The sequence below is a fragment of the Schistocerca piceifrons genome, chromosome 3 (assembly GCF_021461385.2).
Source record: "Schistocerca piceifrons isolate TAMUIC-IGC-003096 chromosome 3, iqSchPice1.1, whole genome shotgun sequence".
Taxonomy (NCBI): domain Eukaryota; kingdom Metazoa; phylum Arthropoda; class Insecta; order Orthoptera; family Acrididae; genus Schistocerca; species Schistocerca piceifrons.
The window spans coordinates 843,639,926-843,704,794 of NC_060140.1; the positions used below are offsets into that span (position 1 = coordinate 843,639,926).

The following is a 64,869-nucleotide window of genomic DNA, read 5'->3' on the forward strand; positions in this document are numbered from 1 at the left end:
AAGAATATAATAATTCCAATACCAAAGAAAGCAGGTGTTGACAGATGTGAAAATTACCGAACTATCAGTTTAATAAGTCACAGCTGCAAAATACTAACGTGAATTCTTTATAGACGAATGGAAAAACTGGTAGAAGCGGACCTCGGGGAAGATCAGTTTGGATTCCGTAGAAATGTTGGAACACGTGAGGCAATACTAACCTTACGACTTATCTTAGAAGAAAGATTAAGAAAAGGCAAACCTACATTTCTAGCATTTGTAGACTTAGAGAAAGCTTTTGACAACGTTAACTGGAATACTCTCTTTCAAATTCTAAAGGTGGCAGGGGTAAAATACAGGGAGCGAAAGGCTATTTACAATTTGTACAGAAACCAGATGGCAGTTATAAGAGTCGAGGGGCATGAAAGGGAAGCAGTGGTTGGGAAAGGAGTGAGACAGGGTTGTAGCCTCTCCCCGATGTTATTCAATCTGTATATTGAGCAAGCAGTAAAGGAAACAAAAGAAAAATTCGGAGTAGGTATTAAAATTCATGGAGAAGAAGTAAAAACTTTGAGGTTCGCCGATGACATTGTAATTCTGTCAGAGACAGCAAAGGACTTGGAAGAGCAGTTGAACGGAATGGACAGTGTCTTGAAAGGAGGATATAAGATGAACATCAACAAAAGCAAAACGAGGATAATGGAATGTAGTCAAATTAAATCGGGTGATGCTGAGGGGATTAGATTAGGAAATGAGACACTTAAAGTAGTAAAGGAGTTTTGCTATTTAGGGAGTAAAATAACTGATGATGGTCGAAGTAGAGAGGATATAAAATGTAGACTGGCAATGGCAAGGAAATCGTTTCTGAAGAATAGAAATTTGTTAACATCGAGTATAGATTTAAGTGTCAGGAAGTCGTTTCTGAAAGTATTTGTATGGAGTGTAGCCATGTATGGAAGTGAAACATGGACAATAAATAGTTTGGACAAGAAGAGAATAGAAGCTTTCGAAATGTGGTGCTACAGAAGAATGCTGAAGATAAGGTGGGTAGATCACGTAACTAATGAGGAGGTATTGAATAGGATTGGGGAGAAGAGAAGTTTGTGGCACAACTTGACTAGAAGAAGGGATCGGTTGGTAGGACATGTTTTGAGGCATCAAGGGATCACAAATTTAGCATTGGAGGGCAGCGTGGAGGGTAAAAATCGTAGAGGGAGACCAAGAGATCAATACACTAAGCAGATTCAGAAGGATGTAGGTTGCAGTAGGTACTGGGAGATGAAGAAGCTTGCACAGGATAGAGTAGCATGGAGAGCTGCATCAAACCAGTCTCTGGACTGAAGACCACAACAACAACAACAATGTGTTCACCTAACTTCAATAACAATAAGTTTCCCACTTTTCGAAAATTCGGTAACATCGCCAGAAAATTCCATTTCGTAAAATGTCCGTAATCAAATCGAAATGTAGTACAACTCTCCTAGAAAGCACTGATGCCAGTTCCACATTTGTACACTGAATAGTTAATCTGTTTAAGCGAGCTGAATGAAATGTAACACTGCACGTGTGTTCTCTGCTGGACATGGCAGAAAAAATACACCGATCACCTTCTTAATATGGGGGAGAAGGAATTTTCTCGTCAGAGAATATGCTTCGAATTTTTTATTCATATGAAACTGAGAACTTACTCAGGCCTAGTTGTACAATCTTGGGTTAAATCCAGGGATAGCTAAGCGAGGAATAGGATAACGATGGGTTACCTTGGAGCGCACATTGTATGACAGACACCCTCTTATACCCTGGTTAGCTGTTCCTGGGCAATAGTAGGCTATTCTCATCCAGTTAAGTTGGCAGCAAGTTAAGAGCATAATGGGCATTTTCGAGTACGTCATTTCATATTTACTTTAGTCGCTGTATGCACAAATTCACAAAATTTTTCTCTTGAGGATATTTTGAGGCTGGTAGATACTGTACACGGGTTCAAGCGTATAGCAGAAAACATGAAAACATCTGCTGTCTCATTCAATGAAAACGTTAGGGCAAAACAGTTAACTAGATTTGTTAGGTACTTGCTTGTATAACAGTATAACGATCTATCCTTAAATTGGTTGAAGGATCAGGTATTTGTTGTTTGACCAGTAAGGGATCTTTCTTGATTTCCGATTAAAGTATGGGAAAAAACATGCAACAGTTTCAATTCATAAACAACCTCACACAGATCGGCAGAGCAGCTACAACAGGCGTTCGATTTCTTCTCCCTCCTGAAAAAAACATGTAAATATTATGCCTAGGAAAGATAGCAGTGGCGCCCCATATGTGGAATGTAATTTCCAAGTTCTGCACAATGAAATTTACGATTTGATAAAATTATCAAGGGAAGGAAGCCACGGTCCAAACAGGGACATAATACAACAGCAACTGTGAAATCTAGTTTGCTTTGTGAAATATTTGATCTTTTTTCAGAGTCTCCAATTGTGTCAGCACAGACGTCATTGAGATTGTTTTAACTGACAATCCTGAGAGGTGTTACTGCCTAACTTGCTGTTGTATTTACGTCTTAGGACGATTAATTAATTACAGACTCAAGGGTTTTTTGTAGAAACTATCTTTCCTGAATTACTCAACATTGTGCATCCACTTTTGCAAGTTATTGGACATATATAAACCTTGTTTCTATGATGTGATTATTAATAATTATATTGAGCTCTATATACAGGGTGACAATTAATGAACTACACACATCAAAAGAAGTTTTGCATCACCCCGGTTCCCAGAACTCCTGAAGATAGACGTTGACTGTGGATACTATATCACAGACACAGTCCCTTTGACTGCTCATAGATGACACTAAACCTGCCCAAAGATATAGACAACCATGAATGAGCAGCGCCTATTAGACGGAAGGGGTCCAATAGCCGATTAGGTCCAGTCATTCCACCAGGAAAGAGGTACTCGGCTCGTCTTGTCTGTAGTTCAACCATGCTTAGACGGTCAATACCGTCGTTCGATCGTTTCCGCATTGTTACTTTGTGCCAGGAAGGGCTCTCAACAAGGGAATTGTCCAGGCATCTTGAAGTGAACCAAAGCGATGTTGTTCAGACATGGAGGAGATACAGAAAGACAGAAACTGTCGATGACATGCATCGCTTAGGCTCTCATGGGCTACTACTGAAGTGGATGAAGGCTATTCGGATTATGGCTCGGAGGAACCCTGACAGCAACGCCACCATGTTGAGTAAACCTTTTCTTGCAGCCACAGGACATTGTGTTACGACTCAAACTGTGTGCAACAGGCTGCAAGATGCGCAAATTCACTCCCGACGTCCATGGGCGAGGTCCATCTTTGCAATCACGACACCATGCAGCGTGGTACAGATTGGCCCAGCAACATGCCAAATGGACCACACAGGATTGGTACCACATTCTCTTCACCGATGAGTGTCGCTTATGCCTTCAACCAGACAATCGTGAAGACATGTTTGGAGGCAACCCGATCAGGCTGAACGCCTTAGACACACTCGCTAGCGAGTGCAGCAATGTGGAGGTTTCCTGCTGTTTTGGAGTGGCATTAAGGGAAGCCGATGTACGCCGCTGGTGGTCGTGGAAGGCGCCGTAACGGCTGCACGTACGTGAATGTCATCCTCCGTCCAATAGTGCAACCATATCGGCAGCATATTGGCGAGGGATTAGTCTTCATGCACGAAAATTTGCGCCCACATCGTTAATATCTTGTGTGTGACTTCCTTCAGGATAACGACATCATTTGACTAGGGTGTCCAGCGTGTTCTCCAGGAATGAACCTTATTGAACATGCTTCGCATAGATTTAAAAGGGCTGTTTATGGACGACGTGACCTACCAACCACTCTGAGGGATCTACGCCGAATCACCGTTGATGAGTGGGACAATCTGGACCAACAGTGCCTTGATGAATTTGTGGATAGTATGCCATGACGAATACAGGCATGTATCAGTGCAAGAGGGTGTACTACTGGGTATTAGATGTATCGATGTGTACAGCAATCTGGATCACCACCTCTGAAGGTCTTGCTATATGGTGTTGTTGTTTTCATGAGCAATAAAAAGGGCGTAAATGGTGTTTATGTTGATCTCTATTCCAATTTTCTGCACAGGTTCCGGAACTCTCGGAACCGAGGTGTATGTAAAAAAAACGTAAATTAGTTATAAACAACAGCATGCACGAACTTTATTCAGCATGTAAACGCCACTACAGATATTCGGATTTAGGTAATGATATGTTCTATATGCCTGCCATCATTGGCGATGTTGTGGTGCAGACGAAAAGACAAATATTGCATAACCACAGAAGAGTCAGAACATCGATGCTGTCAATGGCCTCCTGAATGGCTGTTTTCAAATTCAAATGGTTCAAATGGCTCTGAGCACTATGGGACTTAACATCTGTGGTCATCAGTCCCCTAGAACTTAGAACTACTTAAACCTAACTAACCTAAGGACATCACACACATCCATGCCCGAGGCAGGATTCGAACCTGCGACCGTAGCAGTCGCGTGGTTCCGGACTGAGCGCCTAGAACCGCTAGACCACCGCGGCCGGCGGCTGTTTTCAGCTCAGAAAATTTTTTGGAGCTATTACTGTACACTTTGTCTTTAATATAGCCCCACCAGTACGAGTCGCATATGTTCAGACATGGAGAATATGGCGGCCAATCGAGGCCCAAGCCAGTGGCCTTTGGGTACACCAGAGCCAGAATGTGGTCCCCAAAGTGCTCCTCTAAGACATCAAACACTCTCCTAGTTCAGTGTTGTCGAGCTCCGTCTTGCATGAGCCACATCTTGTCGAAATCAGTCACTTTGGATAATGAGTATGAAATCATCTTCCAAAACCTTCACATACCGTTCGATAGTCACTGTGCCATCAAGGAATATCGCACCAATTATTCCATGACTGGACATTGCACACCACACAGTCACCTATTGAGGGTGAAGAGACTTCTCGACCGCGAAATGCGGATTATCAGTCCCCCAAATGCGTCACTTTTGCTTATTGAAAACCCATCCAAATGAAACTGGGCTTCATCACTAAACCAAACTGTACCGCACATACTAATTCCCATCATGCCTTGCGGCCAACCATCCTAATGCAAACTATTGAGAAGTGATGACGATTTTATTTCGTGCAGTTCAATAATTGTCACCCTGTATGAAGTATAAGATGCCAACATTTACAATAAGCAAACATAAACTTGTTTATAATCCTGCACCTAAGGCAAATACCTGAAATGGCAGCTGTTATCTTATCTCAACTTAAATGGTTGAAGAACAGTAGCTATTTTATACATAATTTTAACTTTTGTAATTATCTTTAGCAGCTAAATTTAATCTGGGAGGGAAGGGAAAGAAACTAGACACACGAGACCTACACTATGTAGTTCCTTTTCTACAGTCATTTCAGCTTAAAACTGTCAGTTTTGTTTTCAGAATAAAGATACGCTTGTCAAAAGAGTAAGAATTAACAGAGTTGGGGGTGCTGCTTCAAAAGAAGCATGGTATGAACCAGAGAAGGGAGAAAGATCTGTATTGTTTTTTTAAAAAAAGCATGCAGTTGAAAATTAGGATTGGAAAATAAAAGTATATTATTCCACATATATGTTTTTATTTTATTTTCACTTAACTACATCAGATAACTGAAATAATTAACCAAATTGTGCCTTGTACATGTTGTCCAGTCTCTCACAGATCCTTTTAAGAAATTCGCTGGCAGTTCGCTTGTCAGTACCAAAGAAGTCTCCAATGGACAGAAAAAATCACATAAGCAAAATATTTCAGTTTCTATAATTTCTTTGCTCCTTTTGATGGAACATAGTCCTTTCTGAAAGGAAGAAAAGGAACTATATGAGACAATTTGTTTAGCGGCTCGCCATCTGATTTACAACTATTCATGACATCGCCTTTCCGGCTTAGATTTTTTTAAATGTGACTTGTAAGTACTGCATCTCTTTCCAGTCAGTACAAACTTCAATTTTATTAAGGTATTATATACCTAATATGTTGTAAAACAGTTAGTTTAATTCTGAAGACGACGCTGATAGTAGTGTCGAAACCTGGTCAATTTTGACTTAATATTTGTGACCAAGGGCTTATTTGTTCTAATATACTACTGATAGCCTTGGGAGAGCCAGCCATGACAAAACTCTTCCATCTGGCGAACAAGATGTATGAGACAGGCGAAATACCCTCAGGTTTCAAGAAGAATATAATAATTCCAATCCCAAACAAAGCAGGTGTTGACAGGTGTAAAAATTACTGAACTATCAACTGAATAAGTCGTGGTTGCAAAATAATGACACGAATTCTTTACAGATGAATGGAAAGACTGGTAAAAGCTGACCTTGAGGAAGATCATTTTGGATTCACGAAAATATAGGAACACGCGAGGCAATACCGACCCTATGACTTATCTTAGAAGATAGGTTAAGGAAAGGCAAACCTAGGTTCCTAGCATTTGTGGACTTAGAGAAAGCTTTTGATAATGTTGACTGGAATACTCTCTTTCAAATTCTAAAGGTGGTAGGGGTAAAATACAGGGAGCAAAGAGCTATTTACAATATGTACAGAAACCAGATGGCAGTAATAAGAGTTGAGGGGCATGAAAGGGAAGTAGTGGGTGAGAAAGGAGTGAGACATGGTTGTAGCCTATCCCTAATGTTATTCAATCTCTGTATTGAACAAGCAAAAGTAAACAAAGGAAAAATTTGGAGTAGGGATAAAAATCCACGAAAAGAAATCAAAACTTCGAGGTTTGCCAACGACATTGTAATACTGTCAGAGACAGCAAAAGACCTGGAAGAGCAGCTGAACGGAATGGACAGTGTCTTGAAAGGAGGATATAAGATTAACATCAACAAAAGAAAAACGAGGATAATGGAATATAGTCAGATTAAATCAGATGACGATGAGGGTGTTAGATTCGGAAATGAGACAACGTAGTAAACGAGTTTTGTTATTTGGGGAGCAAAATAACTGATGATGGTCGAAGTAGAGAGGATATAAAATGTAGACTGGTTATTGCAAGGAAAGTGTTTCTGCCAAAGAGAAATTTATTAACATCGAGTATAGATTTAAGAGTCAGTAAGTCATTTCTGAATGTATTTGTATGGAGTGTAGCCTTATATGGAAGTGAAACATGGACGATAAATAGTGTAGACGAGAAGAGAACAGAAGCTTTCGAAATGTGGTGCTACATAAGAATGCTCAAGATTAGATGGGTAGATCGCATAACTAATGAGGAGGTACTGGATAGAATTGGGGAGACGAGGAACTTGTGGCATAACTTGACAAGAAGAAGGAATCGGTTGGTAGGATACATTCTGAGGCATCAAGGGTTCACCAGTTTACTGCTGGAGGGAAGCATGGAGGGTAAAAGATCGTAGAGGGAGACCAAGAGATGAATGCGCTAAATAGATTCAGAAGAATGTAATTTGCAGTAGTTATTCAGAGATGAAGAGACTTGCACACTACAGAGTAGCATGGAGAGCAGCATGAAACCAGTCTCTGGACTGACAACCACAACAACAACATGGATGAGCTTCTGTGGATAACACTGATAATTGAGAAACACAACAGCTAGTTCTGTAGCTGAGGAGGCATTACCATTTAAGTTTCTTTTTAATCTTACTGTGTTAAACTTAGCTTGATTAAGCACAGATAATTCACAGGTTTCAGGCAATAATGGTAACTGGGACACAATGTTGTTGCTCTGAAGCATTGATGGACCTGTAATGCTAATACTTTCACTAAAAGGCAAAAGTTGTTCTGACACTGCTGTAATATTTACTAAAAGGGTCATTCCTTACAGAAAACAGAGTGGAACAACTTTTTCAGCTGCTGAAGTAATGTGTCTGAACGAAATTGGCACACTACCATTAATTAAATTGTTGCTACATGAAAAATCAATGTTTTTGTCTAGAACCGAAACAGCTGTTAACACAAATAGTACCCATAACTGGTATGGTTCTTCGATTTGGTTAGTCTATTAAGGCATTGCTAAATACAGTAAAGAGCCAAAGAAACTGATACACGTGGCTAATATTGTGTGGACGCCCACGAGCACGCAAAGTGCCGCAACATGATGTGGCATAGCCTCGACTATGAATCGTGCAGGGCTGTCTATAAAAACGTAAGAGTACGAAGGGCTGGATATCTCTTCTGAACATCACGTTGCAAGGCATCCCAGATACATGCAAGGCATCCCAGATACGATCAAGAATGTTCATGTCTGGGGAGTTTGGTGGCCAGCGAATGTGTTTAATCTCAGAAGAGAGTTCCTGGAGCCAATTTCGGACATGTGGGATGTTGCATTGTCTTGCTAGAATTGCCAAAGTCGTCAGAATGCACAATGGACATGAATGGATGCAGGTGATCAGTCAGGATGCTTACATACATGTCACCTAGTCAGAATCTATCTAGACATATCAAGGGTCCCATATCACTCCAACTGCACATGCCCCACACCATTACAAAGCCTCCACCAGCTTGAACAGTACCCTGCTGACATGCAGGGCCCATGGATTCATAAGGTTGTCCCCATAGCCATACGTGTCCATCTGCTCAATACAATTTTAAACGAGACGCGTCTGACCAGCCAACATCTTTCCAGTCATCAATTGTCCAATGTCAGTGCTGATGGGCCCAGGTGAGACATAATACTATGTGTTGTGGAGTCATCAAGAGTACATGATTGGGTCTTTGGCTCCAAATACCCATATTGATGATGTTTTGTTGGATTGTTTGCATGCTGGCACTTGTTGATGGCCCAGCATTAAAATCTGCAGCAATTTGCAAAAGGGCTGCACTTCTGTCACTTTGAACAATTCTTTTCATTCGTTGTTGGTCCCATTCGTGCAGGATATTTTTCCAGCCACAGCGATGTCAGAGATTTGATGTTTTACCAGATGTCTGATATTCATGATTCACCCATGAAATGGTCATAAGAGAAAATCCCCACTTCATCGCTACCCCAGAGATGCTATGTCCCATCGCTCGTGCACCGACAATAATACCGTGTTCAAACTCACTGAAATCTTGATAACCTGCCATCTTAGCAGCAGTAACCAATCTAACAACTGTGCTGCTGCTGCCTCATGACAGAGACAGATGGGACCCTATTGTCTGGTGGAGTTCAAGTTTGTGAGCTATGCCTCTATACTGACTATATAAGCATTGTTAGCCTGGCATCATGGTGGTGTCCTATCGATCAATGTGAACGGTGTCATCCAGGGTTACTTGTGACTGAGTCATTACAAAGCAGGTGAGGCCATCTGGTAGCATTGTGATGCTGTACCCGATAGCCCAGTGTGCGGATAAGCTGATTGTTGACTGGATGGTCTTCTTGTAGAAGAGTCGAGCAGCCTGGCAGAACCTATATCAGATGATAGATATATTGGAGACCCAAATGAGGTCGGCTGATGTGTATTGGCTGTGAGGTACTGGATGGCTTACACAAAAGGTTTCGAACGCTAGGCATATTTTTTGATTTAACTAAGGTGTTTGATTGTGTTGATCACAAAATATTGCTCCAGTAGTTGGACCATTATGGAATACGAGGAGTAGCTCACAGATGATTCACCTCTTACTTTAGCAACAGACAGCAAAATGTCATTATTCACAGTGTTAAGAATGGCTGTGATGTGGGGTATGGTCAAATGGGAGGTGTCCCAGGGATCAGTGTTGGGTTCACTCCTGTTCTTTATCTATATAAATGATATGCCCTCTAGTATTAAGGGTAACTAAAATATTTCTCTTTGCTGATGACCATAGCTTGGTAGTAAAGGATATTGTGTGCAACATTGGTTCAGTTTTAAATGGTGCAGTTCATTACATAAGTTCATGACTTGTAGAAAATAAACTAAAGCTAAATCATAGTAAGACTCAGTTTTTACAGCTTATAACACACAATTCAACAAAACCTGACCTTCCAATTTCACAGAATAGGCATATGATTAGTGAAACTGAACAGTTCAAATTTCTATTTGTTCAGATAGATAGTAAACTGTCATGGAAAGCCCACATTCAGGATCTTCTTCAAAGACTTAATACTGCCATTTTTACTATTCGAACGGTATCAGAAGTGAGTGATCGTCCGACACGAAAATTAGTCTACTTTGCTTATTTTCATTCTCTTATATCGTATTATATTATATTTTGGTGTAACTCTTCCCATTCTAAAAGGATATTTTTGCCACAGAAATGGGTGGTTCGAGCAATAAGTGGTTTACATTCACGAACCTCTTGTTGACCCCTGTTCATGAGTCTGGGTATTTTGACATTGGCTTTTTTCTCTCTCTCTCTCTCTCTCTTTCTCTCTCTCTCTCTCTCTCTCTCTCTCTCTCTATATATATATATATATATATATATATATATATATATATATATATATATATATATATATATATATATATATATATCCCTTACTGTCATTTCTTGTTAATAGAAGAAATCAAATTTACGTTTGGTTCAGACTTCCTTAACTCTTGTGCAGAAAGGTGTGCAGTGTACTGTTGCATCCATTTTCAATAAGCTACCACAAGAATTCAAAAATCTTAGCGGTAATCCATGCGCTTTCAAGTCGAAACTGAAGAGTTTCCTCATGGTCACTCCTTCTATTCTGTTGAGGAGTTCCTTGAAAAATTAAGCTGATTCTTGTTGTATTGTTGATAGCGTTTACTTCAACTTATGGCTTGACTTTTTTCAGGTTTGTAAACATTTTATTTTTATCTGTTATTACTTTAACATTTTAATTTCATGTACTGACACACCCCATGATCTTGGAGATTTGCTCCTCAATTTTGTCCTACAGAACGTGATGTGTAAATAAAATAAATAAAGTAGTCCCAAGGCAGATGTAACGCCAGCTGCCAAGCCCAGTTCTGGAGCCATTGCAGGTGACTAACATGAGTCACCGCTGCATTGCCGCAAACCACGGCAGCGTAGTCGATGATCAGTCAGATGAGTGTGACACAAAGCAACACACATAGTTTTGGAATTAGTGTCGTTGATGGGTTGAGGAATGGGTACAGTTGGGTCAGTTGACCTCTGGCCTTCCAGACGACGTCGTCGATGTGCTGTCCCCAAATTAGCCTCCTGTCCAACGTTACTCCCAGGCACTTCGCTGTAGCGCCCCAAGATACTGCAATTCCCCTGACAGTAACCTGTGGGAAGTTTGTTTGGACACGCTTCTTGTTGATGAGGAGCGTTTGTATCTTAGCTTCATTGAAGCTAAGTCGCCATCTTTTTTTTTTATTTTGCCCACTGACTGATGGTGTCAGCCACTTCTTCCATTCAACTGTGGAGATGTCCAGCGTTCATATTTCCCGTAAAGAGCGCCATGTCATCGGCATAGGGGGTGACGTGTACTCTGTCCATCTGAGGCATATCAGAGGTGTATAGAATATACACTATGGGGCCAAGTATGGATCCTTGGGGAACTCCAACTTTGAAATGGTGCTGCATGGATGGGTCTTCAGTCCTAATGTAGAAGCTTCTGTCAGCGAGGTAAGACTTCAGTAAATGGATATGCGGCAGGGGTATGCTGAGGTCCAGGAGCTTCTATAGGAGTCCTTTATGCTATACAGAGTAAAAAGCCCACGAAACATCCAGGAACACAGCGCCAAAATACTCCCAATGTTCGATGGGATCAAGGGCTTCTTCCATGAAGCGAATTAGTTGCTATATTGTCGCGTGATCTGGGCAAAAGCTACATTGCTTGTATGACAGGAAATGTTCTTCCTGGATATGTCACGGGAGGCATCAGAGATAGAATCGTTCAAACACTTTGCTGGCGACCGGCAGCAAACTGATCGACCTGTAACTCCCAAGCAGATGTGAGACCTTCCCAGGCTTCAGGATAGGGATGACTCAGCGTGTTTTCAGTCCTGTGGGTAGTGCCTAATATGGAGGATTGCATTAAGGCGCCAGGTTAGGTGTTCAGTACCTGCCTGCGACATTCTTCGAAGCATTTCATTGGTAAGATGATCAGGGCCTCCAGCCTTACGTTGATCGAGCCAGCGAAGTCGTTCTGAGACTTCGGCAACGTCCTCTTATTCAATTTGTTCGTCACCCACAGGGGCATTGAGTAACACCAGGAGACATTGTTCAACCAGGTGAGCGTGGTCTGGGTCCATAGGGTAGCTAATGGTTTGAAAACTGCACTCGAAGACGTTAGCAGTGGCGTTTACTTTGTCTGAAGGTCTACTGACGATGTGGCGATCGACCTGCAGTGGCTTTATTTTCTGTCGCTAACGTAGGAAGAGCTGGGTGGCTTTCCAGGCAGTACTGTTATCGACTCACTGAGTGGCTAGTCGGTTGGACTATTCCTGATGGTGGTGGATGGCAACTGCGACCTTAATCTCCCTCCTCATTCCGCTGGAGCCCACTTTTTTGCTGCGTTTCGCGTCAGTTGCCATTCGCGAAACAGGCGGATTTTGGCCGTTGTCGCTTCCAAGAGATGTGGTGGTAGCTGTTGGGATCTGTCAGCTGGTTCAGATCGCAGCCACAGTGTGCCCCGGCGCACTCCCTGTAAAGCACAATCCTCCTGTAAAGCACGATCCTGTAGAAATTGGACACAGCCATCAACGCCGGCGTCATCAGTTGCAGGCGCATTGCAGAGGCTGTCCTCGAACAACTCTTGGTAATGGGTCCAGTTGGTGTCCGTGGTCGGGATTCCTCTTCTTGTCAAAAATTACTAGGATGTGGTCCACTGATAACACATTGCGAGTGCTGGCTGAGATAACATAGGCACCCTCTTGACCACAGCGATGTCAAGCACGTCTGGACATTCACTGTTGTTGAGAAAGTTGGTGGGATCATGGGGGCCGAGGACAATAGCAAGCCACCATTGGGTTGCTTGTAAAAGTTTTCTCCCTTGTTGGCTTGTGACACAGAAATGCCACTCAGCATACTTGGCGTTAAAGTCGCTTCAAGCAAAGACGTTCCCTGGTAATACTAACAGCGTCTTGACATCCTCCAGGAACAACAGTCAGCTGGGCTGGCAGTAAACTGCATGTGATGTTTCAACGGTGACAGCTGTGTCCTCCAGTGTGTGCAGTGGCGGGAACTGAACTTGATGGTGCACCAGTGATGCTCGGATATACGCAGCTGTATCACCACCATGGGTGGGCCTGTCAGTCCAATAACACACATAATTTGCAGCACGAACATGAACTCCAGGCTTGAGGAATGTCTCAGATACCAGACAAACATTGATGGCCTCATTCCTTAGCAGCTATCGAAATTCACTATCTTGGGTGCGGATGCCCTGGTCATTCCACACACATACAATGACACATCGTCGATTACAGATCCGGTGGAAAACGCCTGAATGGATGCAGTGACAGTGGCGATGAGTTGCTGGGGTATTTCCTTGAGAAGCTCCCAAAGTTCCTGGAGAAGGCGCTTCATTTCATCCAGACTTGTAGCATCTCCTGTGAGGGTGCAGGAGCAGCTTGTGGGTGTTGAGCCGGGGTAGCCATCATGTTGGCCTGACATCCCTGTAGGGTGTGGTCATAGTGTTACTGGTCGTGGTCGTAACCCTGATGCTGTTCTGGCGGACGTGCTAGAACCCATGGTCAGCGGTCCTTCTTTGCAGTGGTGGAGACAGGCACTGCTGCAGGTTGGGGCTCTGGAGTGGAACCAGAGGTAGCAGCAGCAGCATAACTGCCTCCAGATCTGACTGGTGCAGGTCCCTTGACAGCGCCATGCCCTTGGCCATGGCTCCTTGCCGCTGCCTATTGGGAACCGTGACATCCGCAGTAAGAAGTGACATGTTACCCACCACATCTGGTGCATTTGGGTGGTACATCCATCTTCTTCCAAGTGCAGTCGCAACTTGCATATTCCCCAGCACACTTAACACAGCGTGTGGATAGTGTGCAGAACCTGGCAACATGTCCAACAGCTTGGCAGTTGTAGCATTGAGGTGTGGGGCCGAATGGGACTGCCAACAAAGCAAGCTCCGCCCGAGGACGATTTGTCGCACCCTTCGCCGTACTGAGATCCTCACGCTTTGACATCACAACTCGGAATGTTACGTGTCCGTGCGTGCAACTGCACCATTTTTTTTTCTTTATTGTTTTTTAACACCTTACATAAGGTGGGCTGGAAGCAGCACACTATGCTGCTCTTCAGCCACAAGTTTTACAAAGGAAAAACAATGGAGACACAAAATATACAGAACAAAGTGGGGGGCAAAAAACAGTAGACACAGAAACAGAATAACACGGAGCCGTTCACACGCGAAGACACCTAAAGAAGCTGTTGGCACTGCACACGGACACTGATGATGGAGACGACACGTGAACAATGGAGCGTGGGTGGCGAAAAACACTATGGCACAAACACAACGGCACACACACTAAAACGATGGTGATGATCTCTGGCACGCGAATGGCCACTTAACGTGTACGAGTCCGGGGACCTGCCAAGAGGGTAAGAAGGTGGTGGGGGAGGGAGGGGGGAGAGCAAAGATGCCAATGGCAGAGGATATGGTGGGAGGAATGAAGGTATGGGGGTAGGGAAAGCCCAGGGGAGGAGGGCGAGAAAGGGAGGAGGGAGGGAAGGGGGAGAGAAAGGAGAGAGGGTGCCCATAGGAACAAATACAGGAAGAGGGAGGGAGTATTAAAGTTGGTAGGAGGGGTAGATGGAGTGGAGGACATCATCAGGGAGGGGGAGCTGGCGGAAGCCACCTTGGGAGAGGGTATGGAGAGTGGAGAGGTGGAGAGCAGGTGGGACGGGGAAATACAGGCGCGGCAGCGGACGGCGGCGGGAGAGGATGGGAGAGACAAGCGGGTGAGGATGGTTGGTTGGTTGTTTGGGCAAGGAGACCAGACTGCGTGGTCATTGGTCTCATCAGTTTAGGGAAGGATGTGGAAGGAAGTCGGCCGTGCCCTTTCAGAGGAACCATCCCAGCATTTGCCTGGAGTGATTTAGGGAAATCACGGAAAACCTAAATCAGGATGGCCGGACGCGGGATTGAACCGTCGTCCTCCCGAAAGCGAGTCCAGTGTCTAACCACTGCGCCACCTCGCTCGGTGCGGGTGAGGAGGATCGAGTTTACGGCCGATGTAGAGGATCCGTATCCGTTCGAGGAAATGGAGGAGGTGGGGGAACGGAATAAGGTCGTACAGGATCCGCGTCGGGGAGGGGAGACGGATGCAATAAGCGTGCAACTGCACCAGACACTTGTTTTATGTAGGCGTTGCCGACCGCAGCGCCGCAACCTGGCTGTTTAAATATCTCTGTATTTGGATATGCATGCCTATACCAGCTTCTTTGGCTCTTCAGGTAAAACAAAACAGTGCATTCCACTGCTGCAGCAATTTTAAAACATGCCAAATAAATAAGATTATTTTGGCACGAATTGACCATTTAATGTGACTGGTTTACATAAATAACGTGACGGAATTCACTAATTATTATTGAAATCAAATGCGTAATAGTACAAATAAACAGTATTATTTTAGAAAACGGAGAAATAGTCCCACCTGTCCGTCCTGTGCTCCAGTTTCTCACTTACAAAGATTGAAAATACGAAGTACGTCTTCCTTCGATAAGCGAATCTGGATTAAATTCGGAATCAGCGTCGTCTCACTTTTTTCTCCTTCCTCAATCTCGGGAACATTTTAGACAAAATCTCGTCATTGCTGTCTGCAGCTGCGTCTGTCACTATCATTGCCGTCCTGAAAACTTGTTCTCCAGTTAAGCTCTCTAACTGGCCCAAAATCGCCGGTTAAGTTATCCTAAGTTTGTTTTTAGGTTAGGTGTTCATCCAGGTTCGCACAACGCGTTTCTATCGCTATTCCGTGAATAGAGCTACTAATCGGAGATTGTACAATCGGACCTCAGAAAATTTATATTGTTCTTAGAATCTCCTTCAGAGAATGTTCCCTTTTTTATTCATACGACCCAGTATTTCAACTGAGAAACTAACAACAATGAAGTTTATTTATAGCAAAAGCAAACCTCATAATGTATCGTCTCGTGGTAAGATGCTAACACAGTCTTACATGTTGTGTTAGACTGCAATGTTAAGAAGTGAACCAACATTTCGAAACATCAATATTTATTTGCTAGCGAAAATATACACATAGAAATACATCAAACAATATATTTACCAGATCCATTATGTTTTTTTTAATTAGGTAACTAATAACATCATAAAAATTGTATTTTTTCCTTCATTAGAGCCACCGTCAAAACTTTCTTCCTGAGAAATCTGTACATGACGTGATGTGACCGTGACGATCCGTTGATAGCCTATGTGAATGCCGAAATTTGAAATGCACTGTGGAATGTTCCGTGACGGCCAGTGTGAATTGGCCTATATACAACAACTAGAGCAATCTCATTCCATACACAGCCGCCTGCCAACGGGGGTGGCCATGTTTCATACCTTAGTTGTTTTATATCTTTAATAATTTGGGTGTTTTATTCAGCAATTCCTCAAATTTATAACTTACATCAAGAAGGAGACGATGGACGTATAAAATAGAAATAACAGGGAAATCAATTACTCCTAAACTCCTTGGTTAGTGCTTGGCGTTGACACGTTGAGGACACATCTCTGCTATTGACGAGTACAAACTTCGTAGGCTAAGGGCTTTGTGGTATAAACGTGGTATTTGAATCTGCGTTGACGTGTAAGCGGCAAAATAAAGAATACGTATGGAAATACTGTGCCGTAAATGTGGCAATGAGTGTGAAACTCTCAATCGAAGATGAACGTAATAAGGGCTCAATTCAGGGAAACGCAAACCGGACTGACACGGGAACAGAAATCAAAGTTTTATGTTTTGACATTAGCTCATTGAGTCAAATTCGGCAGGTTGTGATATGCTCCGTAGGAGTTTTTGGATTTTATTTGCTGTATGGTTACCTGCAGGTACTACATTAATTTAGCAACTATACTCAAAACTTAAGAAAGCAACACTTCCTTGTATTGTCTAATCCGTGGATACTTCAAAACAAGAAAATTGTCAAGACTGAATACGTCACCTAGATATAAGCACCGATTTCCCTATCAATCAAGAATTTAGTAAAAGTGGAAAAATGTGTATAATTTTCCCTGTTTTGTTTTGCGTCCTGACTGTTTATTGATGTCAAATTTACATGCAGTTGATTTTAGAGCAAAATGGTTCTATCTTTAGGCATGTTTAAAGGCTCATTCAAAATCCTCAAACAAATGTATGTATTACAATGAATGCCCTCTCCCTATAAATGAAAACCTGAAGAGCCATCAATTAATCATGCCCATGGACTTTGATTGTTATATGACAAACAGTTTTTTTTAAATTTGGTTTATCATTTCCAAATTTTTGTCATGTAAACTTGAAAGAAAACTACAAATAAAGCTCGTTGGAAACAGGAAAAAGAGAGAAATAAATAAATATTGTTCTGTCAGTTCTTTATTAGCTGATGTGTCTACCACCTTCTGTCACCATTGAAGCTAAGAGAATTTATACTTGCAGACTTTATTGTTCAGAATACATTGATCACTAATAGGTGTTGTTTAGTTCAAGGTTTCTATATGTATTACTCAGCATTCCAATAATTGCACTAGCTGGAGATTATTTTATTTACAGGAGTTAATATTTACCCTTGATGGCTTTAAGCCTTATGGATGGTATCTAACCTTGGTACAATTTGCTTACTATACTGTTTTTGGATTTGTGGAAACATCTGTAAAAAATGTGACTAGAAAGTGAGTACATTGTTAATTACACAATTATTTAATTAAGGTATTGAAAAGTATTAAAATTCTCATCAGTATAAACTAATGCTTTGAAAAATTATTTTAGTTTGTTCTTGGTAGCTCGATAAAAATTGAAATAAAACTGATCATATCCTTACTAGTGTTTGTTCACCTCGTCCTCAAGAATTATAAGGTAATTTATTTGCAGAATACCAATCAAAACATACTTGCTCCTGGCTATGTTGACGTTGGGCACAATGGGCTTCTCCAATTCATCTCTTGGCTACCTTAACTATCCAACCCAGGTTATTTTCAAATGCTGTAAACTGATACCAGTTTTGATTGGCAGCATACTGATTCAGCACAAGCGTTATGGTTTACTAGATTTTGCTGCGGCTGGCTGTATGTGCTTGGGTCTGACACTGTTCACTCTTGCAGACAGTCAGGTCTCTCCTAAATTTAGTGTTCTAGGTGAGTGTGAGAGACGTTTATTGCCATCATTAGTGTAATTCCATTAATTTAGATTGGTAAATGTTATTTTATTCACTGTAGTTGGTATTATAAATACTATTAAAGTTGAGGAATATTTTGATGCACATGGAATTGAAGTGTTTAGTATCTCTTGTGTACCTTTCCGTAAGGTCTTGTTAAGGATAGATTTGGCTTGTTATCTCAACTGCTGTAGGAAGAACATTGAATGGATGAAGAATGTAAGCTGTAGCTAACCTGCTTAGAAGTCCTAAATATAAGTTGATAGAATAGTAAAAGAAGAAAAGAAAACTTCTGCTGCTAGGTAGCAGTAACAGGATTTCACAACACCACAAACCAACAAAATCCTACAAAAAACTAGGTATCAGAAATTTCACTTGACTTATACGAGGGCAGTTCAATAAGTAATGCAACACGTTTTTTTTTTTTTTCTGAAACAGGGGTTGTTTTATTCAGCATTGAAATACACCAGGTTATTCCCAAATCTTTTAGCTACACAACACTATTTTTCAACGTAATCTCCATTCAATGCTACGGCCTTACGCCACCTTGAAATGAGGGCCTGTATGCCTGCACGGTACCATTCCACTGGTCGATGTCGGAGCCAACGTCGTACTACATCAATAACTTCTTCATCATCCGCGTAATGCCTCCCACGGATTGCGTCCTTCATTGGGCCAAACATATGGAAATCCGACGGTGCGAGATCGGGGCTGTAGGGTGCATGAGGAAGAACAGTCCACTGAAGCTTTGTGAGCTCCTCTCGGGTGCGAAGACTTGTGTGAGGTCTTGCGTTGTCATGAAGAAGGAGAAGTTCGTTCAGATTTTTGTGCCTACGAACACGCTGAAGTCGTTTCTTCAATTTCTGAAGAGTAGCACAATACACTTCAGAGTTGATCGTTTGACCATGGGGAAGGACATCGAACAGAATAACCCCTTCAGCGTCCCAGAAGACTAACCATGACTTTACCGGCTGAGGGTATGGCTTTAAACTTTTTCTTGGTAGGGGAGTGGGTGTGGCGCCACTCCATTGATTGCCGTTTTGTTTCAGGTTCAAAGTGATGAACCCATGTTTCATCGCCTGTAACAATCTTTGACAAGAAATTGTCACCCTCAGCCACATGACGAGCAAGCAATTCCGCACAGATGGTTCTCCTTTGCTCTTTATGGTGTTCGGTTAGACAACGAGGGACCCAGCAGGAACAAACCTTTGAATATCCCAACTGGTGAACAATTGTGACAGCACTACCAACAGAGATGTCAAGTTGAGCACTGAGTTGTTTGATGGTGATCCGTCGATCATCTCGAACGTGTGTGTTCGCACGCTCCGCCATTGCAGGAGTCGCAGCTGTGCACGGCCGGCCCGCACGCGGGAGATCAGACAGTCTTGCTTGACCTTGCGGCGATGATGACACACGCTTTGCCCAACGACTCACCGTGCTTTTGTCCACTGCCAGATCACCGTAGACATTCTACAAGCGCCTATGAATATCTGAGATGCCCTGGTTTTCCGCCAAAAGAAACTCGATCACTGCCCGTTGTTTGCAACGCACATCCGTTACAGACGCCATTTTAACAGCTCCGTACTGCGCTGCCACCTGTCGGAAGTCAGTGAAACTATACGAGACGAAGCGGGAATGTTTGAAAATATTCCACAAGAAATTTCCGGTTTTTTCAACCAAAATTGGCCGAGAAAAAAAAGTGTTGCATTACTTATTGAAATGCCCTCGTACATTTCAAACATAGTCCACAACACCACAAACACACACATAACTCCAAAACCAGGTACCAGAAATTTCATTTGACCTATATAAGTGAACCATATTCCATGTTACCAACAAACCACAACTAACTAGTGTCAAAACCTAATCAGGCCAAAATAACAACACACTCCACAGTATGCAGAACGATTAACTATAAAATAAGAGCTTCAAGTATTAACCCAAACCACAGAATGATAAACTACTCCAATATAAATTTACACACACACACACACACACAAAGTGAAATTTCTGATATTTGCCCCTCCTCCCTGTACCCCCCCCCCCCCCCCCCCCCCCCCCCCCCCAGCTATATTTGTTACTGTGGATTTGTTAATTGCTGAGGTTTTTATTTGGTTTCTTTTTGTGTTTCTATTTGTTTTTGTATGCCTTCATTGTTAGGATTGTCATATATATTTAGTTCGTTCTCACCTGAACACCCCCCGTCCCCCCGTGATTCATGCACTTTTCCTGTCAGTTTCATGTTATTTTTGATATTAAATATTTTTTGTGTTTGTGTCTGTCTGCATGTGTAATGGGCAACATCATGGTTGCCATATTGTATAAGGTTCAGGTAGTGGTATCTGTCACTTTTTGGCATCATGGGGCAGAGCCGACATATGGTACAGCAATTTTCAGTAATTCCATGTAGTACAGCAACTACAGAAAAAATTGGGCTCATAGTACAAGGTTTCAAGTTGTGTGAAAACCAAATGCCAGTCACAATCAAGGCAACAGAAAGCTTGAGACAAATGATCATGATGGTCTTGAACTACACAGCTGACTCCCTATTTAATATTAACAACAAACCACCACAGCTGTATTGATACATATTCCTTATATCACCAATGGTTTTGTTTGAAAGAATGCTATCAGGTTAGCAATAGTCTTCATAAGAATAATTGGTTGATTTCCTATGAAAACTGTTGATAACCTTTAGCCGGCCGGAGTGACCGAGCGGTTCTAGGCGCTACAGTCTGGAGATGCGCGACCGCTACAGTCACGGGTTCGAATCCTGCCTCGGGCATGGATGTGTGAGATATCCTTATGTTAGTTAGGTTTAAGTAGTTCTAAGTTCTAGGGGACTTATGACCTCAGAAGTTAAGTCCCATAGTGCTCAGAGCCATTTGAACCATTTTTTGATAACCTTGAAATGTTCTAGGTCTTACATTTGACAGGAGACTTAGCTGGTCTCCACATGTGTCTTATTTGGCTGCCCGTTGTACCCGTTCTCTAAATGTCCTCCGTGTTCTCAGTGGTATGGCGTGGGAAGTGGATCGAACCGTCCTACTTCGCCTATATCGGTCGATCGTCCGCTCAAAGCTGGATTATGGGTGCTTCGTATACTCCTCTGCACGGCCGTCCATCTTACGCCGCCTCAACTCCATACAACATCGAGGTTTACGTCTTGCGATCGGAGCATTTTATACTAGTCCCGTCGAGAGTCTTCATGCTGAAGCCGGTGAATTGCCACTGCCCTACTGGCGCGATATACTGCTTTGTCGGTATGCCTGTCGGCTACTGTCAATGCCCGACCACCCGTCTTATCGTTCCTTTTTTGATGACTCTCTCGATCGTCAATACTGGTTGTATGTTTCTGCCCTGCTACCCCCTGGAGTTCGCTTTCATCGCCTCCTTCAACACCTTGATTTTTCACTCCCTGCAACCTTTCGAGTGGGCGAGAGCCACATGCCACCTTGGCTCCAGGCTCAGGTTCACGTTCACCTTGACCTCAGCTCGCTCCCAAAGGAGATTACCCCCGGTTCGGTATACCGCTCCCGTTTTGTCGAACTTCGTTCGAAGTTCATTAATATGACCTTCATTTATACAGATGGCTCTAAGACCAATGACGGGATCGGTTGTTCTTTTATTGTCGGGGCACAAAGTTTCAAATACCAGCTCCATGGCCATTGTTCGGTCTTCACAGCTGAGCTCTTTGCCCTCTACCAGGCTGTTCTTTACATCTGCCGCCACAGACATTCTGCTTATGTCATCTGCTCCGATTCCCTGAGCGCCATCCAGAGCCTCAGTGATCCGTATCCGGTTCACCCTTTCGTGCACCGGATCCAACGCTCTCTTCAGCAGCTGGTGGTCGACGGTTCTCTGGTTAGCTTTATGTGGGTTCCTGGCCATGTCGGTATCCCTGGGAATGAAGCTGCAGATGCCGCGGCCAAGGCTGCGGTCCTCCAGCCTCGGACAGCTTCCTGTTGTGTCCCTTCATCAGATTGTAGCAGGGTCATTTGTGGGCGCATTTTATCGCTGTGGCATGCCGATTGGGCTGCACTTACGGACAACAAGCTTCGGGACTTGAAACCTCTTCCCGTGGCTAGGACGTCCTCCTCACGCCCCTCTCGGCGGGAGGAGGTAGTTTTGGCCTGGTTACGAATTGGACACTGCCGGTTCAGCCATCGCCATCTGCTGACGGCTGCGCTGGCGCCGTTCTGCCCATGTGGGCAATTGCTGACGGTCCGCCACATTTTAACGTCCTGTCCGGATTTTACTACACTGCGTCTTGATCTTGGCCTGCCATGTACTCTCGATGCCATTTTAGCGGATGACCCAGGACCAGCTGCTCGCGTTCTTCATTTTATCAAATTGACCAACCTGTCTAAGGACATTTGATTATGCTGTTTTTTTAATCCTATGCCTGTCGATCTTTTATCGTGTTTTCCCTTTGAGTTGCTGTTTTAAACTTGTGCCTCGCGGTGCATTCCTAACGTAGTCTGGGCGCTAATGACCGTTGAAGTTGTGCGCCCTAAAACGGAACATCCTATCATGAGAACTCTGCCACCAACCTTGTGGCCTGCATGGGACCACATTGCAGCGAATGCATTTCTATTCATGGTGATGACACACCGTATTAAGAACGATGTCACATGTTATGTAATGTCCAGGGACTTCAGTGTAATTGTTGTTTCAGATTAAAGTCTCATTTCTGTTTGACTCGAGTATCTCTTTCAGTTGCCTTATGTACTATACTGTAGCAGTTCTTTCTATGTATGGTCCAAGTTTCATCGAGGTATGTTACTTGGCAGTGCAGCGAAAGTTACTTTTGTCTCTAAGTTTTGCAAATCAATGTACTTCCCGACAGATGCCTATTGTTAACATGGCTGATGTGGCAAAAATGCACAGTTCACAAAGCTGCCGCCTACACAGCTTACAGGTGATGAGATGTTAAGAGATGCTTATCCAAACATCTTAACAGCCTTGAGGATATTTATGACAATATCAGTGACTGCAACACCTTGTGAGTGCAGTTTCAGTAAATTAAAGATGGCGAAAAACTGCTTAAGGTCAATGAAGTGTGAAATCAGACTGCTAAATTTAGTTACCTTGTCAGTAGAATACAAAACAGCTGCTAAACTTCACTTAAATGGCATAATTAAAACATCAAGGGAATGCAAAGAAAAACTGTAATGAAAATACAATTCCTGGATATTTTCTCAACTCTTAATAATAGCCTTTTTCATTTATTTCTAATTAAAAATTTTTGCGTTATTCGTAATTTATGAAGAGCAGATAAAATGTGTTCTATGGTGTACACTATACTGAAACCAGTGATATTATAGACTTTTGATACCTGTTTTTGAGGAGGGGGGGGGGGGGGGGGGGAGTTTACACATTTTATGCTCAGCTTTCTACAACAATACATTTAGTTTGTTGTATGCAATATTTTTCATAAATATAATTCATCTAAGCAATATTATTCAGTAATGCTTCATTTTTATTAACCGTAGTATAAAAAATTATAATTTTTTAAAATTTGTATAGAGAAACATGCAGAAAGGGAAAGGGGGTGAGGGGCTAGAGACTGGGAGGGATGGGGACCCAACTTCCACTATTCTGACACGAGCAGATCATCATCATGGTCCTGCTCTGGTGGACCCTGTTCAGACCTTGTGGCACCCCATGTTATGTTTCCCTATTCTGTGTTAGTTTCATGCATGTGACAAATTCCATCAGTGAGCCCCTCTGTTTTCTGTTATAAAAGTAAGACTCCATCAGTGCAAGAGGGACAGCCATTAATGTCATAATGCTTCAGACTGCCCAACAGGATTTTGTGATCCAGCCAAGGCAAGGACACAAAATATCACCAACAGGATAATTTTATTCATTTAGCTCTGTCAGCACTTCATCTATGAGGTCTTGCATTGCTTTTTCTGTGGAGAGTTCTTTATGAAAGCTGAACTGATGGACAGTTATCAAGGGGTGGAAAGAGTGAAATAGGTGTCCGATTAGTGGTAATATGTTGATCGGAGGGTAGCCCTCGCAAGTCGGCACAAGTATTTTATATTCAACTAAAAACACCATTATAGCCAGCAGAATTACTACTTTCAAATGGCCTGATGGGTTTTCTAACCACAGTGGGGTTGTAGTTTTGAAACCAGTGCCATCGCTGGTGCTTGCAGTGTCTGCACGAGTAAATGTAATGTATCTGTTTTTGGTTGTTTGCAAATGGATGAATTTTCTTGGGCAGCATGCCACATGTTCCTGTCCTTTGTCAGTCTCTTCATCTCAGAGTAGAACTTGCACCTAACATTCTCAGCTATTTGTTGGACATATTCTAATCTTTGTCTTTCCCTACAGTTTTTATTGACTGCAGCCCCCTTGAAGTACCATGGAAGTTATTCCTTGATGTCTCAGCACGTATCCTATCATCTTGTTCCTTCTTCTTGTCAATATTTTCGACACATTCCTCTCTTCACAGATGCTGCAGAGAAGCTACTCATTTTATGTCTTATCATTCTACCTAATTTTCAACATCCTTCTATAGCACCACATCTCATATGCTTCAAACTCTCATCTTTCCCAGTTTTTCCACTATCTATGATTCACTTCCATACAGTGCTGTGTTCTAATCGTACATTCTCAGAAATTTTGTACTCATGTCAATATTTGATCTAAATGATTTCCTTAGCGAGGAATACATTCTTTGCCTGTGCTAGTTTGCCTTTTATGCCTTCCTCACTTTGTCAGTCATGTGTTTCTTTGCTCCCAACATAACGGACTTTGTTTTGTTTGCCATCCACAGCTTTGATGTTAATTTTATCACCAATCTCATTTCTGCTGTTCCTCAGTACTTTCATTTTTCTTCAGTTTAATCTCATTCTGCAGTGTGTGCCCATTAGGCTCTTTGTTCCATTGAACAGGTTTTACAATTCTTCCTTATTTCGCTGAGAATAACAATGTCATCAGCGAATTTTAGCACTGACATCCTTCCACCCTTAACTTTGATCCCACACCTGAACCTTTCTTTTGTTTCCGTTATTGCTTCTACAATGTGAACAGTAGACTGTGCCCCTGTCTTACATGCTCTTTAATGAAAGCACTTCATTTTTGGTCTTCCATTCTTTTCCATAGGCCAACAATTCAGATGAACATGTCTTGATTTTTCTTACGTGTTGCTTCCATTATCAGTTGCAATTTCAGAACAGCCTCTCTGGTGCCTTTAACTGTCTGATAGCCAAACCAATTGTTTCATCAATTTTCTTTTATATTCCTCTGTATTTTATTCTTGTAAGCAACTTTGATGCATGTTGAATCCTGCCTAGTTGTCAAATATAGGGTGTCTAGGAAACCTGCTTTCTCAAATTGCTAGACAAACAATTCAAACAAATCATATTAATGAGTTTTATTATGAAATGAACAATGACAATACTTAACATTGAGAACGATATAGATGTGTCGCAAGCAGAGGACGAGAGACAAAATAATCAAGCTTCTTCAGTATATACAATTTCTAAGTCACTGGTCTTGAAGTGCCTAATCTTGATGCTGTTGTAGAAGCAGGCCACGGCCAGTCGGGAGCAGCACTTATGTTCTCTTCACATAGAGGCTGCTGCTGTTGCATTGTTGCCCTGGAGAGAGGTCGGTCATTGTGCAATTGGCTGACGTCTTCTTCACAGCCCTCTCTGCTCTGCCATTCCCGACTAGTGTGCTGGTGCTCATCTTTATGCCATAACATGATGGTATCTCTAGTTTCACAAATTCCGCAAACCAGCTTGAGTAGTCATTAGGCTGCCATTTGCCCCATTGAGCTAGAAATTTCAGTGGACTCTTACCTAGGTCTTTTGCCTTATTTGATCACAAGTCTTCCAAAACTCTGAGTCAAATACTGGATCCCCTTTGTGTTCCCTACCAGCTCCTTTTTCTTTTATCATGTCACGAGACAGTTTCTCCCCCTTTATCTTCTGTCTCCTCTGCACTTCAGAGCAGAATTCATTTCACACTTTTCATTTTTCTAAAGGTTGTTCTGACTTTTCTGTCTGCTGAGCCAGTCCTTCCAACAACCGTTTCCTTTTGATTTCCCTGCGGCTCCTAAGTAACGTGTGTTGCAATATTCCTGTCTTTTGCTGAAAATTTTAGTACTTCCTTCTTTTGTTGATCAGTTGAGGTATTTCTTCTGTTAACCAAGGTTACCTTCCTTGTATTATATTTGTCTGCCCAACTTCTGTTATTGTGAATTTTAGAGATGTCCATTCCTCTTTAAGTAAGCTGTATCGTGGTGTTCATTACTTCAGTATGTACAGGCTTAGAGAACTTCAAATGCACATTGTCATTCCTCAGTACTTACGGATTTCATTTATCTACATAGTGAATCTTTCTGACAATTCATTTAAACTTCAGCCTACTCTTCATCATTTCTAAATTGTGATATGAATAAGCATCTGCTCCTCAGCATGCCTGACAATCCTATATCTGATCTGTCTGATCATGATGCATTACAGCTGGAATTTTCATGTGACTCCAGACATTTTCCCAGTATACACACTCCTGTTGTGATTTTGAACAAAACATTCAGTATTATTACCTGAAATTTATTCCAGAACTCAGTATTTCTCCTCTCCAAGTCATATTACCATGCCCATATTCTCCCATATTTCTGTCTTCCATTCCTTTCCCTACTGCAGTGTTCCAGTCATCCATGATATTAGTTTCTCATCTCCCTTTATATATTGAATTATACATTCAACATCCTCATACTTGTGTTTCTCTATTTCTTCATCTTCTGCTTGTGATGTTTACATGTATATCTGAACTGTTGTTGGTTTGCTATCAGTAATAATGAGAATAATGCTGGTACTGAACTGCTCACAGAAACTGATTATTTGTGTCTTACTTTCTAGTTCATAACAAATCCTACTCCCATTGTACCAGTTTCTGTTGCTGGTGATATTGCTCCACATTTGTGTCTCTGGAAATCCTTATCTCCTTTTTGTTTCTCTTCAATGACTATTTCTGGACTGAGGAACCAGATTCAGACTTCTGACATTTCACACTCCAACTTGTAGTGTGTTGTCTTCTCATTGGTTATTCAATCTTTTTCTCATGATCACCTCCCCCTTAGTGTTCCCCTCCAGAAGATCTCGTTTGCCTTCTGCCTAGTCATGCTTTTGATCACTGCTGATTCTTCTGCTTTTTAGGGGCAGTTTCCTACCCCCAAACAAAAGACATTGCCCTGAACCTCTGATTGCTCCTCTGCCCTCTTTGCTAAGACTGTTGGCATAATGAGGGTGACTTCTTATATCTCAAGTCTTCAGCTGGCGTTGCTGATAATTTTTATTTTAAATTTAAGCAGTAACTGGGATTGAACCAATTACCTGAAACATTTTGATTACTAGTCAGTGTACTACTCATAGAGCACAATTGCAGCCCCTGCTAATATAAGAAAGTAATTGTCTATTTTCATTTCCTGTTGTTGTTGTTGTGGTCTTCAGTCCTGAGACTGGTTTGATGCAGCTCTCCATGCCACTCTGTCCTGTGCAAGCCCCTTCATCTCCCAGTACCTACCGCAACCTACATCCTTCTGAATCTGCTTAGTGTATTCATCTCTTGGTCTCCCTCTACAATTTTTACCCTCCACGCTGCCCTCCAATACTAAATTGGTGAGCCCTTGATGCCTCAAAACATGTCCTACCAACCGATCCCTTCTTCTAATCAAGTTGTGCCACAAACTCCTCTTCTCCCCAATCCTATTCAATACTTCCTCATTAGTTACGTGATCTACCCATCTAATCTTCAGCATTCTTCTGTAGCACCATATTTGAAAAGCTTCCATTCTCTTCTTGTCCAAACTATTTATCGTCCATGTTTCACTTCCATACATGGCTACATTCCATACAAATACTTTCAGAAACGACTTCCTGACACTTACATCTATACTCGATGTTAACAAATTTTTCTTCTTCAGAAACGCTTTCCTTGCCATTGCCAGTCTACGTTTTATATCCTCTCTACTTCGACCATCATCAGTTATTTTGCTCCCCAAATAGCAGAACTCCTTTACTACATAAAAGTGTCTCATTTCCTAATCTAATTCTGGCAGCATCACCCGACTTAATTCGACTACATTCCATTACCCTCGTTTTGCTTTTGTTGATGTTCATCTTATATCCTCCTTTCAAGACACTATCCATTCTGTTCAACTGCTCTTCCAAGTCCTTTGCTGTCTCTGAGAGAATTACAATGTCATCGGCAAACCTCAAAGTTTTTATTTCTTCAGATTGAATAACATTGGGGATAGGCTACAACCCTGTCTCACTCCCTTCCCAACCACTGCTTGCCTTTCATGTCCCTCAACTCTTATAACTGCCATCTGGTTTCTGTACAAATTGTAAATAGCCTTTCGCTCCCTTTATTTTACGCCTGCCACCTTCAGAATTTGAGAGTACTCCAGTCAACATAGTCAAAAAGTTTCTCTAAGTCTACAAATGCTAGAAACGTAGGTTTGCCCTTCCTTAATCTAGCTTCTAAGATAAGTCGCAGGGTCAGTATTGCCTCACGCGTTCCAACATTTCTATGGAATCAAAACTGATCTTCCCCGAAGTCGGCTTCTACCAGTTTATCATTTCATCTGTAAAGAATTCACATTAGTATTTTGCAGCCGTGACTTATTAATCTGACTGTTCGGTAATTTTCACATCTGTCAACACCTGCTTTCTTTGGGATTGGAATTATTATATTCTTCTTGAAGTCTGAGGGTATTTCGCCTGTCTCATACATATTGCTCACCAGATGGTAGAGTTTTGTCAGGACTGGCTCTCCCAAGGCCGTCAGTAGTTCTAATGGAATGTTGTCTACTCCGGGGGCCTTGTTTCGACTCGGGTCTTTCAGTGCTCTGTCAAACTCTTCACACAGTATCGTATCTCCCATTTCATCCTCATCTACATCCTCTTCCATTTCCATAATATTGTCCTCAAGTACATCGCCTTTGTATAGACCCTCTATATACTCCTTCCACCTCTCTGCTTTCCCTTCTTTGCTTAGGACTGGGTTTCCATCTGAGCTCTTGATGTTCATGCAAGTGGTTCTCTTATCTCCAAAGGTCTCTCTAATTTTCCTGTAGGCAGTATCTATCTTACCCCTAGTGAGATAAGCCTCTACATCCATACATTTGCCCTCTAGCCATCCTTGCTTAGCCATTTTGCACTTCCTGTCGACCTCATTTTTGAGACGTCTGTATTCCTTTTTGCCTGCTTCATTTACTGCATTTTTATATTTTCTCCTTTCATCAATTAAATTTAATATATCTTCTGTTACCCAAGGATTTCTATTAGCCCTCATCTTTTTACCTACTTGATCCTCTGCTGCCTTCACTACTTCATCCCTCAAAGCTACCCATTCTTCTACTACTGTATTTCTTTCCCCCATTCCTGTCAATTGTTCCCTTATGCTCTGCCTGAAACTCTGTACAACCTCTGGTTTAGTCAGTTTATCCAGGTCCCATCTCCTTAAATTCCCACCTTTTTGCGGTTTCTTCAGTTTTAATCTACAGGTCATAACCAATAGATTGTGGTCAGAGTCCACATCTGCTCCTGGAAATGTCTTACCATTTAAAACCTGGTTCCGAAATCTCTGTCTTACCATTATATAATCTATCTGAAACCTGTCAGTATCTCCAGGGTTCTTCCATGTATACAGCCTTCTTTTATGATTCTTGAACCAAGTGTTAGCTATGATTAAGTTGTGCTCTGTGCAAAATTCTACCAGGCGGCTTCCTCTTTAATTTCTTAGCCCCAATCCATATTCACCTACTACGTTCCCTTCTCTCCCTTTTCCTACTACCGAATGCCAGTCACCCATGACTATTAAATTTTCGTCACCCTTCACTATCTGAGTAATTTCTTTTATTTCATCATACATTTCTTCAATTTCTTCGTCATCTGCAGAGCTAGTTGGCATATAAACTTGTACTACTGTAGTAGGCGTGGGCTTCGTATCTGTCTTGGCCACAATAATGCGTTCACTATGCTGTTTGTAGTAGCTTACCCGCATTCCTATTTATTATTCAACCTACTCCTGCATTACCCCTATTTGATTTTGTGTTTATAACCCTGTAGTCACCTGACCAGAAGTCTTGTTCCTCCTGCCACCGAACTTCACTAATTCCCACTATATCTAACTTTAACCTAGCCATTTCCCTTTTTAAATTTTCTAATCTACCTGCCCGATTGAGGGATCTGACATTCCATGCTCCCATCCATAGAACGCCAGTCTTCTTTCTCCTGAGTAGTCCCCGCCCGGAGATCCAAATAGGGGACTATTTTACCTCCAGAATATTTTACCCAAGAGGACGCCATCATCATTTAACCATACAGTAAAGCTGCATGTCCTCGGGAAAAATTACGGCCATAGTTTCCCCTTGTTTTCAGCCATTCGCAGTACCAGCACAGCAAGGTCGTTTTGGTTAGTGTTACAAGGCCAGATCATTCAATCACCCAGACTGTTGCAACTATTGAAAAGGCTGCTGCCCCTCTTCAGGAACCACACGTTTGTCTGGTCTCTCAACAGATACCCCTCCGTTGTGGTTGCACCTACGGTACGGCTATCTGTATCGTTGAGGCACGCAAGCCTCCCCACCAACGGCAAGGTCCATGGTTCATGGGAGGGGGGGGGGGGGGGGGTGCTTATTTTCAGTGACTTTAGTGTATTATCATTTCTGCCACAACTGGTTTCTGTGGACTCGGTATCAATTACATTGCTATTTTTTTCCTTGTCTAATAGTATTTCAAAGTGTTCTTTTTGAACTCTAGGAGTGCTTTTTAGTACGGTGCACAAGTTCAACTTTTTTAATACTATACTGGATGATTTCAATGCAGTATTTTTGTATGATCTAAACTGAACTTGGTCAGCAAATTTTACCTTCATCATTTAACCATTTTGGCAGATAAACCAATTACTGAATCACAGAAGGTAGTTTTCGGTCTTAAAACAAATTGTCAATGAGTCTTACATTGTCCTCTTCAATCTTCATAGGAAATTTTGCTGTGGAAAATCATCCAAAGCTGTATGTAAATCATTATAGATGCTTTCTATCAGTATTATCTGATAGAAAAATCAACATTTAAGTCTTCACGAACAGTACTTATCCTGTTAAGTCTGCATAACCATGTTAAAACTGTCTCCAGTTGCTTGATGAAATCAGAGATACATTATGCTAGTGGTTGGTAACGTATTAGATTGTGTGTTTCTTGATCCACTATTGTGGGACAAAATTCAATTAACTGTGGATGAAGCCTGACCAACAGGCATTACATGCATTGATAAAAAATGATAGTGCATGAAGAAGGGCTAGTTTCTATATCTCCCAATAAAATTTAAAAGGGACAGCTGATAGCTGAAATCTATTATTTACAAGTCAATATAACAGTCGCTGAGTGCAACAGCCTCCTGAATGGAAGTTAACCTGAAAATTCAAACCGTTATTCAACGCAATATTCACTAACCTGAAGTCCCTCGGACTGAACATCTTTTTGCATATAAAGCCACTCCTGCTGTCCTTGTGTTGGTTCTACAATAGAACAATGTTAGCTTGTATCAAGATGAATGTCGGATTTCAGCAACTTGCATGTGATGTTCTGACATGCACAACTATTATTGTTGTAATTCCATATATCCTTTTATTTTCTTGTGTAAATGTGAGAAGTTTATCTTTTATATTAATGTCCAAACTGTAGTATTTTATTTTGCTATTCGCTGTTTCATCTGTAACGATATTTATTCTGTTATTTTTTGGATAAATTTGATACAGAAAAGATGTATAGAACACATTTGGTAACACTGGAATAGGATGCATACTTGCAACTAGCAGTGCAAGTAATGTCTCACCAGAGGCATTCTGGTGCAAACTATGCTGTGTGTGCCGCATCCAAGTGAGATACAATCCCTCAGTCACAACTGGAGCCTTATCTTTCATGGAACGTGCTTTCTCTCCTGTGTGATTGTTAAAGCTTTGAACTAACATATTCCACAGAATGCTTAATATGCTCAAAGAGTGATACACTCTTCACACTACGGTCGCAGGTTCGAATCCTGCCTCGGGCATGGATGTGTGTGATGCCCTTAGGTTAGTTAGGTTTAAGTAGTTCTAAGTTCTAGGGGACTGATGACCTCGGAAGTTGAGTCCCATAGTGCTCAGAGCCATTTGAACTCTTCACACTAGTATGTGTATGTGTAATTTCATCTTCAAGTGTATGATTGAGGATAGTGTCCACACTGTTGCCTGCAGCCTCAGTTATTATTATATCAGCTTCTTTACCTAGACCAATCCTAACAGAGCCTAAATTGTGGGTTACATTGCTGAGCCTTTCACTTCCTAGTATAAAAATACTGGTTGCCTGGTAATAATTTCGCAGATAGTTCTCTACTAGTTCAGGTATTCCTCTACTGTGACTACTACCCAACAATAAGGTATGGTCCTCTTAAAACTTTTCTTCTTACATTTAGATTTCACCTTAAGCCCTGTACTGTTAGATTGATTCTGAACTTCCAGAGTTGCCTGAATATTTGTCCCCAGTCGCCAGAGCACTGAAGCTATCGGGGATAGACTGACACTGGATTCTCTTCAGAATAAGGAGCTGGATTGTAGCATGCCTCCCCACAGTGTTGCTCTGTCAGATCGTATTGGGCAAGACATGACATACGGTGAACATCACAGTGCCTTTGTGTTGAGGGCATGCACAGTTGGTGTGTCACTCAATGTGTAGAGGAACCCTTCAAAGCTGGTGATATGTATTCACACTCTGACAGGAGATGTGAGACACAGAGGCTGCTGGCAGGTCTCAGATGAGACAGGTTCTCTGCAGATTTACCCAACTTGCAACTGCTCTCTGTAGGATGGCTGCTAGTCTGACAGTAACCCTGTCGCAACTAGTGTTATGTATCTTGCATCATTAATATTGGCTAACCATATGTGCACAACATGTAGTCAGGAACATTAAACCGAGATCTTCCTTCAAATTGACTATTGTGAGCTCTTTACCCCATAACATACTGCCATTTGTAGTTTCATATTATCCTGCCACAGTTTACCCTACACAGTATCGCTATGACAAAATTCTTCTTCGTGGATCTCAGAAGTTCTTTAACTTCTGGGCATGAGCATGCTTTTCTGTGTACCTGTGTGTTGCTCAGTACTTATCCTATGAGAGAATGAAGTTTTCACTTTACATGTTGAAAAATTGGAAGAGAGATATTGGCCAGACTGAATCTATGAGGGTGGGTCTGACTTGTGCCTGGATAGCTCAGTTGGAAAGAGCACTTTCCATGAAAGATAAGGCTCCAGTTTTGAATGATGGTCGGGCACAGTTTTTTACTTTGTTAGGAAGTGTCAAAACTGTGTACGTGCTGGTGCAGAGTGAAATGTTCACTTTGCCTATTTGCTGTCCAGTTGCACTTCACCCAAATAAAAGTCTACATACAAGGTTTCGTTTTTGTTTTAATTATCAGAATACTATACATCGTGTATAAATTACTGTTCTCTTATTGCTGTGTTTTAGTAGTGGTGAATTGAAGCTGCAGTCTAAAACAGTGAGACTGGAGTTGCATCAAGCCCAGCATTGAAATTTCCTTTTATTTTCCAAAGTGTTTGGGAAAAAGACCAAAATGATTATTGTAAGTTGGGAGCTGTGTCCATATTCATTGTTGAATCTGAGTAAATGTTACAGCCCTAAGTACCTTACTGATAAAATGTTAGAAACTCATGTTATACATTTGAAGGAGGACGTTGTTGTACTAGGGTCTATTTTAAATTATTTTATTTACATCACTGGTTTCGGGCACCGCCCTTTCTCAAGTGCAACTGTAGTAACAGATGTTGATAAATTATCTTCATTGTAGCAAAAAGTGTATATAGTGTGATTTGCAGTAAACATTACAGGATTGTGACCATTGACGACCGTGCTGTGCACAAATATGTGTGGCACATGATTTTTTGATGAAACAAGGATAATAAATAATGTTCTCCTTCAAATTTATTGAGGCCGTGGGGGTCCACCTAGAAGAAATTAGTTTATGTTAAACGTTGCATTTACTGTGTAAGTGTAAGCTGTTTTCTGTATTTTCTCTGTTTCATCTGTACTGTGATTGTCATTGTCTGTTTTTGTTACCACAATTACACTTCTCTACTTTTTAGGAGTGTGTATGATTTCGTGTGCGCTTTTGTGTGATGCTGCTATTGGAAATGTTCAGGAGAAATCCATGAAACAGTACAAAGCAGCAAACAGTGAAGTTGTGCTGTATTCATACTCCATTGGATTCCTGTACCTACTGTCTGTTATGTTTTTCACTGGTGATTTACACCAAGGAATCAATTTTTGTTCCCAGGTAATATATTAAGACTGCTAAATATAATTTTTTATCTCTGTGTGTTTTAGGTTTTGAAATTTTCTCTTTTTTTTCCTTTTTACTAACCCTGGTCTTGCGCATTGTTTGATGTAATTTTCACTATTGCTTTACAGCTGGAATTGCATTGTTTCAATAAACAACTGTTCACAATAAAGTTTTTGTGAAATAATGTAATGTGTGCTCAATAACCTTTACCTGCTACTGATATTTATTCAGTAATGAGCACTTTGTTGGATGATTACTTAAAACATAACACGCTGAAACAGTTATAAGTACCAAAAGAAAATTTTCTGGAGAAAAGCATAAAATCATGAAACAGAGTTACTGGACAGACCTAACCTTCAGGAGAAATATCAGTACTGCTGAAACACGCATATCAAAGTACATGCACTACACTAGCTCTCGAAACTAATTGTTTCTAAGGAAGGAGAGTTTGCCTCATGTCTTCCCAACAGTGTTCCTCAGAGACAAAGGTGTCATCAGAGTGCCCCAAGGAAGTGTGATAGAACAGCTATTTTTTTTCTATATACATAAATGATCTTGTGGACAGGGTAAGCGACAGTCTGTAGCTGTCTGCTGATGGTGTTGTTGTGTATGGGAAGGTGTCATTATTGAGTGGCTGTAGGATAATACAAGATTACGTAGACAAAATTTGAAGTTGGTGTGGTAGCTAGCACTAAACGTAATAAAATGTTAAATAATTCACATGATTAGGAAAAGCAAAACCATTATTTTCGAGTACAGCATTAGTAGTGTGCTACTGACACAGTCATGTTGATTAAATATCTAGGTGTAATATTGCAAAATGGAATGAGCGTGGAAGGACTGTAGTAGGGAAGGTGAATGGTCAGCTTCAGTTTCTTGGGAGAATTTTAGGAAAGTGTGGTTCATCCGTAAAGGAGACCACATCAAGGACACTAATGTGATTTATTGCCAATTACTGTTCAAGTGTTTGGGATCTGCTCTAGGTAGGATTAAAGGAAGACATCGAAGCAATCCAGAGGCAGGCTGCTACAATTGTTACACCTGAGATGTCTTCTGTATGGTAAATAGCAATCTGTCTTGAAACTTCCTGGCGGATTAAAACTGTGCGCTGAACCGAGACTCGAACTCGGGACCTTTGCCTTTCGCGGGCAAGTGCTCTACCAACTGAGCTACCCAAGCACGACTCACACCCCGTCCTCACAGCTTTACTTCTGCCAGTACCTCGTCTCCTACCTTCCAAACTTTACAGAAGCTCTCCTGCGAACCTTGCAGAACTAGCACTACTGAAAGAAAGGATATTGTGAAGACATGGCTTAGCCACAGCCTGGGGGATGTTTTAATCTGCCAGGAAGTTTCATATCAGCGCACACTCCACTGCAGAGTGAAAATCTCATTGTGTTGTTCCTGGCATAATGAGTATCAATATCGTGATATTGGAGTAAGAGCTCAATGAGGGAGCTGGCTGTCAGACGTATACACTCAGATCATGGATGGATGAGTGTATCAAATCCAGATGTGGGGCTGCAGCCAGTGGAACGAAGGAACCTGGTATGTGTGTGCCAGAAGTATGCTGCAACAGCGCAGCAGACTGGATATCTGCAGAGAGGCCAAAGTCCTTAAAGAAGTAAATTCCAAGGACAGGTTTCTCAACATTCGCCACATGGAAGGTTCATGGAAACTGCAGGTTAGGGGTGAGCTGCAACTGCTGTGCCATGGGCTAGGATATCTGAATTATTAACCACAAAGTGTGTACCAGGCAAGGGCAGGATTTTCAACAGAGTGAGAGCTGGCAGGATAACGCTTGCATCCACACCAGTGTCAGTCATGAAGCACGTGATGGTTAGCCTGTCGAGCACATAGAGGCATCTAGTTGCAATATGATCATTGTACGATTACTGATTTTGGAGGTGTCACCCTGAAGAAGCAGCTTGGGTTGTGGTGCTTACCGTGGGCTCAAGCTGAGTATTCCATAACACACAGAGCACATCAGTTATGAGTGGCGTCCTCAAAATTTGTGTGGAATCAACACGGGGTAGGCTGGGTGGGGAGCTGGATGTGAAGTTCCGATGTCTGCTGCCGTGCTGCACTGGGGCCATAGAGAGTTGACGGTGGGGAGTGGAATGGAAGGTAGTGCAGCTGATCTGCCACTAGGTGGGTACGCAACTCAGTCACGTGATGCATGAGATCTCGTGCGACCTAGTCCAGGTGGGCAAGGAGGCGGGGCAGCCGTATCCACAGCCGGACTGCCAACATAGGTAGCAGAAACTGTTCTTGCAGAAGTGACAAGCTGGTGATGTTACCCGACTCAATATATACAATCCACATGACCAAGTCTGAGTTCCAACGGTTCTGTAGACAAAGATAAGAGCTGCAGCTGGATGTTGTATGGAAGTTTGATGATCCAAATGATCCACAAGACAGTGTCTGGCATGGTGTTAGGATCGACAAGGGCACCTAGGTAACACCAGAGTTTAGAGTGTGTCCTGTAATCGATTTGCTCCACGTGAATTACGGGATGAGTGCTTCCCCGGTGAGTGAGAAAGATGCTTGATGATGATGAGCCTCATGTTGAGTTGTCTGGGGGTGAGGGGTTGGGATCAGGATATCACTGATAAGTTACAGGTCGGCATGTATGAGTGTCCAATGAGGCATACAAAATGCGCATCATCACTTGTGATGCCACTAACGTAGAGAACAGTCCACTTCAGTGAACCATGTGAGAGGGCTATCATTGTTGAGGATAGGCAGCTTACTTGTTGAGGTAGGCAGCTTAGGGAAGTGGCCACAGGCCTGAGGCAGCACTGGAGCACAAAACTGTGTACTAAACAAGGGCAGTACGCTAGACGGAGTGACAGTGGTTTGCGACAATGGTATGATGCCTGGCACACAACAACAGCGTGATGGCCAACATCTTGTTGGTAGCAGTAGCGGGGGTAGGGACACTTCGCAACATAACACATCACGGCAGATGCAGGACTGAACGCAGATGGCGTGGGTGACATGACCAGAATGGTAGGAACGACCATGGTCATTATATCATGAAAGAGTCTGGAATGCTCAAACTTAGAGGATGTGGTGGCACTGCGCAACAGCTGAAACAATGATGCAGGTTGGGAGGGAGTAGATGCTCATGTGCTGCATAGTCTGATGCGGGGTCAAGAAGCCAGGGTCTTGTCTGACCACCACTCATTTGAGCTGAGCCACTACAGCTAGAAGTGTCCAAAATGGCTGTCTTTGATGGGATTGGGGGTGGGGGGTGGGGGGGGGTGGGGGGGAGACGTAGGTGGAACTCAGCACTCAGAGGTGTGAAGGCAAAGTGTGGGGTGGTGAGTGCAAAGTTGAAAGTGGTGTTTTACCTACTTGCAGAGACACACTGTACTGTACTCAAATGTAGAGATTGGTACACAACGTCTGATGTGTGATACCATGAGGAAGCACTGGTCATGGGAAACATTGTTCACAATAACCAGCGATGATCACTGAGGAAAGTCAATGTGATGCATAACTGCGCAATAATAGGGTCATCAAAAAATACTAGACACACACTATTAAATAATAAACACATTATTAATGGAGTGTTTTTACACAAAGATTGCATCGGATACAAAAAGACACACAACATGGTTGAACAAGAGCATACAGAGTGTAAGTCAAAGAAGTTAGTCCTCACAGAGGTGGTGGTTAACTCATAACGAATTGGCTGCCACCACAAGACCAAAGACTGAGTAAAGTGACTAGGTTCAATGGATGTAGGTTGCAGTAGTTACACAGAGATGGAGAGTAATGTTCCAGAATAGAATGGCATAGACTGCTGAATAAAACAAGTCTTCAAACCAAAGATCACAAAAACAACATTACAGACATTGAGTTTTGAACTAAAATTTAGCCACTTCATGTGAGTTCATTTCACTTGTAGAAGCCTCTTAACTGACCCTTAGGTAGGTCAAAAATTTCAGACGACTGAGTACCATCAAGTCAATAGCATACCTTTGCAGTCAGTATGAAGATGGTCATTCCACATTTGAAATGGATGGTGGTGCTTCCCACATGAAGGCTATATGTTCTAATCATGCAAGATGCACATAGATGTCAAGGTAGTGAAATAAAATGGATAAGAAAGTCGACAATGATTCAAAGTCACTCAGAACACTACTTGACAGAAATATCAAAGAGAAACAGTAACTGAAACTATATTTACATTTAAGTTTTCTCTCTTCAAATTTCAGATATATTTCCATTTTCTTTTCTAATTTCAGGTATGGCACTTCAATCTTGAAAGAACAGAAACTGTCTATATTTCCAAATTGCTGTTAACCAGATTATTCTTGCATCTGTCAATGAACAGATCTACAGCAGTTTTCCAGGATTCCATTTTCAAGACATCATCAGAATGTGCAAAGCAGAGTATCTCCACTTGCTTGAACACCATTTGCAATTTGTTTTCAGACAGTAATTATCTAGTAGGCTACATATTAAAATTACTTCTCGGGCTGTGTTTATCAAATTCTTATTAAATGTGGTAGGAAAGTCCCTAGTGGAAAACAAATAAATTAAAGATTTAGGGCAATAATTCACCAAATAGTTGAGGCACTCAGTTGCTGACATGCAAATAAACACGACAGAACTTTGTTACTTTTTGGACGAATCTTTCTTCAGAGCTACAGAGTACATTGAGGAGTTGTGTTGGGTGGATTGGGAGTGACAGGGAGGGAGAGAAAGAGAAAGAGTAACAGAGAGAGAGAGAGAGAGAGAGAAAGGGGAAATGGTAGCTGACAGCTGAGATGGAGAAACAGCAGGCATAGTCGAAAAAAGTAGGACCTTGTCAATGAATATTTAAAAAGGCATATGGATTAGGGAGAGAGAACTTTTTTTTTTTTTTTTGCGTGAGTGTGTGTGTTTTCTATCAAGGACTTCTGATAACAATGTGTATAAGCATATATAAGCTACTACAGGATATAAGCGATGAGCCGATATTCAACTGTTGAAGTGATTTGAGAATTTCTGCGTAAATTCTAGAACCATTCGGCCTTCTACCTTCTCGAACACAAGATATTTTAGATATGAGTGCGAGAAAGTGGAATCCTACCTAATGCGCATCACATGTTTGTGTGTACAGGTTGGAAATGAGCCGCGAGCAGAATGTAGATGCTGCGGTCGAACTGCACCGACAAGTACTTGTCGGTCGATCCGTGGATGTTTAGTGAAAGTGGACAGAAGGACCATGGAGTGTTTATGCTATTCTTTTCTAATCGTATTTTGATTATTGTTATAGTAACGTGAGCAGTTGAAAAAGAATCATTAAAAACTTTTGTCTTAACCTTGGTGAAGAGAAGACACGTATTCTGTTTCATGTTGAGAATGGACATGGTTTTTAAGCCAACTTTCTCCCATATGTAACTTATTTTGTTTCTAATGCTTGGAGACACAAGAGGCTTACGAAACAGTATTTATTCATGTGAAGTGTGGAATTTGTAAAATGTTAGAAGTTAAAATATACGTTGTTAATTGAAGCAAATGAAACTCGGTATGTCTACTTATTTTCATAAGTAGAAAGAGTCTTAAGAAATTCCTGTACCTAGTAGCATACTTCGGAGAAGAAATGAAAGAGAGTTTTCAGCAGCAGGCCAACCAGCAGGGAGGTTTGGCCGAACATCTTAAATAAGTCGTCTCGTAAAAGAAGTGGAGGTTTGCATATATACTTCAACACTTTAATAAGTCGTCCAAACCGTTAAACTGTAAAGTTCGGAAATTAAGTCACAGTACTGTTGCATTGTATGACAAACTTGGCCCCAAATGATCTGTCAGAGTAAAGAGAGCTCCTGCTCCATAGCTGACTACAAACAATGCCAGACAGTGAATGAATGTGATTCTGCACATAGTAAAATACAACACCTGCACTGTATGAAGAATACAGGAAGATGCAAAACAAAGAGAAGCAAAATGCGCACAATGCCAAAATCAGGGATGCCTGCTCTGTTTTATGCAGCGTGTCGAATTCTGCAGCACTATGGAAAAAACTGCAGCTTCAGCATAGGAAAGACAAAATCTGCAGAGGAATTGAATATTTTTTCTCACAGTCAGTTATCAAGTTGTGACAAATTACTAGCAAGAAGATAGCACCTTCTCAACAGGCTTGCTTTTCTTAAAACACGTTTCTGCACACACAGTACAAAAAGCAATCATGAGAATCTCTTCTCTCATACATTTCCTCACTATTGGTACATATCCTACAGTGTGGAAGCAAAACTTAATTGAACCACTACCCAAGAATGATAACCAAAAATCGCCAGATGACTAAAGACCAAAGATCATATTATAGTAAATACAGCCTCGAAATACATTCATTATTCACAATCAGATAAAAGATTACCTCAAAACTTACACCATCCATGACAAATATCAATAAGGCTTCCAAAACACCAAAGTATAGCAACTGCATTAACTGAAGTGACAAACAACATCAAACATTCCATGGAAAGATGCAAAGCGACCATTTTAACATTGCTCGATTTCAGCAAGGCTTTTGATACAGCTGATTCTGACATATTACTTGTTAAAATGAAACAGCTAAATTTCTCAACAGTGAAATAGTATGGTTCAACCGCTACCTCAAAAATAAATGTCATTGAGTCATCTCCATCATGGAAAATGTGCTTTATGGAATGCCTCAGAGTTCCATCCTTGCTCTGAAGATGTCCAGGCAGTTCTGGATTCTGGATGAAATGTTAGGAAGAACAGAAGAGTTTTGTGGACCATGACCTTATACCCCAAAAGGTTTACCAGCAGCAATGTCATCTGGTCATAAAAGCTCCAGTCTGTCATTCAGCTGTTTGATCACAATAGTCCTTCCTGTGCTGTTAGGCTGGTTGCAACCAGGTGGGCAGCATGAGTTCACACACACACACACACACACACACACACACACACACACACACACACACACAGAGAGAGAGAGAGAGAGAGAGAGAGAGAGAGAGAGACTGTTTACTTCATTGCTTTTTTATCTCTCCTCACATATCAAATCTTATCATCATTGCACAACTACAGAAGCAGATTGGCTACATCCAGCACCTTGGCTTTACCTTTGCACAACACCAAATCTTTCTCCATCTCCTTGTCCATTTCAGCCACAGGGCTATGGAACAACTTACTCTGTGACCTGTCTCTTATTGAAAACCACTATATAATGTGCCATAAATTAAAGCTTTATCTTTTATCGTCACCATGCTCCTTCCCTCTCTACGCTTTTCTCAATCTTTTTATTTCAGTTTTCTTCTTCTTGGCCCATCTGCCAATCTCATCCTATTATTTCTTGCTCTTCCTCTGACCAGCCAACCTGTTCTCCACACTGATTCCTTCTGTACTGTTGTCAAATATTCCTGTTAGGCGTGACAACTACACATTTAATAAAAACATATTGAGGAAACTGTTTAAAGTTAAAGAGATTGATATTTCTTAAATTCCAGACACTCATTACTATCACTGTACAAGTTGTCCTCACAAACAATGGTGTCAGAATTAATTATGATGAAACTCAACTTCTCCGCACTAGCGTCACCTTCCTTGGTCATGAAGTTACCACCGAGGGCATTCACTCGACTTCTGATCATGTTGCCTTCATCTCCAGCCTGCTGTTACCTGAAACCTATTGTGATCTTCCCAGGTTCCTGGGTGTTATACCCCACTCTGCCTCACATCAAGCCGTCTCACAGACACCTTAGCAGGCACGGATACTATTGAGTAGAGTGAACTGGTCTGAAGCTGTGTTTTAAGCTTTTGAAAATCTCAAGGTTGCTCTACAATGTGGTCTCACTCACCTACCCCATCGCCGAAGTACACATCTCTGTTATCACAGACATTAGTGACTCCTCTATCAGCACCATGCTTCAGCAACATACAGGTGACATCTTAACAGCCTCTCCACTTCTTCTCTAACAAATTGTCCTCCTCCCAGCACAGATGGTCTGATTTTGACACACAGTTATATACCATTTACGAGGCAGTGAGATACTTCTGACAAGATATTGAAGGTCATGAGTTTACCCTCTTTATGGACTACTGCCCCCTTGTGTATGCACCACTTAACTCTGTTACCGACCTTCCCCCTTGTTGTTTTTGACATATGGACCTCATTTCTCAGTACACTACAGATGTCTGTTATATCAAAGGTGTTGTCAATGTCATCCCGGCCTACATGTCAAGAATTAACTCCCTTACTTCACTCCTTGATTTGGACAAGCTGGCTCACTTGCAATAACAAGACTCCAATATACAAAATGTGTTACAAGACTCATCTACACCCCTTGTAGTGGAATCCTGACTCCTACTTGGGTCAACCCCTCCAGTGTTGTGTGACATTTCTACCGGCACAACATGTCCCATAGCTTCTTCTTCCCGGCGATGCAGTCTTCCATGCTATTCATGACCTGGGCCATCCGGGCATCAAAGCCACCTCTTGTTTGCATGCCAAGCGCTTTGTTTGGCTGAACATCAAAAGTGACTGCCACGCCTGGGCATACGCGTACATTCCCTGCCAATGTAATAAGGTCGGTCAACACTCCTCTTGGATGTTTTGACATCCCAAGAGGACATTTTCACCACGTATGTCTTGATCTGGTTGGTCCTCTATCTCCCTTGAAAGGTTACAGATTAAGCTCTGCAATCTATGCAGTGTTGCCAAGTTCCATATTACTGCGTACCATCCTCAAAGCACCAGACTCATGGAATGCTGGCATCTCACTCTGAAAGCAGCTCTCATGTGTATGACTGTGAGTGTGCGGAAGCATTGCCGTGGTTCCTCCAAGGCATATGTTCCACATTCAAAGAGGATCTTCAATCATCTATAGCTGAGGTACGGTACAGCGAACCTTGGGTCCTTCCTGCAGAGTATGTCGAGGACTCCGACCCTCTTCCCCCCTTCACCCTACCCACATTAGTCAAGCACATCTGCTCACACATCTCACGCATTCATGTATCCCCTCCTCACATCCGTGTGTCTTCATGCACAGCGACCCCGCCACCTGTGACTACGTCGTGCTTCATGGTGACTCACTTTGCACAGTTTTGCAGCCCCCTTATTTGGGCCCTTACAAGGCACTGTCATGCTCTAGTAACACCTTTGTTATTTTCCTCAACAGGAGGCCACAAACTGTATCCTTGCAAAGGTTAAAACTGGCCTGGAAAATTGAAGACACCATGACTCGGAGACCCATCACCCAGTCAACCTACAGCAGATGAGTGTTACAACTCATTGTTAGATCAGCTTGCATCATCTTTGAACCCCCTCCCTCTCAGTGCTACTGTAATTCCCCCAGTGTTGTATTCAGAACAAGTGATTCTTGTGTGCTCATTCAGACTACTCATCTCTCACCAGCACTGCCGAGTGTCACAATGATCTCCTTTGACATCTCTCCTTTCACCTTTGAAGATCCTTCAATCCAGATCTGTGACAATACCCTGTACCTTCGCCATCCCCCTCCTTACTCCTTTGACTACCCCCAACACTGCCTACATGACCCTTCTCAAACATTGCCTTTTACTTCTCCTCAGACAAGGCCAACATTACTGCCTCCATTGACTCCTCTGGGAGGCTTGTCATTATCATCCCTCGTCTGCCCACATCCTCAACCTACTCACCCTCCCCTCACATTCCTTAATCATGTGCAGGTCGTCCCCTCCAGCTCCCTTTTTGGCACCAAGATTACTTGCTTTCCTCACCACCTCCTTTCTCACCGAGCAACAGTCAATCCTCGCCTGCCCCCACGGCAGCTGCAACATAGCTGGTGACAATGTCTCTCATCATATTGGGAGCTCCTCTGTCGACCACACCTCTCTGAGGACTAACTTCTTTGACTTACATACAGTGTGCTCTTGTTCATCCATGTTGAGTGTTGTTTTTGTATCCCTTGTGATCTTTGTGTAAAAAGGCTTCATTAATAAAGTGTTTATTATTTAGTAGTGTTCACTTCTGACTGCGCCATAGTATTGGAATACCACAGTCCTCTTCCACGCCACCACTTCCCTCCGTTATCAAATTAAATATTTATTGATGCCTCAAGATGTGTCCTACAATCTATCCTCTCTTACACCAAGATGTACCGTTGTTTTATTCTCCCTGATTTGATACAGTGCCTGTTTGTTAAGTACCCAACCCACCCATCTAATGTTCATCATTCTTCTCAGTGCCACATTTCAAAAGTGTCTATTGTTGCCATATTGTTGATTATGCACAAATCAGTTCCATAACTTAAATCTATCCATTTAATATATTCTCTTTTTCAGAAAAGCATTTCTTGCTATTACCATTCTAAAATTTATATTGTTTGCTTGTGCCATTGTCAGTTGGTTTGCTGCCCTTATAGAAAAACTTGTCTACTGCTTTTACCATTTCATTTCATAATCTAGCTCCTGCAGCAGCACCTGAATTTGATTGGACTTTACACCAGTACCCTGATTTCCCTGTAATTGGTATTCATCTTTAATCTTTTTTCAAGAGACTATCCATAGTTCAAAAGATCTTCCAAAGTGTTCCCTTCAGTCTTTTCTGTTTGCTGCTTCCCGCATTCTCTAGATCAACGAAACAATCAGAAAAGTTCTGAAAGCTAGAGATTGAAACTGTTGTTTCATGTGTACTCTGTGTGAGAAATACTATTAACAATTGATCTAAAATTATCTATGCAGGGTGTAAAAAAAGGTCACAGCCCAAATTTCAGAACTCATTCTCCATACAAATGGAAGAAGAAAATATTTACTTGGAGATGAGTCAAGAAACATTTCATTTCTTAGAGAATACTCGACCAAGTATTTTAGAAGATGTGTCTTTATCCATGTAGTGAAACATACTTCCAGCATGATGGAGCTGCTCCTCATTTCAGTGTTAATGCGCATTGCCTTCTAGATAATAGATTCCATGACAGATGGAGAGGAAGACATGGATCAGTTAACTGGCCTTTACATTTTACATTTTCCTAAACTAAATCTACTAGACTTTTATTTGGAGGAGGCGGGGGGAGGAGGGGCGGCGGTCACTTGAGGGCTCTTGTGTATTAAACCCCGGTGCAAGACCCAAAAAGTCTTCATGGCCATATTGTGAAGGCATATACAGTACTCCAGGGATATATCAGCGTATCCTGGATTCAGCCTCATGGGAGGCTGTCGCTTGTATAAATGTAAGTAGAGGGTATTCTGAGTGTTTAATTTGAGAATGTGTTTCATGTAATGTGCTGCTACGTTCTGTTCTTGTGTCTGTTTCTTTAATTCATGTGCTATGAAGAGTTGTAGAGAATTAATTCTAAAGTGGAAATAAAACATTTGCAGATGCATGCTCCTGCAATATATTTTCTCCTTTTACCTTGAAGGATATCCCTGAAAGTGGTGCCTTATTGTTTTGTTACACCTTGTATATTGCCACAAATATTGTCTCTGTAAAAGTATTGAAATAAATTATTTTCTTTTTTTCTGTTCTTTTTTTAATTCAGTTTTAGAATTTAGTTATAAGGGATACTATGATATTTATGAATCTCAGTTACCTCAAAAAGATCATCCCAGTGAATTGGATATGCAGTTACTGTACAGAAAACATTGATGTTGTGTCTGCAGCACCCCTTGGAGACATATGGCTACGCATTGCTATTCTCAGTATCTGGTTACCTTGGAATCCAAATTGTACTGACACTCGTACGCACAAGTGGGGCCTTTGCCGCTGCTACCGTCACCACATGTCGCAAGGCTGTGTCCATTATCATCTCCTTCATGTTCTTTGACAAGCCATTCACATTCCAGTAAGTACACAATGTACATAAATTTTGAGAATTCATTGATTACTCTATATAGCACTATTTTGTGGCAGATATTTGATTTTGCCTTTTTATTCTTTAGATTATATTTTAATTATTATAGATATATAGTATATAATTTTATAGAATTGTTACAGATGATTGTAATATAATTTCATATTCTACAAGGGAGAAGTTCGTTAATGTGTGAGATACTAAGTTGCACTGTGATGTTAAACTGTAGCTTCCCCTATAACTTTCTGGATGAGTCAGTTCAAAAGTCAGAAGAAGAGGAGGACATGGCAACTCCAATAGTATGCTGCTTAGTAAAGCACTGTGATGTTATAGCCAGCCTAATGACAGCTTTACTTTATGTAAAGGAACAAATGCATGTGCAGCATGACCAGGCATGTCACTTGTGCTATCAATGCACTACGGTATTCAGTCAGCTGAAGAATCTTCGTGAAACCTGAGAATTGCCACAGAGTACTGAATGTCAGAAGTATTGAAAGATACATGTTTTTACTAGAGTGGTGAACTTATAACAAGATGGGAGGCGTGGTGTCAATGCCAGTAGACAATCGGAAGAGGCAGTGTACTGTGTGACAAAACAAGCAATAGCTTCTGTCTGGCACATCCGTTCATAGTATGTGTTGAAACATTTAACATTGATTTCATGTTAGTGTATGCATGGAAATGGCTATTTCACTATAGTAGTATTGAGTAATGATAGCACCAAACATATGCTAAGAACTGATAACAGTAGTGTTCTAGTGTATATAAGTGTTGTGAGTAAGAAGCTGAAACGATGTTGACTAACAACCGAGATACAATCATACTGATTTCTTTTACTTAATATAACCTGCTTTGTTATACTGGGAAGTGAGTTCCAGCAGAAACAATAGTGAGACTGAACATGCCTCAAGAAAGCTAGACAGAACCTTGACTGTTCTTAGTTTACTTAAATAAGATAGGATCAGCAGAACTATCAGATTGTTCATTGATTATGCTGCTGTCTACAGGAAAGGAAAAGCAGCAATAGTTAAGACAAAATTTCAACTTGGTGTAATGAAAGGAAGCTCTCTTTAAATGTGGATATATGCAATCTAATGCCTACAATGCGGAGAAAGAACCCAATAATATCCCGTGGCAACCCATGGGGCTACTACCCACTTTGGCAGGCATCTGATACCACTGATACTGCTGCTGCCAAACTGACACAGTCGTGACTCATATGCTTTTCTGCTGCAGCAGAGTTCGGCTGCCAGAGTGAGCAGTGCTCACTTTGTGATGGTATGGCGTACTGTACCCTCTGACAGAAAAAAATTAAAACAGTGGATTTTGAGTTGTGGTATGATAGAACTTTTGCTGCAGTTGAAGCAATGTAAAACAAATGTTGTATTTACACTTTTACATTTTTAAAATGCACAGGAAGTGTTAAAATAACATATTAAGAAGTCTAAATTTCAAAAATATCCCCTGGATGGTCACAGTACTGGAACTCCCTTTTTTTCCTGAGCACAGAGAGAGTATCAGATAACTTTTGTCACACTATTATTTATGTTCCCTGTTACAATGTATCTGATTACAAGATCAGTCATGAACACCTAAACCACATCAGACTCTTTAAATATGTGGGAGTAATACTAAGAAGTGATACAAAATGTAGCAGACATGTGGAATCAGTAATAGGTAATACAAAGAGAAGAAGTGTTATAGATTATTGGAAGGATTAAGGGTTAGTTCATTGTGACCAACTGCACCACCATTTGGAATTATTTTTAAATAGGCATGACACAAATGTCAACAGAATTCAGGTAATGATGCTAGGATTGTAACAGGTCAGAGCAGCCTCTACAAAAATGTAATAGAGATGCTCAGGGAACTGAAAAGGTAATGTAAGAAGACTGTGACACTTTTTCTCGAAATTTGTTGGCTAAATTTATAACCAGTTATCTAACGAAGACAGTGCAACATTTAAACTTCTACCTTTGTGTATCTTCTACAGAGGTCAGGAGATTAAGATGAGAGAGATTAGTGCATGTACAGAGGCATTTCTGTCTAAGACTGGCTTGATGCATCTCCCCCACCAATCTATCCTGTGCAGGCCTCTTTGTCTCTGCATAACTGTACTGCAATCTACATCCATCTGAACCTGCTTACTGTAGTCAAGTCTTTGTCTCTCTATACAATTCCTGCATCCCCCTCCACCCCTCCCCTCCACCACCACCACACACACACACACACACACACACACACACACACACACACAAATACAAGCATTCCTCAGTTACCAAACTGAAGATTTCTTGATCCCTTCTTTTAGTCAAGTGGTGTGATAAATTTCTTTGATTCTACCCATCTTTTGTAGCACAAATATTTTCAGAAAATGCTTCCTAACACTTAAATTGCAGAATATAAAAATGTTGTCTCATTTTCAGAAAATGCTTTTCTTACTGTTGTAAGTCTACATTTTATATCCTCTGTGGTTCAGCTATTCTAGTTCTCTTTCCTGTTGTCGTATAGCAAAACTCAACTACTTTCAGTTTATTATTTCCTAATCTAATTCCCTCAGTGCAGGCTTTATATAATTTGGCTGCTCTCTGTTACCCCTTGTTGTACTATTGTTGTTTCTATTTTATAACATATTTTCAAGACATATATGTCCTGTTCCACTGATCTTCCAAGTACATTGATGCATCTGACAGAATTACGAAGTCATTGGCAAACCTTAAAGTCTTTATTTTATTTCACTCAACTTTAATTCCCTTTCCTAATTTCTCTTTGCCTTTCTTTACTGCAGTCCTGTCTTGCTCCTTTCTCAATTGTTGCCTACTTTCCATGTCCTTTAACTCTTAAGAGAGACATATACACAGTCACTTCTCTCTTGCTCAATTAGAGTATGGAATATAGCAGAAAATTTCCAATATTAGTACAAAGTACCCTTCACCGTGGAGTATGCTTTGGCTTGCAGGGTATATACATAAAAAAGTGTAGGTAGAATGTGTCACACACCCACCTTCTTATCTGCTCACCACTCTAGGTGTGGTCCAACCATACAGCGACACACTATTTTGTCCTAACTTGCTTGCTGAACAGGCCCATGGCCTTGCCATGATGGTAACACCGGTTTCCATCAGATCACCAAAGTTAAACACTGTCGAGCTTGGCTAGCATTTGGATTGCTATACACATAACTAGGTCTACTTTGAGTCTTCTGTTCAATTCCACAATGCCACGTCTTGTATGCGATAACATCTCTATCGGCGAAGGATTCCAGTCCAGGAAGGGAAGCGTTTTCACAACGCACAATGGCTAGGGTAAACCAACCACTATGAGAATTTCCAGTAGCGACATCTAGAGTAAAATTAACTCTGCAGCCACGGAAGAATATAGGTCCATTTAATATGCTGAGACCTTTTGTGGGCAAGTACACACATAACATACGAAATTCAGCTGATTTTATCAATAGACTGGGAGCTCTTCGTCTTAGCAGTGTAGACCTCCTAGTAAGTTTTGATGTGGTCTCACTTTTTACAAAATTTCCTCTTTCAGATTCTTTGACATTGATTGGTAACATGTTTCCTGTTGATATCACTGCTTTGTTTAGGCACACTCTTTCCTCAAGTTATTTTATGTTTAATCAATAATACTTTGAACAAATATGGTGTCGCCATGGGTAGCCCCCTGTCTCCCTTGGTGGTCAACCTTTTTATGGAAGATTTTGAGGAGAGAGTGCTTGAATCAGCTGCCCTGAAACCAACAGTTTTTTGGAGGTATGTGGACGATACTTTCGTGGTATGGCCTCATGGAGAAGACAAATTAATGGAGTTTCTACATCACCTCAACTCCATTCATAGCAACATCCAGTTTACCATGGAAATAGAGAAAGATGGTTTTCTGCCTTTCTTGGATGTCCTGGTTCGAAGGAAGAATGATGGTTCTCTAGGGCATTCAGTTTATCGGGAGCCCACTCATGCTGATCTGTACCTGCAAGCATCGAGTTGCCATCACCCATCGCAAACCATGAGTGTGCTTAAAACACTTGTTCATAGAGCTCATACTGTCTCAGATCGAGAAGCTCATACTGTCTCAGATCTAGATAGCTTACCTCAAGAACTCGCCCATCTAAAGACAATATTCAGTGAAAATGGGTATTCTATCCGGCAGGTTAACAGGGCACTAACAGTTAAAACTAAGAAGCAGGAAGTGGATAAAGAGGAGAACATGCTGGAACAATCTTTAGCTTTTCTTCCTTTCGTTGGCAACACTTCGTTTAAAATAGCAAGAATCCTCCGAAAATTTCAGGTAAAAGTGGTTTTCCACCCACCATTGAAGATTGCAGATGTTGTGGGATCAGTAAAGGAAAAACTGTTACTACAAAAGGCCGGAATTTACGAGATACCATGCCAGTGTGGTATGGCTTATATAGGTCAAACCACACACACCATGAAAGAATGCTGCACTGAACATCATCATTACTCCCGCCTTTTGCGGCCAAGCAAGCCCACTATTGCTGAACATTGTATTTCTACTGTACATTCAATGGAGTATGAGAAATCAATGATTTTGTCCACAGCAACATCTTTCTGGGACTCCGTTATTAAAGAACCCATAGAAGTACGTCTGGCGTATAATCTGTTGAACCGTGACAGCGGCTACCAGCTTGACAGTGCATGGAATCCCATCATCTCCGTGATTTGCTCAAATCGAAGACGACAGAGTGCGCCGAAGGGCGTGGCAAACAGCTATGCAGAGGGCAACCGACTTCTGCCATTCCACTAGGGAGGGCGCTGCTGGCGTGCAGTGTGGTCTGTCTATCAAGTTTTCGACGCATGCGCAGAATAGTTACAGTGCGCTATATATTGCGGAACGAAGGACATTTTTGCCAGTCTATGACAGCTCACTTGAAGATGACTGGCAGGTGCCCAGTTGAAATATCGTGCGAGGTATTGAACGATGACTGGCTGCAAGTCCAAAATTTGTTTGAACAGTCAATTTACCGAATTTTAAAATTCAAAATAATGAACAGTTTTAAACACCTCATACCATGACAAATGTTTTTATTTTCAAGTGGGTGTATGCTCATAAACTGAAGGCTGAGTTGTTTCATAAAATGGGAGTGGATGAAACCCATCGGCTTTCTCATAGTAACTAATTACCCAGCTGGCATGTGTATGATCAATTATAATGCCAAAGCGGCTACAGAAAGTACCATAATGTTGCAGGAGCAATGGACAAGAATAACTGCTGGCCTGTAAATGAAGGTCTTCCTGCCGGGGAGAGTGGCAGAGGACACTCCTGTACTACACAGACATAATAATAGCTTCAAACAAGCGACTTCCCTCATGTTTCCAGTCAGTAATGGTAATGTATTGGTAGTACATTTGGTAAAGGGATTAGTAAGGTGGTGGTTTTTAAGGTCTTTGTCACAAATTATCCTCCATTTCAGTTACATAGCGGTATTCTTGAATTTTAATTGGGTTTGTCTGTAGGTTTGAAACAATAATCCTGAGAAAGAAGGAAACTATCTGGTTTTGGAAAATAGCAACACTTGCTCTTGTAAACATCATATACTAAGCAGCGCTTATGGCATATAGATCACAGTGCGCCACATTTAGTAGGCTGTGTTTTATTTTTGGACCAGAAGGCAGCAGTAGATCTGCTCTCTATTTTAAGTGGCATTCAAATGAATGTGGTGAGCCTTTTAATATTTTGTGATTTGTCCAACTCGTTTCCAAAACTTTTTGGGAGATGTTCTTAACGTGTTAACAGGGTGACTGGTGCACCCATGTTGTTTGTAAGTAGTAATCTGGTCACGTATCCCTGTGCCATTCATTTAGCTACTCTGTCATTTTCCTTCTGTTTTCATCCCAGGTATAGCAACTTTCACTATTTCTCCTTTGTTTTACAGCATTTGATGTTGGGTGATTGTGTGGATCACCGCGAGTAAGTAGGAGTTGGTGAGTGAGTGAATTAGTGGGGAAGTGTGCAGTTTTTACTCTTTTACCCATACTCGTCTCTTTTAATATTTGCAAGGGCACTGATAATCTCACTGTTGAGCACATGTAAACTGCAAAAACGTCATCAACAACAACAACATCATATGCTCAGCGGTGCAGTTGCTTTTAGAAAACACAAAATGTCATTAAAAGTTATCTAATAACATTAACATTTTTTACACGCTTTAACAATTTCTCTTGATATTAAGCAAGCATGAAGGAAAATTTGTGTACACAACCTAGCAGAATGTCATGTTTAGTTTAGTTATGTCATGTTCCGTAGATCATTTTCACGATTATTTTATCAATATGATGTGGAACAAGTCAGGTTACAAGATATACAGGGTGGTCCATCTGAAGTTTCGGATGAGATTATCTCGAAAACTATACATCGGGTGGAAATAGTGGGTAAGACAAGTTCATAAGCTCAAAGGGGGACATCAAATGATACTACACGTGACCTCCAGCCCCCGCCCCCTTGGGTGGGGTGGGGGGGCAACTTTTAAATATTAACTGGAAACACCCATTTTTATTGCAGATTTGCATTCTCCGTAAAAAGGTAATCAAGTTTTGTCTAAAACATTATTTAAACCATTGACAGATGGCACTGAAATTGAGAAAAAAGTAAAATTGGGGAAGAACTCTGATTTATTTAAAATTATCTGAGAAAGACGCATCATATCGATAAAAAATGTGCACCAATTCTTTCATTATGCCCAATTAAGCTATTTTTGTACACAATGTACTGTATCCTACTTTTGGCATTACCCAGGAACGACATGGACGTAGTAGAATGATGTTCCCATGGGGTGCTTCATTAGTGTGTGTCCCCTTGCCTCTCACATGTTGGGATGCTTCATTAGTGTGAGTCCCTTGCCTCTCACAATTTGGGGTGCTTAATTAATTAAATTAGCCATGAAGAAATTGTTCAAAATTATCCCCATTTGCTTCAATGCATAAAGTCAATCGTCTGCGAAAGTTGTCCACAGTTTTGAGCAGCACATCCCATGGTATGGCTGCACACGCTCTTCGAATGCGTTGCTCCATATCGTTTCGGGTTGTGGGCTGTGATATGTTAGGTCTGGTGAATGTGGAGGCCACTGAATTGGTCCGCCACATCCTATCCACCGATCAGGGTACCGTAAATTTAAAATGTTCCGCACATTTTTAGCATAATGGGGAGCTGCTCCGTCCTGTTGCAACCACATTCGTTGTCTAGTTTCTAAATAACATCTTCCATTAGCTCCAACAAATCATCATGGAGACATTGTAAATAAGATTCCCCAGTAACATTTCAGTCAAAAAAATATGGTCCTATCAAGTAACCATTTAAAATTCCACACCAGACCATTAACAACCATTTGTGTTGACTGTCAACGGGTCTGTGCCAGTGTGGATTGGCAGGGGACCAAAAATGATAATCATGTCTATTTAATTTGCCATTGTTTTTGAATGTGGCTTCATCGGTGAACAGAACGTATCTAAAAAAAATCATTGTCACGTCTATCATTTCCAAGGTCCATTGGAAGAAATGCACGCATATTTGCATACCTTTTGGCGTTAATGCCTGTGTCATTGTGATATGATACACATGATATTTATGTGCCTTCAAAATCCTCAAAACAATTGATTTCAGTATTCCAGTATGTCTCTGAATCGCACGACTATTAATTTTGGGATCAACTTGAACACAGGCGAGAACGATAAGGGTACGAGTGTCATTTTCATTGTATTCGCGATGACGAGGTGGACGGTGCATATGTCCATTTCGAGCTCGTTGAGTGCAATTTTGAATAATGTTTTTGCTTGGATTTGTCTGTCTGGGAAACGATCTGCATACAATTGCGCAGCTGCAGCCTAATTGTTATGGCATTCACCTAAAATTAACATCATATCAACAATCTCTGTAGGAGGATAGTGAGCCATGTTTCGCTAAAGAATAATTTACTTTCGTCAGTTGATGTTTACAGTTCACAATCTGAAAGTATAGTGATGTCCAATTGCATTGCACCGACCTTTATACTGAGTCATAGTTCACAGTTTGGCCATGGTAGCACCACAGTCGGGTGAGTAATGCAATTGTGAAGAGTTCCCTAACAAGATTTTAATACCATTCCGCTCCCTCCATCAAAAACTGTGGCAGGTAGGATACATTTTGTACAAAAATAGCTTAGTTTGGCATAATAAAAGAAATGCTGTGCATTTTGTATCGATTTGATGCATCCTTCTCTGATCATTCTAAATAAATTGGAGTTCTTCCCCAATTTTAATGTTTCTCGATTTCAGCACCATCTGTCAATGGTTTAAAAAATGTTTCAGACAAAACTTAATTTCTTTTTTTATAGAGAATCTGAATCTGCCATAAAAAATGTGGGTTTCCATTTAAGATTTAAAAGTTGCCCTACCCAAGGGGGGGGAGGCTGGGAGTCACGTGTAGTATCATTTGATGCCCCCCTTTGAGCTTACGAACTTGTCTTACCCACAATTTTTACCCGATGTATAGTTTTCAAGATAATCTCATCCAAAACTTCAGATGGACCACCCTGTTTATACACACATGAATAGTGCTAATATTAATATCACTGAAATTTTTAGTTCTACACATGCAACTACGTTTAGAGGTACAATTTTTTTTGTAAGCTTCAATGAGAGGAAGATAGCAATAACCTGTGTCCATTATTTAATGGTTCCTCTTTTTAAGATCATTAAAACCCTGTAAATTTATTGTCATATTGTGTTCAAAAATATTAACCAAAATGCACAAATTAGTGTCAAAGAGTTTCCGAAATTTTGGAAATCAACTGAATTTAGGTGGGATTAAATACGTCAGATTTTTTTTTTCATAAAGAGAACCTCTGACTAGAGCTAATAGATGACACACTCTCATCAAGACCTTAGCAGCTGGTTACTGTGCTGCCTTGTGTTTGTGCTGTTTATGATAACCCTGTATATGATGGTGAACATACTAATTTCTCGTTCTTCACAATAGTGAAAACGTATCACAGCATATCTTAGCTAAGTTTTGAATCAATTTAAATAATGTTAGTGCAACAGAAAACTTGTTTATTCAGTTTTATCCATTATTATGAAGAGTTGACATGAATGCAGTGTTTCAAATTTTCGTACTTGTAAATTCCACATCCATTTGCAACAACTTTATTTTCTGTCGCATACTTTCACATTTGTATTCTACAATTTGAGCTGCTCTTGCATTTTCCTGAAAGGTGTGTGTATTTTAGTCTGATATGAATTAGGTGTCTGATTTCTTCAGTGTAACAAAAGGTGTCAGACAAAGTTTCGTTCTATCCCCTCAACTGTACAATTTCTTACAGATATGCCATTAGAGATGCTCTTGATGGCTGAACCAAAAGCATCTCAATTGGTGGAAGAACTATTAACAACCCCAAAATTTCTGGTGATACTGTGCTTTTATTAATATTTTAGTTTGGTGACTTTCTGGTGCTGTAAGATACTTAAAGAACTGTACAACAACGCTTTTAGCCAACAGTGGAGATGAACTAGATGAGCTACTACCAAAAGTAAAGGACTTTAGTGTATCATATGGGTTAGACATCAATCTCACAAAGCCCAAACTGATGATAATTGATAGAGGAGCACAGGTCCAACTCACAGGTCAACTAAGGGATTTGGAAATCGTACATTCTTTCATCTATCTTGTGTCCGCCATCTGTGACAAAGGGGGTGACAATGAGATAAGAATATATATCATACTAGGGCAAGTGGCTATGAACAAGCTCACCAAGGACAGGCAGAACAGAGTGATAACGAACAACACAAAGATCTGGCGTGTCGAAACTGTTATGTCTTCTTTTATGGTCAGAGACAAACAGCTCATCGTTGCATTTGAGCTTTGTTGCTGGTGCAGTATGCTGCACATAAAAAGGACTGAAAGAAGAACAGATGTGTTCATTATGGAGTGAGGCAGTATTTCAGGTGCCTTTCTCCTTATGTCAACCAAAAAATTCTCTAGTTCTTTGGTCATATTATGAGAAGAGATGGAGAAAATAATCATGGAAGGAAAGATTGAGGGCATGGGACCAAAGGGGAGGGGGACAATGAGTAGATGGGTACCTGAAATAAAGATGATCTTCAGTCTACCTCTTCAGCAGGCTGTAAGAGAAACTGTTAACGATGTGGGATGCAGGTGCTTGGTTCATGGGGTCACGACACTCAGTAGTGGCACAATGATTGGTGGTGGTGGTGGTGACGGTGGTGACAAACTCACCATTTTTTATTGCACTTAATGCGTGCATGACAGGTGTCATGCAAGTACATGTTCATGTAGTCCAAATGTAAAATATAAATTTGAGAACCCACTGAATGGTTTGTGTACAGAGTTGTTGATAGACACTTAACCAAGGCTGAGAATATTGGTAGCCTTAGCATGAATCCTTTTTCAGAGCTATGCAACTAGTGTCCCCCTTTGTGTGCGCGCGCGCGCGCGCGCGCGCACACACACACACACACACACACACACACACACACACACACTCTCCACTCACACATACAAAACTGCACAGCTGATTACATTGTGTTGCCAGCACTGCAGCTCATCTGGTGTGACGGGTTTTGTCGTATTGGGCAGGGAGCGAAGAGGTGGCAAATGGATGGACAGGAGAGGCAACACGCCCAAGGGATAGGAATGTGGCACCAGTGAGCTTACTCTAGCCATACAGAGGGGGAGTCATGTGCAGCACACATTGATACGTGGGGAGGAGTGAATTGGAAGGGGAAGGCAGAACTGAGATGTTGCAGAGAAGAGGGTGTGTGTGCAGGATGATTGAAGTTTGATTCCTGCGACAGGGTAGATGTGGATGCGGGCCAGAAACTAGCAGAGATTGAGGCCAGAACTGTGTTGTTGGAGGTTATGTTGCAAGGACAACTGCTGAAGTGTTAACATGAGATTCTCCGGAATAACATGTTCAACTATTATCCTCTTAGGGTGCTGAAAGATGCTTGTGAAAGTAGAAAAAGTAATTAAGGTAGTTTGTAGACAGCAAACAAGCAGTTGTGTGCCCTTTAAGATTGATATGTGCAGAAATGACGAACAAAGTGTGAAAACAGGAAATCAGCAAAGAGCGATGTATGTAACTTGACTCGATGTACTCTTTGAGTTGTTGTAATAAGATTCACTCCATATATGTCGCTCAAGTTAATGTCAGATCTGTCCACCCAACTGTGTAGTGATTTTATTTGAGCAATAAAATACAGAAAAGTTCTGTCAAAAGACAGTGTTCTGAGTTTCTGTAACTAGTACTTCTCCATAACATTAAAACATTTAATTTGGCACACTGAGTGAAGGACGCAGATGAGAGGTGCTAAAATAAGAAAGCTACAACAGAAAATAAGAAATTTTGGTAACTAATATATGATGATCCCTGCAGCAATTGAGATAAACAAGAAAAAAGACACAGGTGAGCACACATTGTAGTGTCGTCTAATGAAGAGTTATGCTCAAAAGAAGGTATTTGGTGATTTAATGAAAACCACGTAAGTGTGAATTGTCACACCATTTGAAATTAAGTAAATCCGTTGACCATAGCAACCTGGTCAACACCCACGATTATTTATGTGTGTGATTAATTTCTTAGAATGTAAAGCAGAAAGAAACATTACAGTGACAAACAAGAAGATTTTGGGGAGCTGTTTTTGAGCATCTGTGTGCAGCAGCTACTTATGACAGCATTGGTGACAGTCAAACTATGCAATGGCAGCACAGTTAAGCACCACGGTTCTGTTGTCATTGGCAGAACTGTGTAGCTGCTGTTTCAATGAATTGAGTGAGCTGTGCTGTGTCCCACGTGCAGAATTTATGTAGTGCTTCAATTTTTCTCTACGATTTTTGCCAAGATTGTGTGATGGTGTAAATACATTTGGTTTGAGAGGGAAGTGCTATTGAGGGAATTGATTGTTAGTTATACTGTATACCACTGACTTCTTGAAGTATGGATACCAATATTTTAGTAGTAGTAGTAGTAGTAGTAGTAGTAGAGAAATTAAAACAATTAGATAAATTAGACGATAGCATTACTATGCTTCAGTGTCAAGGAGAGAAGGTGCAACAGTTACACAAAATAGCTCCAAAGTAGGTAAACTTTCTAATAAGAAAACCTCTTGTTAGACTTATGTAAGAAGTTATATTCTGGGCTAGAGAAATCTTCAACTCATAGATGTGATAGCACAAGTATCCATATCTCAGATACACAACTGAAAATGCTATATTCTCTTTTCTCTGTGAGGTACTGGATGGATTAAACAGGGGGCTTCGAATGCTAGGCATATTTTTTTGATTTAACTAAGGTGTTTGATTGTGTTGATCACAAAATATTGCTCCAGAAGTTGGACCATTACAGAATACGGGGAGTAGCTCACAATTGGTTCACCTCTTACTTTAGCAACAGAGACCAAAAGGTCATTATTCACAGTGTTGAGAATGGCTGTGATGTGGGGTCTGAGTGGGGTATGGTCAAGCATGTGTGTGTGGGGGGGGGGGGGGGGGGGGCTGGGTCCACTCCTGTTCCTTATTTATATAAATGATATGCCCTCTGGTATTATGTGTAACTCTAAAATATTTCTGTTTGCTGATGACACTAGTTTGGTAGTAAAGGATGTTGTGTGCAACATTGGCTCAGTTTCAAGTTCATAAGTTCATGGTTTGTAGAAGATAAACTAATGCTAAATCACAGTGAGACTCAGTTTTTACAGTTTCTAACACACAATTCAACAAAACCCAACTTTTAATTTCACAGAATGGGGATATGATTAGTGAAACTGAACAGTTCAAATTTCTAGGTGTTCAGATAGATAGTAAACTGTCATGGAAAGCCCATGTTCAAGATTTTGTTCAAAGACTTAATGCTGCCATTTTTACTATTCGAACGGTATCTGAAGTGAGTGATCATTTGACATGAAAATTAGTGTACTTTGCTTGTTTTCATTCATGGATGTCTTTTAGTATTATATTTTGGGGTAACTCTTCCCATTCTAAAAGGATATTTTTGGCTCAGAAACGGGCGGTTCGGGCACTAAGTGGTGTAAGTTCACAAACCTCTTGTCGACCCCTGTTCACTAGTTTGGGTATTTTGACATTGCCCTCACAATATATATATTCCTTACTGTCATTTCTTGTTAACAATATTAGCTTATTCCCAAGAATAAGCAGCTTTCACTCTTTGAATACTTGGCAGAAATCAAACCTGCATTTGGATCAGACTTCTTTAACTCTTGTGCAGAAAGGTGTGCAGTATAGTGCTGCATCCATTTTCAGTAAGCTACCACTAGAACTCAAAAATCTTAGCAGTAATCCACGCGTTTTCAAATTGGAGCTGAAGAGTTTCCTCATGGTCACTCCCTCTATTCTGTTGAGAAGTTCCTTGAAAAATTAAGCTATTTCTTGTTGTATTGTTGATTATCTGTTATTACTTTTATGTTGTAATTTCATGTGCTGACACATTACATGACCTTGGAGATTTGCTCCTCAATTTGGTCCTAAAGAACTTGATGTGTAAATAAATAAATAAAAACACGGGGCTATGTATAAACATCTGAACATAATAAAGAATGTACTGAAGTAAATAGTGAGAACTTCGGTACAACTGATAACAAGGGAATCCAACTTCATTTCACTTCACTCCTATGTAAATAATCAAGAGAAGCTGTTGTGGGCAGAGAACCAGATGGCACAGTTGTGAGGAAGCCATTGAAACTGAGAATGTTGTGCTCAGCAACTGTGTCCTGCCACTGGATGGTCAACTCTTCAGATGAGCAGCTTGATGGTGATCATGCTCATGTAAAACGGTGTGCAGGAATTCAGCAGAGCTCGTACATGATGTGAATGCTTTCACAGTTGGGTCTTCCTCTGATAGGGTAGGGTAAACCTGTGACGGGACTGGAGTCCTTGAGTGTACCAGACAGGTCTGCCACCTGGGTCATACAGAGGCATATGACCCATGTCGAAAAGGGATGAGAGTAGGTTTGGCATAAAGATGGGCTAGTAGGGTGTTATACAGGGTGAGTCAAAAAGGACTTCACAACTTTGGAATGATATAGAAATTTATTGAGACAATTTACAGAATTGGTAGATTTGTCATTATGTAGCAAATCACCTCAGGTTTGGATCAGTACCCAATTCCACCCCAGGAATGCCAGCATAGTGCACACTTAAAATGGCTGCTTTCACTGGTGTGGAGTGTGTTTTGGTTTCATGAAATGAACTCTGCAACAACTGTTTGGCACAAATTTTGCACTGAATACAGTAAAGAATCTCCGAGCAGGCCTACAATTTACTCGTGGCACAAGAACTTTGTTGAGACAGGTTGTTCAGTGCGACATGATAAATTACCAGGTCACCGGGGTGTTGATGATTATGTCACTGGTACTGTGTATCTGGATATGTTTGAAAACTTTTTAATTCCTCATCGATGAAAATGAACGAGATGGGATGCTTTACTGCCAGCGAGACAGTACACCATCTCATTTCCTCGCAGAAGTTTGAGGTTTCCTTGATAACCACTTCCCAAGGCAGTGGATTGGCTGTGAAGGGCCAGTCATGTGGCCCCTCGCTCCCCTGACGCAACACCACTGCAGTTCTTTCTCTGGAGTTTCATTAAAGACTATGTGTATGTTCTTCCCCCACCAAACAGAGTAGCTGACTTGAAAAATTAAATCTACGCTGCTGTTGCACAAGTTACACCTGATTTGGTACATTGGGATGTTTGCCGCATCACAAATGGTAGTCACATTGAACGAAAATGACACTTGGCACTTTTATGTGAAACTTGGGGTTATTTGCTACAAAGTGACACATCTACTGATTCTATAAGTCATCTCCATCTGTATCATTTCGAAGCTGTAATGTCCTTTGTGACTCATCCTGTATATTTTGAATGGGCAGTGGAATAGTAACCTGGAGGGCTGGGGAGGGTTGTGGGTAGAATGTTCCTCGTTTACAGGCATAATGATAGCTAGTTGAAGCCCTGGCAAAGGAAATGGTTAAGCTGTTCCAGTCCAGAATGGTATTGGCAGACTAGGGGGTGTCCCTTTGCAGTGTGCTCCCTGTGTTCCCTCTGCCAGAAGCCAGATTGAGCTCACCAGTGCTCCATTGCCACGTGGTAAGCCTGTTGTCTCCCCCTCCCAGCTGTCAGCCAGCCTTCCCCAAGACTTCCACATGGTGTATATGACCCGGGAGATCCGGGGAAAAACCCAGGAATTTTTACATCCGGGAGAAAGCCGGGAAAAACCCGAGATTTCGTAGAATTCCAGAAATTTTTCATTGTTTTAGTTTTCAGTTAAATTTTTGTAACTTTGACTGGTAAGAACCAATACTCTAACAAAGAATATTACTGTATCTCGCTAGTGCAGAATAGTACTGCAGCAATAAAAAATGAACGAGAGAAAAGAAACGAAAATAAAACTTAGATTGGAAAGGAAATTCACCATATGCAACAACAAAACACAGTGCTCATACAAGCATCTGCCATCAGCAAAATGTGTCAACGGCTTTAGGGAGACTACGCAATGTTTTCATAAAAACAAATTGCCTCCGATGAACGTGACACCACAACTGTTTACATTGCGATTGAGTCTCGTATGAGTAATACCTTCTCCCGCTTCTGGCTACAGAAGTGTGGCATTTAGCTGTATAAGCAATAGGAGCAAGCAGCCAGATGCTATCTGGAAAAAATTTTACTTGTGCGCCTAAGATGTCAGGGGGCGGGGGCAAACCGTGGTATCTGCTCCGGGCGGCAGTTTCAGGGGGGAGGGGGGAGGGCTGCCAAATTCATATTATTGAGGAAAAAGACCTTGTTTCACAAAGTGCCTAGCATACAGCACATGTTGATCTATCAATTACTCATATGATTTTGAACGCATCCCGGTTGGTTTTTGAACATTTTTGAACAAATTCTGAGTCGATTTCTGAAAGAATTGTAAGTTGATTTTTGAATGCGTGCATAGTGTACGTGATGTCTCTGCCAGGGGAATCCCCCTCGCATCTAGAAATAAACTTTCCTGCAGACAAAAGGGGACGGGTCTATAGGAGCTGAGTGGAATAAAGCTGAACAGGTGAATGCCAAGAGCTGTTTATGTGGTTAACTGGGTTTGCAAATGATGACCATTGTTATAGCTACTAGCGAATTCCATAGATTCAGACTACCAGAGTGGAAATAAATGACTAACAGGAATAACAGGCAACAAAGATTGCATATTGTCTCCTCCATGTGTCCAAGAACATGAAATTTTGACAGAAAATTTTTGGCCAGACCGCTACACCACTAAGGGCCAGTTATACAGACCCCGGAGTAGTGCAGAAAACGCGTTGTACGAACACGTAATAATGCCTAACCGGAGAATAAGTGCGGTATAACTAAAACGGTGATTGTGACAGGGTTAGTGAAATTAACCAGAGAATAAGTTTTGACACTGACAGGGATAGTTACAGAGTTAGTGCTGACAAGATTGTTTGTTAGGACGAGGACGGAGAAGAAACGGGGACTCACACAAATTGCGGAAGAATATGACGATTTGAATTTATATAAAAATTTCGTACTACTACCTCTCGATCTCATGCTTCAGAAGCTAGAATGTATGAATGAAATGTGAAACTATTTCCTAGCATAAAACTTTATGTTTGTATTATGCCTAATAGGCACTTGATATTGGTACTTTGTGAATTATATTCCATCGTGTTATAAAAGTGACCATTTGTGCCAAAACAGTCTCATTTATTTGGTGTGTGTAACAACTGCTGCAATATTGGGCAGGCCTATTTTGTTTCATATAGCAGTGACAAAATACACGTAATCAGATCGAGAAACCACACCAGTCTTGGGAACAATTTCTATTAACAGCTTTTCTAGTATTAGACAATGACATTTTGTTTTTTCATGTAGCAAAACGTTGACGAACTTTGATGAGGTAATAGATTATTTCCCAGAAAGGAAAGTATGCCGTATAAAGCTGTGGCAAGATTAGAGAGAAAAAAAAGGTAGGACTTAACGATTGAAGAAATATGTACGGTCTTGCTTGTCTCTTGTCTTTACTCGTTTTATGTATCCTATATTTAATTTTATGTCACACAAATCAGCAAGTTATTAGTTAATAGGCCGTAAAGACTGTAAATTTTCTGAAGAGTTCTTGTTCTGCCAGTTATAAATAATCCTATCCAGTATTAATTGCAAGATTTTTTAAAAGAGGAGCAGGGTGTCAAACCGGCTGATTGGGAGCAGGAGAGGCACCACGGGACATTTTAATTTCCACTGTTGTGAATATAGTTTGATGGCAGCCATTCCATTACAAAATATTACATGTTTGAATTCCATAGAGCGAAATACAGAGACGTGCGATGGAAGAATGCTGTGTGGAGAAGCGTGGCACTGCACTTAGACCAAATAACATGTCTTACGTTCCCTCGAATAAATATGTTTTATGTATGAGACTCTTCAGAAAGATGTGCGCTACAAAATGAAGATATTTTTGAAAAGTCAGTTTTTTTAATTTTTTGCGTCCTACCTCATGCTCGAGGGAGGGGGAGCAACCATTATCTAATATTGCCCCAGTTCGGAAATTCCTAGATCCGGTCCTGATTTACAGAGCAGTCTGAGTTGTAGTGGGAGGTGGTAGTCGCCACGTGACCCGTGTTTACATTAAGTGATTTTGCTGTTTCCTCTTCTGTTATTGCTCTCAGGTCAAATGAAAACAAAACGGATTACAGTGGCCGGAGCTATCAAGTGAATTAAAATACATCCACATAATTACGGAAGGCTGAAATATGTAATTAGTTTCAGGTTTTATTTTGTTTCCACCTTTCTGACAGTCAAGCATTAATCGCCTTGCGGAACAATGAAGCTATTTTTGTCGGTTTGCTAAAGAAATTTGACTTTTATTAATCTTTTCTGCTGAGGCAGTCAATTTATTTGAAACGAAGTGTTTAGTTCCAGACTATTGGCTAGTTTCAACTGTTTGCTGCATTTCAAGTTCACATTTTCTATCTTCTACCTCGTATGGCATTATGCCTTAATAAAGAACCAAATATGAGATAATACAGTACTGGTACTCCAAGAAAATTTACATCTGACTCTGGACATACGGATGTACACTTTAAGCCAAATGATGCATTTTAGTATAGTTCACAAAATTCCCATGCTCGTGGAGTATCCTCTAATGTCTTGTTTCTTTTATGACATAATGTAAAATCTTTTAATGTTTTACACATACGGACTTCCTGCGTCATCGTAGCTGTGCAAGTGCAGCGCGGCGACGCGTGTTATCTGGCGCTCTCTGGCAACTGCTGAAACGAATCTATTTCTAACAGGTCGCGGGAAAATATTCTGAATGGTTGTTTGGAAAGCGTTACTTTCAAAGTAAATTGCGTTTTTACGCAAGATGAACCCCGTGCACGAAAGGCATTGCTCATTGTTTAAATATTAATATCCTTTTCATTACAGTCATAATTATGGCTTTCATTCCACTCTCTTCTCCGATCCATTTGTTCGTTTCCTCTCTGTAGTC

The 64,869-nt window shown here is 41.2% G+C and overlaps 1 protein-coding gene and 1 non-coding gene across 2 annotated transcripts; one reads left to right on the plus strand and one right to left on the minus strand.

The window, feature by feature from the left end:
• Positions 1–16,597: 16,597 nt before the first annotated feature.
• Positions 16,598–51,697, plus strand: LOC124788253 (adenosine 3'-phospho 5'-phosphosulfate transporter 2). The gene is made up of 6 exons (XM_047255450.1): positions 16,598–16,896; positions 17,597–17,715; positions 17,915–18,177; positions 34,369–34,559; positions 46,164–46,345; positions 51,568–51,697. The coding sequence occupies exons 1-6, from the start codon at positions 16,708–16,710 to the stop codon at positions 51,584–51,586; spliced, it is 963 nt and encodes a 320-aa protein (XP_047111406.1). The 5' UTR covers positions 16,598–16,707; the 3' UTR covers positions 51,587–51,697.
• Trnas-cga lies at positions 35,670–35,744 on the minus strand. Its single transcript has one exon. It is a non-coding gene; the product is annotated as a tRNA-Ser (tRNA).
• Positions 51,698–64,869: the final 13,172 nt, after the last annotated feature.

Excerpts from the sequence above, each read along its gene's own strand:
- LOC124788253 (XM_047255450.1), top strand. The coding sequence starts at position 16,708 with ATGAGTGTGAAACTCTCAATCGAAGATGAACGTAATAAGGGCTCAATT. Across the intron at positions 18,178-34,368 it reads TCCTAAATTTAGTGTTCTAG|GAGTGTGTATGATTTCGTGT; the intron begins GTGAGTGTGAGA and ends TCTACTTTTTAG. Across the intron at positions 34,560-46,163 it reads GAATCAATTTTTGTTCCCAG|CACCCCTTGGAGACATATGG; the intron begins GTAATATATTAA and ends TTGTGTCTGCAG.